General features: G+C 46.3%; 3 protein-coding genes across 16 annotated transcripts in view; 1 reads left to right on the top strand and 2 right to left on the bottom strand.

The window, feature by feature from the left end:
• Positions 1-7795: 7795 nt before the first annotated feature.
• Positions 7796-48158, top strand: PLAT (plasminogen activator, tissue type). 3 transcript variants are annotated; one of them, XM_017889875.1, is made up of 14 exons: positions 7796-8002; positions 30223-30320; positions 32008-32050; positions 34314-34451; positions 35377-35487; positions 35820-35994; positions 38188-38279; positions 40478-40649; positions 41346-41431; positions 42687-42882; positions 42994-43130; positions 43331-43471; positions 44333-44499; positions 47240-48158. In XM_017889875.1, the coding sequence occupies exons 2-14, from the start codon at positions 30249-30251 to the stop codon at positions 47396-47398; spliced, it is 1689 nt and encodes a 562-aa protein (XP_017745364.1). In that variant the 5' UTR covers positions 7796-8002; positions 30223-30248; the 3' UTR covers positions 47399-48158. The 3 variants fall into 3 exon arrangements, with proteins under 3 accessions (XP_017745364.1, XP_017745362.1, XP_017745363.1); XM_017889873.1 differs by lacking the exon at positions 7796-8002 and adding an exon at positions 15421-15650; XM_017889874.1 differs by lacking the exon at positions 7796-8002 and adding an exon at positions 29670-29829.
• Positions 48159-51581: 3423 nt separating this feature from the next.
• Positions 51582-66600, bottom strand: part of AP3M2 (adaptor related protein complex 3 subunit mu 2) — a 21542-nt gene continuing 6523 nt past the window's right edge. For 5 of the 12 annotated variants that reach the window (XM_017889884.1, XM_017889883.1, XM_017889894.1 and 2 more), the window contains 6 exons: positions 60740-60877; positions 57607-57692; positions 57207-57340; positions 55402-55609; positions 54958-55102; positions 51582-53816 (listed from right to left, as the gene is read on the bottom strand). In XM_017889884.1, the coding sequence (XP_017745373.1) occupies positions 53716-53816; positions 54958-55102; positions 55402-55609; positions 57207-57340; positions 57607-57692; positions 60740-60877 (812 nt within the window). In that variant the 3' untranslated portion in view covers positions 51582-53715. Of the gene's footprint in view, positions 53817-54957; positions 55103-55401; positions 55610-57206; positions 57341-57606; positions 57693-60739; positions 60878-65139; positions 65341-66600 lie in introns of those variants that run through there. The other 7 variants (XM_017889890.1, XM_017889887.1, XM_017889891.1 and 4 more) reach the window with 7 other exon arrangements.
• On the bottom strand, positions 59368-59809 carry LOC108540721 (cytochrome c oxidase subunit 7C, mitochondrial). The gene has a single exon (XM_017889896.1). It carries the CDS (start codon positions 59700-59702, stop codon positions 59511-59513), a length of 192 nt encoding a protein of 63 aa, XP_017745385.1. The 5' UTR covers positions 59703-59809; the 3' UTR covers positions 59368-59510.

Raw genomic sequence — 66600 nt, 5'->3', positions numbered from 1 at the left:
TATATATATATATAGAGAGAGAGAGAGAGAGAGAGAGAGAGAGAGAGAGAGAGAGTCTCAGTCTGTCACCCAGGCTGGAGTGCAGTGGTGCTATCTCAGCTCACTGCAACATCCACCTTCTGGGCTCAAGCTATTCTCCTGCCTCAGCCTCCCGAGTAGCTGGGATAACAGGCACCTGCCACCATGCCTGGCTAATTTTGTATTTTTAGTAAAGACAGGGTTTCGCTATATTGGCCAGGCTGGTCTCACACTCCTGACCTCAGGTGATCCACCCACTTCGGCCTCCCAAAATGCCTGGATTACAGGTATGAGCCACCGCACTTGGCTGAACCAGACTTCTTTAAGGACAAATCTCTGTAAAATGGTGGCAGAAGGTCTTGCTTGGTGTGGAGTAAATGTGAAGGAGTAAATAAAAGGCATTTGTACAAATGATGCACTTCAGTATTAATGGTTTAACTCAACAGATATTCGGTGAGGATTCCCCAAATGCCTGGTGCATATGACAGAGGAAAAGGGACCTGTTCTTGCAAATGGCTCCAACTTTCAGAGAGTGGAATGAAAAGAACCAAAATGTTCTGCAACTAAGCAACCGAGTAAACTGGGTGCAGAGAGGAGATGAGCTGGGGCTGACGCCTCAGCAGGAATCTCTGGAATTCCTCTCGCCTGGTGACCTCAGTCACAGAGCTGCGGAGCCATGACCCCTTGGGTGGGCTCCGGGTGGGTCTCAGCCAGGATGAAGGGAGCAGAGCAGACAAACACTCCACTCCCTTCTCCCCAAGGGAGCCAGGCTTTTGCATCCCCAGGCAGCTTCCCAGGGTGAGTGGCCAACGCCTTGAGGTCCCCACCCTGTACCACCCCAGGTTCCAGGGTCCAACTCTGGGAAATCGTGGCATTCTCTGAACCCTTCCTGCTGGTGCGGTGAGGAGGGGGGTGGTTCCTGGCAATAGGATGAGGGAGGAAAAGCGTCCTGGGTCTCAGGCTCCGTTGGAGGCTGCACTGTGGAGAGAGCAGGGGTCCAGCTCCTGGAGGATCCGGGTTGGACCGGACTCTGCCACTTAGGGGAAGCAGTGAACGTTGAGCTAGTGTTGCTGTTGCAAAATGGGATGTGTAACACCCACCTCATCGAATTTCGTGAGAATGAATGAGATCATTAATCGTTTATGTAAACTATCTGGAACAGCGATGAAACCCAGAGGCTCCGTTAGTTCCTATTCTCCCTGCCCTGAGGATAAGACCAAAGCCCTTAGCATGGCTCACAGTGCCTCTCAGAGCTGGCCCCACCTCCCTGTCTAGCCTAATCTCTGGCTTTCACCTCCCCCGACTCCAGCCACACTGATGGGCTGAGACTGCCATGGCCGCCACAATGCCATGCTGCAGGGCTTGGGCTCCCACCTATGCCCCCCTTTCCAGCAGTGCCCCTCGCCCCAGCCTGCTTGGCAAATGCCTACTTCCCTTATTCAGGTCTGCACAGCAATGCTTGTCCTACGAAGCCTGTCCCATTCTAACCCCCTGCTCAGTAAAAGCGACCAGTCTCTCCTTTGAGCTGCTTCTGTCCTGTGTGTCTCCTCTCTAGTGTAAGGTGGCAAACAACAGCCTACGGACCAAATCCAAATCACCACCCGATTTTGTAAATAACCTCTCACTCTGTCACCCAGGCTGGAGTGCAGTGGCACGATCTCAGCTAACTGTAACCTCTGCCTCCCGGGTTTAAGTGATTCTCCTCCCTCAGCCTCCTGCATAGCTGGGATTACAGGCGCACGACAGCACTCCTGGCTAATTTTTGCATTTTTAGTAGAGATGGGGTTTCACCATGTTGGCCAGGCTGGTCTCCAACTTCTGACCTCAAGTGATCCACCTGCCTCAGCCTCCCAAAATGCTGGGATTACAGGCATGAGCCACTGTGTCTGGCCTAGAAATAACATTTTATTTTTTATAAAATGAAATGTGTTTTATAGAACACAGCCACACTCATTGCATAGGGTCCCTGGCTGTTTTCACACTGCAAGGGCACAATTGTGTAGTTACGACAGAGACCATGCGGCCTGTAAAGCTTACACTATTCACCACCCGGCCCTTCCCAGGAAAGTGTTTCCACCTGCCAGCTCTAGTACTTCCTTGTCTCCTTTCCCTAGACTTCTGAGACATTTGTTCTGAGGGCCGAGAACAAATGTCACTAGCTTCTGCAGCACACTACCTGGCCTAGCAGAACCCAGAGCTGAGGAGGAGAAGGCTGAGCACATAATCATATGCGTGTTTTCATCTTTGTCCTTCTCATTCCTAGGGGAGTGAAGGCCCCTCCTGTGCCTTGAATTAGAGGCATAGGTTCTGTTTGATGGAAGCGAGGCTTCCTGGGTCCTAATAAGTAGACTAGAGTGAAACTGTCATGTGAAGCAGCCTCTCTGGATCAGGAAAAGCTCAGTCAGGACAGATTCCCCTCCTGGCACAGTGCTCCTGAGGACAGCTTCCAGGACGTCCCAGAACCAGAGAGAAGACTCTGGGGACAGGAGAACAGCAGGGAAACCTGGCAGAAGTTCTGTCCAAGGAAGTGTTATACAGTCAGATTTTATAAATGTCAGATTTTGACAAATGATCAAATCAGCTTCTTAGGAAGTGATGATGACATTAAACTGGCTGAGACTTTTTTTTTGTAGAGATGGGATCTCCCTATGTTGCCCAGGCGGGCCTCAAACTCCTGAGCTCAAGCAATTCTCCTGCCTCACTCTCTCAAAGTGCTGGGATTACAGGAGTGAGCCACTGCGCCTCTCCCTACCCTTTTTCTTCAAGAGACATGGTCTTGCTCTGTCGCCCAGGCTGGAGTGCAGTGGAGCAATCATAGCTCAATGCAGCCTCAATCTTCCGGGCTCAAGCAATCCTCCTGCCTCAGCTTCCTGAGTAGCTGAGACTACAGGTGTGCGCCACCATGCCTGGCTAGTTTTTAAATTTCTTTTTTTGTAGAGATGGGGTCTTGCTATGTTGCCCAAGCTGGTCTGAAACTCCTGGCTTCAAGCAATCCTCCCACCTTGGCCTCCCAAAGCTCTGGGATTGTAGCCGGGAGTCACTACACCTGGCCTGTTTTTAAAATTATAGTCAGGTCAAGGGAACCGATGGTGGTGAAATGTTTGAAACCTTGACAACAGGAGTGCCAGTGGTCACTGTTGGTTACAGCAAGAGGCAAGACCCCAGAGGCCTCCCCTGCATGCTGGATAATCTTGTCGGGGGCACAAGAGAGCCACACAGAATCAAGAGACATGCATTTGCTAATGGCAGTCACTCTCAGGAACACAGCCTCTCCCAGGGACCTGAAACCACCAGGAAATAAGAATGCAAGTTCCTGGGTTCCCAAAACGTTCTCTGCAGTGGGCATGCCAACACACACCAACAGGGGAGCCATGGTCCTTTGATGTCTTCTGTCACAATTGAGGAAGTTTGGACCATCCACTGAAACACATTCTCCTTTCAGCTTGGGAGGGTAGGTGACTTAATATATTAATAAACACTTGAGTCTGACTTTTTGTCCAACTCCTGGCTGCCGGATAGGAGCACTTCAGATGTATTTTTGTTTATTCCTTTACCTTGAATCGTTTATAGGAATTTGGCAGTCAGGCACCACTTCCTTTTTAGGGGAGACAGGAGTGCTTCAGGAAAATGGTGCCGTTCAGCCATTGGGTGCTTTGCTCCCTGCACTGTTGACCCCCTAAACCCCCAGGGCTTCCACTAGCACAACTGGAGGACCCCAGGGCAGCCTGAACAACATCCCATGCAGCTGGGCTCCCAGGCGGAGCTGCAGAGGTAGCTGCATTCCTTCCCACCTTCTCTGCTCCCGATCCTCCTTTCTGGTCTGTGCACTTTACAAAGTTACTTATTAGGGAATAATAATTTAATGTATGCTTGATTATAGCAATGTTACACAAAATCTCCTTTGATCCTCTAAACCCCCTTTAGGGTAGATAGTGTCAGGTGCATTCCCATTTTATTTAATTTTGTTTTATTTATTTATTTAAGAGACAGGGTCTTGTTCTGTCACCCAGCCTGGAGTGCAGTCACATGAACATGGCTCACTGCAGCCTCAACCTCCTGGACTCAAGCAAACAGTCCTCCCACCTCACCCTCAGCCTCTCAAGTCACTGTTAGCACAGGCACACACCAAGCCAGGCTAATTTTCTAAAATGTTTTGTAGAGATGAGATCTCACTGTGTTGCTCAGGCTGGTCTCAAACTCCTGAGCTCAAGTGATCCCTCTGCTTCAGCCTCTCAAAGTCCTGGGGTCATAGGCAGGAGCCACTGTGCCCCACTCACATTCCCATTTTACAGATGAGGAAACTCGGTCCAAGAAGCGAAGTGGCTTGCTCAGTGGCTCACGGCAGATGGTCTCGGGTGTGGTTTGACCTCTGGATCATGTTGATGTTAGTGCAGGATGCCAGGGCCTTTGGGTAGATGTGTTCCACGTGTGGGCCTGTTCCCCCACTGGCCTCCTCCAGCCTCGTTCAGCTGGAAAATGGCTTCCCCTCCTGGCCCTGTGGCACAGCCAGGACAGCTCTGCCCTTCCGGAGCACAACCTCCTGCTGCTCTGACATCCGAGTGGCTGAGCGCAGGCCAGGAGGCTGCCAACATCTGCAGGGACAACTTAAAGGCTCTGGCCAGGGGATGCCTTTGGCATCTGTGGGGATGGAAAATGGGCCACCTGTCCTGGCCCCGCAGGGTGGAGGCTGCTGTGAGGGCAAAGTGCCACCGCAGCTGCAGCTTTCCGGATTGGCGCCTGCCCTCCGGCTAGGAGGCTGCAGCCACTGAGACCAATGTTTTCTGTGCTCAGCCGGGGGCTCCTGACTGGGACATGGGCACAGAAGGCCCCAGAGGAGACAAGGGGCAGTTGTGGGACTCAGAAAGCGGTCTCTGTTCCCATTATGAGTGAGCAAGCAGGAGGAAATATCATGCAAAGTCTCAGGAATGTTCTGCGGAGACAGGAGCCCCACTTGCCCCCTTTGCCTTGGGGACCAGCCGCAGCATCTGCAGGGGCGGCCTGAGCTCCAGGAAGCCACAGGACATGCAACTGCCACCGCAATCCCTCCTGGCCAGCACGCTGCCGTCGGTGTTTCTCCTCTGGTGTGGGCTCTGCGTGCAGCGCAGCAGACAAAACATCAACAAACTCCGTCCTCACTTGAGCTGCCTTCTAGGAGGCTGACAGGTGGCCCAAAGGCATGGAGTGTCTCTGTGCATGGCGCCCTGCCTGGAACCCAGATTCCACTGTGGTTGGCCTTGTTGGTTTCCCTTATGTACCGATGAGCAAACCTGTGGCCATAGGCAAGTCACCTGACCTCTCTGGGCCTTGGTTTCCTGTTCTGTGCATTGGGTATGACACCATCTCTATCTGTTTCTCAGGATATGACACTTGTGAAGAGCAGATGTGGTGGTGTGCATGAAGGAGTTTTGTGAAACGTGATGTACTTACAAAGTTGGTCCTTAGGCTCACCTGGGGTCGGCAAGGCAGGCTCTTGGGGAATTCTCTTGCTTCTCCTTGTTCGATTCTCCTTCCTCTCTCCCTCTTCTCTCCAAATCCTTACCATCCTTGAGGTATCGTGGTGGTGGTATGATGACTTGGAGGGCCACGCCATGCAGAATCAGGAATCACTGTCACCTTCCTTGATGACTCAGAATACTTTCATTTCCTCACTGCTGCTTCCTTCTCTGCTCCATGTTAGAGTGGCCCCCCCTGGCTTATCTGTGGTTTCACTTTCCACAGGGTAACTACCTGTGGTATAGCACTCACTGCAGCCTTGACCTCCTGGGCTGCAGAGATCGTCTTACCTCAGCCTCCCAAGTAGCTGGACCACAGGCACAAACCATCATGCCTGGCTAATTTTCTGTATTTTTTTGTAAAGATGAGGTCGGTCTCACTATGTTGCCCAGGCTGATCTTGAACTCCTGGCTTCAAGCAATCCCTCACCTTGACCTCCCAAAGTGCTGGGATTACAGATGTGAGCCATACCGTGCCCAGCTCAGAACTATAATAAGTTGAGAAAGAGGTATGTATATATATAGAGACCACAGTCACATAACTTTTATTATAGTACCTTGATATGATTGTTCTATTTTACTATTGGTTGTTGTTGTTAGTCTGTTGCCGTGCCTAATTTATACATTAACCATGTTTTTTTTTGTGTGTGTTTTTTTTGTTTTTTTTGAGACACGGTCTCCCTCTGTCGCCCAGGCTGGAGTGCAATGGCACCATCTCGGCTCATTTCAGTCTTCGCCTCTTGGATTCAAGTTATTCTCATGCCTCAGTCTTCCGAGTAGCTGGGACTACAGGCACACGCCACCACACCCAGCTAAGTTTTTTGTTTTTAGTAGAGACAGGGTTTCACCATGTTGCCCAGGCTGATCTCAAACTCCTGACCTCAAGTGATCCACCTGCCTCGGCCTCCCAAAGTGCTGGGATTACAGGCATGAGCCACCGTGCCCAGCCACATTAACCTTGATCATAAGTATGGATGTATAGGGAAGAGCATTGTATATATAGTGCTTGGTACTACTCATGGATTCAGGCATCCATTGGGATCTTGGAACACATCCTTGTGGTTAAGGGGGACAGCTGTGTGTGATGGCCCTCCCAGCTCCCTGCCTCCTGCTCCTGGAGTCTCCACAGCTCCTCAGCGCCACTCCTCCCTATCTTTCAGCCCTTTGCCCTCTGTCAGCCTAGACTCAATGACCCATCGTGAACCATTACCACCGTGCCCATTGACATGCTGGAAACTCTTCCCTTCTTATTCTAAACCCAAGTCCCTGTCAACACTCTTTACTGGGGAAGCACACCTACTGCTTTGGTTTCTAATATGATTTCAGAGCAATTGCTCTTGCAAACCTTCAGCAACAACCTCTCCTGTGCTGTTAACCCTTTGAGGGAGTGTGCATTTTTAAAAAGTTGGCATTGGGCACAGTGGCTCAAGCCTGTACCCCAGCACTTTGGGAGGTCAAGGCGGGTGGATCACCTAAGATCAGGAGTTCAAGACCAGCCTGGCCAATATGGTGAAACCCCATCTCTACTAAAAACACAAAAATTAGCTGGGCATGGTAGTGGGCACCTGTAATCCCAGCTATTCAGGAGGGTGAGGCAGGAGAATCGTTTGAACTCGGGAGGCAGAGGTTGCAGTGAGCCGAGATCACATCATTGCACTCCAGCCAGGGTGACAGAGCAAGACTCTGTCTCAAAAAAAAAAAAAAAAAAAAAGGTTGGCATCAATGTGTTTTTCCATCTGATTTATGTCTTCACATTATAGCGTACTTTCTGTATGAGCCCACACATATCAGATGGTAACTTTAGAATGGGTGGGTCTGTGCCATTGTCCCGGCACAGCTGTGAGAGTGGTGACAGGCAGGTCAGCAGGTGCGTACAGAGGGGCTTTCTTCTACATTGGAGTTCAGGTCGGATGATTCGGGTCCATAGTGCTCATTCAGGGCTCTGTGTTCTGGTGGCTTCCGTTGATTTCTAATAAAAGCTGCAGACTGAGCCAGTCCTACACACACAGGGAGATAGGACAACGGACATTTGGAATGTGATTAAGCCCATCAATCCAATCGGTGACTAAAATCAGACAGGAAGCCCTGTGCCCCTTAGATAAAGACAGGCTGGGGGGAAAATGATCTCAAGTTCATTTCGATTGGCGCAAACTCCTCACAGAGGAAAAAATGGAAGTTAGAATGAAGCAAAAGAACAGCTCTATAAAATATGCATCACTTCCCCTGGCGAGGAGGAGAGAGGAGCTACGGAAAGCTGCACCAAAGCTGTATTCACTGGACAAAAATGCTTGACTCAGGAAGGAGGCCGGGGCGGTGAGTCCTGTGATGCCATGGCGGAGGTGGGTCCCATGTAAACAGTGGTGTTCCTGTCACCCTGAGCACATGCAGTCTCCCGTGGGTGACCAGAACTGATGCAAGAGCCTCTGCTGCGGAAGTCACCATGCTCTCCTGGAACGCGGCTGCCCCCAGGTCTGAGTGATCTCATTACTGAGGTGAGTAGGGCTTTGGCCCCTCTCCCAAAGGAGCCCACCCCAGACGCAGCCATGGCCTGGGACTCTGGAGTCACCCTGGGGTCAGAAGGAATTGAGTTATCTGTATTCACTTGGTTTTGGTTATTTTCAGTGTTATTTATTTGTTTATTTACATATTTTTTAGTTTTAGAGATAGGCTTTCACTGTGTCTCCCAGGCTGGAGTGCAGTGATGCGATCACAGCTCACTGCAACCTCAACTTTTCAGGCTCAAGGGATCCTTCCACCTCAGCCTCCTGAGTAGCTGGGACTACAGGCATGTGCTACCACACCTAATTTTTGAATTATTTGTAGAGATGGGGTCTCGCCATGTTGCCCAGGCTGGTCTCAAACTTCTAGGCTCAAGGAATCCTCCCACCTTGGCCTCCCAAAGTGCTGGGATTACAGGAGTGAGCCACCTCACCTGACCTGGTGTTGTTATTTTAAAACAAGAAAAGAAATGACCAGGAAGGTTGAAAGGAAACAAGCACCATCCTCCATAGGAGGCTGCAAGGGTTGGTGGCACCAGGTCCAGAAGAAGAAGGACCCATAAAGCAGAAACCAGAACTCCAGCACCAACCAGGTGGTGTTTGGAAGTGCCTCAGCACAGCCACTTTGCAGAGTTTGCACATTTAAAAATAGGGAGTAGGCTGGGCACAGTTGCTTATGCCTGTAATCTCAGCACTTTAGGAGGCTGAGGCAGGCAGATAACTTGAGTTCAGGAGTTCGAGACCAGCCTGGCCGACATGGTGAAACCCTGTCTCTATCAAAAAAAAAAAAAAAAAAAAAAAAAATTAGCCAGGCGTGACTAAGTAGTGCCTGTAGTCCCAGCTACTCAGGAGGCTGAGGTGAGAGAATCACTTGAACCGGGGAGGTGGAGGTTGCAGTGAGCCAAGATCATGCCACTGCACTTCAGCCTGGACAACAGAGTGAGACCCTGTCTCAAAAAAATTAATTAAGCTAAATAAAGAGTAGCTCAATTTTACCAAACAGATTGACCACAGACACCCTTAAAATTATAAGACTGTGATAAAATTCCTATATTCATTAGCTATGATACGCTTGGATATGTAAATAAGCGGATGGCAGTGAATGTTCTCACAGACCAAATATTTCTGCAAATAAAATTAAATTCTTTTGTACAATATGCATACATAAATATAGATATGATTTTATAATATCAGAAATGATAATATTTTTCATTTGTAAGTACTTTCTTTTTTTTATTTTTAGAGTTTGGGGTCTTGCTCTGTTGCCCAGGCTGTACTGCAGTGGCATGATCATAGCTCACTGCAGCCCTGGGATCCTGGGCTGAAGTGGTCTGCCTGCCTCAGCCTCCTGAATGGCTTCTTTTTTTTTTTTTTTTTTTGAGACGGAGTTTCGCTCTCGTTGCCCAGGCTGGAGTGCAATGGCACGATCTCAGCTCACAGTAACCTCCACCTCCCAGATTCAAGCCCTGAATGACTTTTAAAAAATATTTCCTCAGAGTCAGGGTCTTGCTCTGTTGCCCAGACTGGTCTCAAACTTCTAGACTCAAGCGAATCCTCCTGTCTTGGCCTCCCAAAGTGCTTGGATTATAGATGTTAACCACTGCATATTGTCAATATTTTTTAAATTAATAGACATTCCTTAGAGCAGTTTCAGGTTTACAGAAAAATTGAACAGGAAGCACAGAGTTTCCATATTATTATCCCTTCTCTTCCCTCCGCAGTTTCCCCTGTTATTATCTTGTACTTAGTGCAGTGATACTGTTTTTTGTTTAAACTACTATTGTTTTTCAGTTTTTAGACAGTCAAAACAAAGTTGTAGACCTATCATTATCTTGTATGGGAATTTTAAAAATGTATTTTACTGGGCTAATGTATTAGTCCATTCTCATGCTGCTGTAAAGAAATACCCAAGACAGGGTGATTTATAAAGAAAAGAGGTTTAATGCACTCAGTTCCCCATGGCTGGCAGACCCTCAGGAAACTTACAGTCATGGAGGAAGGCACCTCTTCACAGGGCGGCAGAAGAGAGAAAGAGCACAAGCAGGGGAAATGCCAGACGATAATAAAACCACTAGAACTCATGAGACTCACTCATTATCACCAGAACAGCTTGGGGAAAACCGCCCCCATGATCCAATTACCTCCACCTGGTTCTGCCCTTGACACATAGGGATTATGGGGATTACAGTTAAAGGTGAGATTTGGGTGGGGACACAGAGTCAAACCATATCAGCTAAATAGTCAAAAAAATTACTGCTCTGAGAGAATTCTCCAATTCTTAACTTTGTAGCCTTGGTTCTTTTTCGCGTGTGTGACCTATGTTGCTCAGGAGACAGTTGGAGAAAATTTGAGTCAGGAGCTCTTTAAAGTTCCTTTCTTCATCTTTGAGAAAAGAGTATGAGGCTTTCCCTTGCAAAGTTCTTTCCTTCTGAGGATGGATATAGCTAAAGAACAAAGCTACAAAAAATGTTTATAAGACAGTTTACTAAGTCACCAATAGCATGTCCCAAAGCGTTTTCCTTCCCATGGTATCCTATTTGAGTCAAATAATAATCCTGTGAGTTTACTTCTCTTATCTGAAATGCAAGGAACCTATAGCTTAGCAAAGGCAAATGGACTTGCCCAGAGTCGTGCAACTGACCTCAAAGGAGAGAAAGGAAACTTTCTGACTTCCAGCCGCAGGCTCATTGCAGTAGCCTGCACATTCACCAGCTTGGGGCAGGGTTGGGGAGGGGGGGTGTTGTTTATTTGAAGATTGATAGCTGGGGATGTGGGATGTGTTAGGAGGCTCAAAAGAGGTAGATTTAGGAGCAGAGAAAGAAGTTCTGTGTTGGAGAATCAGCAAACCAACCTAAGAAACTCAACTCACTCCACAAAAGAATTGATTGAAAATGAGATGTGTTCAAAAATAATTTGAATAAACTCATGGATACTCCATCATAAGGAATAAGGAAAATTCCTATTCTTCTGACATGCTTCCATGAACAACCAGGCCCTTCCAGTGCCAGAGAGAGAGTGTTGGGCTGGTCACCCAGTGTGGAGCCAGTACGTCTACTTTTATGAAAGCCATTTAGAAGCATCACTAAAGGAACTGAAAAACAATTCACCAATAATGACAGTACTCCAACACCTAATTTTCTCTTCTAATCTCTATCCATACATCTATGTAGTGTTTACATTATTATTATTTTTTGAGATGGAGTCTCACTTTTGCCGCACAATCTTGGCTCACTGCAGCCTCCACCTCCCAGGTTCAAGTGATTCTCTTGCCTCAGCTTCCCGAGTAGCTGGGATTACAGGTGCCCGCCACCACGACTGGCTAATTTTTGTATTTTTAGTAGAAATGGGGTTTCACCACGTTGGCCAGGCTTGTCTCGAACTCCTGACCTCAAGCGATCTCCCTGCCTCAGCCTCCCAAAGGGCTGGGATTACGGGCGTGACACACAATGCCTGACCTACATTATTTATATCACAGCTCATGTACAAATTTATTTTCTTCTTCTTTTGGGCAAGGCAATTTTATGATTGATTTTGATATGTCGGTATAATTATGTTACCAGTCATCCCAATGGTTACACAATATTGCACTATTCTAACATGTCCTAGTCTACTAGGCCCCTATTTTTTGACATCTAAGTTATTTTCAGTTTTTAGATAGTCAAAACAAGGTTGAATACCTATCATTGTCTTGTATGGGGATTTAAAATGCATATCCGCAGTAATTTTTCAAAAAATCACTGCTCCAAGAGAATAATCCAATTTTTAACTTAATATTTTGAAACAATCTCGAACTTACCACAGCGTTGCAAGAGTAAAGGCCTCCTCCTACAGCTTGGTGAGCAGCTCTTAACAAGAATAAGATTCGTAAGAGTTCTTCCCATGCCTTCAGCTTGTCCTGTTTTATGTTTCTCATTGTTTGTGTGGAATTCACACAACTGGTGCTGTTACCACCATGGGAGTCTAGTCTAGATCAGTGGTTTTCAGCCTTTTTTGCACCAGGGACCAGTTTTGTAGAAGATAGTTTTTCCACGGATGGGGGAGGGGAGATAGTTTCGGGATGATTCAAGAGGATGACATTTATTGTGCACTTTATTTCTATTATTATTACATTGTAAAATTTAAGGAAATAATGGTATGACTCAGCATCATGTAGAATTAGTGGGAGCCCTGAGCTTGTTTTCTTACAACTAGATGGTCCCATCTGGGGGTGATGGAAGACAGTGACAGATCATCAGGCATTAGATTCTTATAAGAAGTGCACAACCGCTGGGCGCGGTGGCTCAAGCCTGTAATCCCAGCACTTTGGGAGGCCCAGACGAGCCGGATACACGACGGTGCAGGAGACTGAGACCATCCTGCGCAACATGGTGAACACCCCGTCTCTACTAAAATACACAAACTAGCTGGGCCGAGGTGGTCCGGGGCGCCTGTAGCTCCAGCAGCTCGGCGAGGCCTGAGCAGCGAGAATGCAGCGTGACAACCCCGGTAGGCGCGCACAGCTTGCTCAGTGAGCTGAATCCAGCCAACTGCACTCAGCCCGGGTGACAGAGCCGAGACTGCCGTCTCAAAAAAAAAAACAAAAAAACAAAAAAAAAAAAAGAAGTGCACAACCTAGATCCCTCACATGTGCAGTTCACAGTAGGGTTTGCACTCCTGTGAGACTCTAGTGCCACTGCTGATCTCACCGGAGGCGCAGCTCAGGCAGTAATGCGAGCGATGGGGGAGCGGCTGTAAACACAGATGAAGCTTCACTGGCTCTCCAGCCATCAGCTTCTGCTGTGCAGCCTGGTTCCTTACAGGCCATGGACAGATACCAGTCCACGGCCCTGGGGTCAGGGATTCCTGGTCTTGATTGAGACCCAGACAAGGCATGCAACAATAACACCAATTTCAGATCCATCATGACATTTACCCCATCCCCTGGAAAACCAGATGACTACCAAAATTAAATTTTCGTTTAGACAGAAAATGTCCGTCTTCTGGTCCAAAACCACCTTGTCATAAGTTTCTTGCCCACTTTTCCTTTCTCTGAGTTTCCAGAGACATCACATCATTTCTTACCCAGCTGAGCAGAGTCTCAGCATGGCTCTCGTTCGAATGCCCATCCTGCCACCTGCCCCAGTGAGAAGGGTCCGAGCAGCCCCTATTCTCTGCCCCTGCCACCTCCATGACTCATGCATTCCACAGAGGAGGCAGGCGCCTGCCGCAGAAACAGCCGGGCTGGGAAAAGCCCTACAGCAATTCCCCATCCAGTTTCCCTGTGCCCACTTTGTATCTGTGTTATCTAGGCCTGGATTTATTTTTCTTTTTTGAAAACGAAGGACTTTGAGAAAATGTTCCCAGGATATAAGGTCACCAAGATTTATTTCCCTTTTTTCTATTCTTTTTTTTTTTCCTCGAAGTGATCCCACTCCTACTTCTGCATTCTCAGGCTTCCCCAGAATCTGTCCAAGGGAAACCGAGCTCAATTGAGAAGGAACACAGATACCCCAGTTTCTAGGGCTGCAGGGTATTACTGGGTCTTAATCATTCGAGTATATTTCAGCAAAGCTCAGGGCCCCGGCTAATGATCTGCAAACCCTCTCCTCTCAGTCTCCCATTGTTTAGCCCCTATTTATAAGTGAGTGCATGTGGTTGTTCACTTTCTGTTTCTGAGTTATTTCAGTTAGGATAATGGCCTCCAGTTTCATCCATGTTGCTCCAAAAGACAGACTTTGTTGTTTTTTATGGCTTTGTCATATTCCTTGGTGTATATGTGCATTTTCTTCATCCAGTCCTCCATTGATGGACACTTAGGTTGATTCTGTGCCTTTGCTATTGTGAATCATGCTGTTATGAATTGTGTGTGATAAATGTATGAGTGCAGGTGTCTTTTTGATGTAATGAATTCTTTTTTTTTTTTTTGAATAGATACTCAGTAGTGGGATTGCTGGGTCAAATGGATGTCCTATTTTTAGTTACTTGGGAAATCTCCATGTCGTTTTCCATAGAGGTTCGGGATCCAGTATTTAAGTGCAACCATTCAGTGGAAAACCATCCTCTCAAGAGTTCAAATGAGAGTCCTCATGACCAGCACTCCCTGCTGAACCACAATGCCCCACCCCCCAAAAAAGCCTCCCTCCTCACCATCTTAGACCACATTGCAGCAAAGCAGCCCCATGCCCACCAAACAGACCCACAGTTGCTGCCGCTCATAGGAGGTCTACCTCCCGTGCTCAGCAGGCGACCCACCCCCAGTGCCCCTTTTCTACAATGACCATCATCAGGGGCTGCAGCTTGATAAAAATGTGGAAAAGCAGTTTGAAAGCAATGTGAAAAGCAGTTAGGTGCCTTTCAACTTCAAACTCACCACTCATGGTTTGACACATATGAGTATATTTAGGATCAGAATGTATGAAATCTGGCCTCTCCTGGATAGTCGGTCGTCCCACAATTTCCTCTGCCAAACTTCTCTTCCCTCCCTGCATTCTTTCTTTCACCTCTCTCTAATTTTTAAAAGGTCTGATCTCAGCCAGACATGAACCAATGATGATAGATGCTCCTGCTGAGCCCCATGACGTGCCAGAGACCTGACATGCATGGCTTCTCTCTGATCCTCACGTGACCTGCAGATGCAAAAGCCAGAGCTCAGCATAGTTGAAAACCTTGACTGAGGTCATACCCCAGTTACTGGCACAGCCAGATTTAAACCTAAGACTTTCCCCTACACCACAGGGCTTTTATTTCTCAGTCATCTGAAAAGGTGTCAGCAAGGGAAATGGCTTGTCTATTTCCAGGGGCATTTTACAAGCAAACACTGAAAGGCTTCTGTGGGCTTAAGGGCTGATGGCTTTGATCGAATTTCAGGCATGTTGGCCTCAAGGCCCTGTGTACATTCCCTGGGCCCACTCGAGGGGATGCTGGAGTCAGAAAGTCCCCAGAGGCCACCTACTGCAGCCCCGCACTTTACAGGGAAGAGAAAGATTCTCCCTAAAATTACAGAGCTGGGCTTGAGACGCCTACTGGAGCAAATCCCCATGGGGGCACCTCCCACCGCAGGTGAGCCAGAGGCTAGTCCTGCCTTCTCAGTGGCTACCCCCCTAAGCTCCCACCACCACACAAAGTGTTCCAATCCTGGTGCATCCTCCAGTCCTTTTAACCTCTCATGTCCTGAGCTCTCATGTCCAGAGCTACAGCCACAGATTCCAGAAGACACCCCACTCCCAATCCCAGCCTGGTGCCTTTAGAATTATAAACACTTCTTGTCATCACAGGGTCCTGAAAGTCCCTTTTAAGTCTTGGACACTAGGACTCTAAAGGAAGATGAATCTTAAGATCCCGTCCCACTTCCAAATTCCTGCGATTCGATGACATCAGGGCTGTGAATAATCAGCCTGGCCCGAAGCCAGGATGGGCTGTGCTGCTTCCACCGTGAACTTCCTCCCCCTGCTTTATAAAAACAGGCCCACCCCAGCTCCCTTATGGCCCTGTCCACTGAGCATCCTCCTACCACACAGAAACCCGCCCAGCCAGGGCCACCTACCCCACCCCCTGCCTGGAAACTTAAAGGAGGCCGGAGCTGTTCAGGGAGCTCAGAGCTGAGATCCGGGAGTCCAGGGCTGGAGAGAAAACCTCTGCAAGGAAAGGCAAGGAGCAAGCTGTGGTAGGTCGGGTTTCTGTGTTGGGATCTGTCTCCTCTTCTCTCTCTTAAAAGTCTTTCCAGCAAGCTGAGCCGGTGAAGGAATGCTTTAACCAACGGACCAACTTTGTAATTCAGGCAACTAGAGGATCCGCTAGAATCCACTCCAGAAGGGAGATGTCTGTTTGCATTTGCATGTGATTGGGATAGGCTGGAGAGTTTTGGAGGTGAGAGGGAGTCAGGGGAAGGGAGACTAGGGAGTTTGCATTCATTGGAGAAGCAAGCCTCTCTGCTGGCAGAGTAAGGGGGAAGGTGAAAAGAACAATGCAGAAATGCCCCAAATAGGCTATGGGAGCACCTCAAGACGAGCAGACAATAAAAGGAAAATCGGCTGCCTTGGGACACGTGGCTGTGACAGCTGGGAGGGCCCTCTGGGGTCCCCCAGTTTCCTCCCTCCCCCGGTGAACCCCAGGAAGGAACTGAGGCTGTGGATGGGGCAGAGGGGGCCTTACTTCCAGAGCACTATTCGTTAGGTGCTGGGAGAGGGAAGCAGGTGGCTTTCACGCCCCACATTACCCCGTGGGGTAGAGAAATGCCTCTGATCTCCTCCCTAGGTGCCACCCCCACAAGTCTCCACAGGTCAGTTTGGCCCTCTGGCTTTTTGCCCAGGGTGCATCAGTCAAGCGTGCAGTCCTCCTTAAAGGACATTTTAATTACAGGGGAAAAAACTAACATCAATGTCTTTTATTCCTAAAGCACTCTGCAGGAAGCATGTGGGGTTCTCTAGATTTTCACTGTTATTATCTTTATTTTCTTAACCTCACAGGGAGGGAGAGAGGAAGGGAGGGAGAGAAGAGGAAAACATGCCAAGGTCCCAGGTAACTAATGACAAACTCAAGCTCAAAGAAGTGTGGTAACAAGGATGCATTTGGCGGCCAGTTGGGAATAATATGGTGGTCTCCTGTAGCTGCTTGATGACAGAAAAAAGGTCGTGTGTGTGTGTGTGTGTATGTGTGTGCATTGCAATCCCAGGAAGCGGTCCTGCAAATACCATTGTCAGGTGGAGTTCCCTCAAAGGTGACTTCCTAGCAGTACTTGCTGTGGCAAGAACACTCATTCTGGGATCTAGAATCAATCCACGATGGTCAGCTTGAGCTGTTGGATGCGTGCTTCCTGTGCAGGCAGAGTCGGATTCCAGCATTGGCAGGGACACCGTGAGTACTGAGATATGAATAGCTCCATCCTGCCCACCCATTTATTCCACCTAAAATGTTCTCAAAGACACCAGCCTCCAAGCTCTGGATCAAATGATAAAGCCCAAGATCAAAATGTCAGGAGCAAATGAAAGCTGCCCTGTCTCCAAAGTGCTCCTTCTCTGCCCAACTCCCCAAGACCAGCTCGGTTTATTTCATGATGGCTTGCATCGGATTCTCCCAGTGTCTGTGGCTCCCCCTGCTTCATCACAGGCCTGGGACAGTCCAGGCAGCCAGGGAGTAGCTGGGAATAGCAGTTCCCCTTTGTTGGTTTTTGAGTTCACTGAGACTTTGATTTCCCCCAGGGCCTGACATTGTCGAGCAGAGTCAGTGGCCAGTAGATTTCAAAGGATTTCAACAAACAGCCCAGGCATTCCTTTGTCAACCCAAAAGTAACTGAGACAGGTCTGTCAATTTAGAAAGTTTATTTTGCCAGTGTTAAGAACACACCTGTGACGCAGCCTCCGGAGGTCCTGAGGACAAGTGTCCAAGGTGGCCAAGGTGCGGCTTGGTTCCATACATTTCAGGGAGACATGAGACATCAATCAATGCGTGTAAAGTGTGCACCGGTTCGGTCTGGAAAGGCAGGACAACTGGAAGTAGGGGCTTCCAGGTCATAGGTAGAGAAGAGAAGATTTCATTCTTCTGCGTCTTTGTCAGCCTTTTACTGAATACACAATTTACATGTGAGAGGAGGGCAGAGGAAGAGTCACTTATGCCTTAGTTGACTCAGTGAATCTACTTTTTTTTTTCCGAGACGGAGTTTCACTCTTGCTGCCCAGGTTAGAGTGCAATGGCGTAATCCTGGCTACTGCAACCTCCACTTCCCAGATTTAAGTGATTCTCCTGCCTCAGCCTCCTGAGTAGCTGGGATTACAGGCGTCTGCCACCACACCCGGCTAATTTTTGTATTTTTAGTAGAGACAGGGTTTCACCATGTTGGCCAGACTGGTCTTGAACTCCTGACCTCAGGTTATCCACCCACCTCGGCCTCCTGAAGTGCTGGGATTACAGGCATGAGCCACCATGCCTGGCCTGAATCTTCATTTTTTACAAAAACAATAGGGCAGAGGAAGCAATCAGATATGTGTTTGTCTCAGGTGAGCAGAGGGATGACTTTGAGTTCTGTCCTTTGTCCTGCACCCATTTGCATTGCCCAGGTGAAGTTCAGCAGAACTGTTTTAGGGTACAGATCTTGAAGTCCACAAGGAGTTTCCTTGTGGGTAAATTGTGAGGGAGGTATGTAGCTTTTTATCTTTGTAGCTGTCTTATGTAGGAATAAAATGGGAGGTAGGTTTGCCTCATGCAGTTCCCAGCTTGGCTTTTCCCTTTGGCTTAGTGATTTGGGGGTCTTGAGATTTATTTTCCTTTCATACCTTGGTAGTGTCACTTGAAGCCACCATTACCATCTAAGGCTTTTCTTTTTTTCTTTCTTTCTTTCTTTTCTTTTTTTTTTTTTTTTCTTTTTCTTCTTTTTGGTAAGTGAGTAGCCAGGACTAAAGCACATTTGGGAAAACTTACTGTGTAGCTCAGGCGAGTCCTATTACTCTTCTGCCAACAGGCTTTTCTTTTTTTTTTTTTTTCTTTTCTTCTTTTGGTAAGTGAGTAGCCAGGACTAAAGCACATTTGGGAAAACTTACTGTGTAGCTCAGGCGAGTCCTATTACTCTTCTGCCAACAGGTGTTTTTTGGTCAAGGGGTTTTATAGCAGCCTAAGAGGGCCTTTTGCTGGGTTCCTCCATTTGGAAAAAGTAGTGCTGGCTTCAGGACTTCCAAAGAGTATGTAAAGGTTATTTTCAATCCTACGGCTGAGGGGGCAACATGACTGATAAACAATGGTGGTGAATGTAGCTCCCCTTGGAATTCAAAATCCTTCTACTTCTCTGTGATACTGAGAGGACAACTCTCAGTATCCTCTGAGATATTGGTGAGGATGGTGGTGAGGACAACTTTAGGTTTTTAGTTGAAATGTCGAGTTTTCCTTTTTTACTTATTTATTTATTTATTTATGTATTTTGAGACGGAGTCTTGCTCTGTCGCCCAGGTTGCAGTGCAGTGGCATGATCTCGGCTCACTGCAACCTCCACCTCCATGGTTCAAGCAATTCTCTTGCCTCAGCCTCCTGAGCAGCTGGGATTACAGGCATGTGCCACCACGCCCGGCTAATTTTTGTATTTTTAGTAGAGATGGGTTTTCACCATGTTGATCAGGCTGGTCTCGAACCCCTGACCCTGTGATGCCCTCCTCCTCCAAAGTGCTGGGATTACAGGCCTGAGCCACTGTGCCTGGCCAATGTTTCTTTTCTTTTTTTTTTTGCGACAGAGTCTCACTTGGTCACCCAGGCTGGGGTGCAATGGCACGATCTTGGCTCACCACAGCCTCCACCTCCTGGGTTCAAGCAATTCTTCCGCCTCTGCCTCCTGAATAGCTAGGATTGCAGGTGCCCGCCACCATACCGGGCTAAGTTTTCACCATGTTGGCCAGGCTGGTCTTGAATACCTGACCCCAAGTGATCTGCCTGCCTTGGCCTCCCAAAGTATTGGGATTACAGGCGTGAGCCACCATGCCCAGACAGGTTTTCCTTTGATTATTTGGCATTACGCATCTGCAGTCTCAAAATACATTTTTTACTTTCTCTGAGTGACTTTCGCTTCTGCTTTGACGAGATTGTTGGCACGGACAATGAGGGACCAGTGCATTCTGCTCATTCCTTCTTGGGGCCATTTCTTTCGTATATACGGGAGAAAATTTCTGTCCATAGTGTCAGGCTATAAACCTCATCCTAGTCAGCCAGCTCACAAAACCATATGGTGGGTCTCACATCAAACCAGGTAAAAGAGTGAGGATGATTTAGACTTAAAGAAAATTAGAGCTAGAAAGAAATTTAAAGCTCATCCACTCTGCTCCAACCCTAAGTCAAGCCACATGGTCTTCTGATAGTGGTTGTTTTCTACTTACATATAAAGACAACACATTCTCTTAGCAATATGTGTTTGTATATGTGTGTGTGTGTATATATATATATTTAGAGACAAGGTCTGACTCCATCACCCAGGCTGGAGTGCAGCAGTGTGATCACAGGTCACTGAACCTTCAAACTCCTGGGCTCAAGTGACCCTCCATCTCAGCCTCCCAAGTAGCTAGGACTATAGGCACATGCTGCCACATCCAGCTAATTATAAAATTTTCTTTTGTAGAAGCAGGGTTTTGCTTTGTTGCCCAGGCTGGTCTCAAACTCCTGGCCTCAAGCGACCCTCTTGCCATGGCTTCACAAAGTGCTGGGATTGCAGAAAAGAGCCACTGTGCCCAGCCCCTCTTAGTGATATTTTGCATATTATATATTCAAAAAATATTTTCTATTTATGCCACTTGGGAAACTTCTGTAGAATGGGATAGAGGGACAGATAAACCCAATTCTTGATCCACTGAAAAATAACACCTGTGACAGAGTGAAGCTGAAACAGGTGCTGGGCACACAGCAAGTGTTTTAGAAACATTTTTGAACTAAACTTTGCCTGAGTTGTGGTGCTGATCATGACTGCCAGGGAATGCCAGCCAGCTGTTCTTCCTATACAAGTTACATGACTGGGTGTCTGCAGCAGCTGCCCCGCTGTGAATTGCACACACCAATGGCCAAGACCCAGCAACGACTTGGCCAACAGGCCCAGCCGATGCGCATGGGTGGCCACACGATGCTCCTGACACACGCACCGGTGGCTGGGGAAAGTTTTTTGAGGATTGATCAGAAGATCTGATTCCACCTGGAGCCTCTGAAGTGATCAATTCCGGACTAGGCTGAACCCAGATACCAGGAGACCTGTGTATTGAGAGCCTTTTGTGTTTATTATGTAGTCACAAATATTCCATTAACATATAGTTAGGCATTAGAGAATCCATGCTGGATTCCTCCAAAGGCCCCTAGATCCTTAGAACACTCAGAGATTCCGAAGCACACTTCCTCCTAGGACACCCTGGCAGGAGAGCCCGTGGGCGACTCTCACCTTTGCCTGCTGTCGGGACCTGTGCTGATGGGTAGGGGGCTCTGTGCTTGCTGTGGCCCAGGCCTTAGCTGTGGGGATGTGCTCTGTCGGGAGCAGACCCCTTCGCTGTTTGCCTAACTCCTTCGTGTGTTCCCGGAACAGCTTCTGTGTTATGCATTCCAGAAAGCCTGCCTGACCACCCCCACCTCAGCAAGACTGGGATGGACAACCTCCCCCGCATTCCACTCCAAGCCTACCCCCATCCCCCGCCTGCTGCGTGGTATGGCACTGCTCTGCTGTACCCTGAATGTCTAGTTATTCATCAGGCCCCTTCCTAACTATGAGCTCTTTCAGGATAAGAGCTGTGTCTTTGCATGGCCAGAGCCTGTGCCAGGGCACAGCTGGTGCCCCATACACGCTGATGGTGAATAGATAGCACGGGTAGATCATTGTCTGTGAGTGCTTAACAGAGAAGCAGCTCACGTGGGTGCTTGAGACCTGCGGGGGAGAGGTGGGGGTCTGGTAGGCTCTCGGAGGAGGACACCCCTGTAGCTTCTCCAGTCCCATAGATGGGACTCTTGATGTGGGCAGTTTTATTTTAGCTGAGTCTCCAGAAGGCAGGGGATGGGGACTGGTAGGGGATGCTAAACCTGGTAACCCAGTATGGATGAGCTAACAGAGGTCAGGCGCACAGCTCCTGGCTGTAATCCCAGCACTTTGGGAGCCCAAGGTGGGCAGGTTTCTTGAGCCAAGGAGTTCGAGACCAACCTGGGTCTCAAACATAGCAAGACTCTGTCTCTACAAAAAAATGAAAAAAAAAATTAGCCGGACATAGTGGCATGCACCTGTAGTCCCAGTTACTTGAGAAGCTGAGGTGGGAGGATCACTTGAGTCCGGGAGGTTGAGACTGCAGTGAGTTGTGATCACGCCACTGCACTCCAGTCTGGGTGACAGGGTGAGACCCTGTCTCAAAATAAATAAATAAATAAGAAAGAGAGACTACTGGTCAACTTGATTTCTGCTGGTTACTCTCTTTCTGTCATGTTCACCGAAAAGAGAAACTTGTTGTATTTTATCTTGTTGTAGCAAGAGCCAGTGTCTACCACCTGGGCTACTGAGAGAAAAGGAAGGGTTTTTTTCTGGGAAGCTCTAATTTACTTATTTCTCTCATGTGATGTCTCTGACTTTCATGGTGTGGCCTGGTCAGATGGGCCTTATCTATAGAGATGGCCTGATGTCCCAGCTGTCTCATCTCAGCAGCTAGTTCTGGCTTCTGCTGGGAGTCCACAGTGGCCTCTGCATGCATGGTGTGGGAAAGGCAAATAAAAAGGCAGATTAAAAACCAGATTAAAGACACCACCCTGTATTTAGGAAATAATGGCTCCTGTTGATACTGTTCTACGAACACAGATGAAGGCACAAAATTCTACATCAATTGCAGAGAATTGGTTATAGACTAACACAGGTGGTCAGATGATCTAGGAAGCAGGATTCAGGATTAACAGGGATCCCTGAGGACCCCATGGAGCATGGCATCTCTTCTGCATCAGCAGCTTCAAGTTTTTCCAGGGAGAAGCTGGAAGCCTCAGTGCTTTTGCTGAAGAAGGATGTTCATGACAGTAGGTGCAGGTCGTTCCTGCCGTGCACCCAGGTGTGGGGGAAGGACTTTGCTGCTTCTTCTCTAATTACCTTACAATTCAGCAAGACGGAAATGATTAGCCCATGACAAAAACCAGGAAACAGGCTCAGAGAGTTGCTCACACAGGACCTGTACTGTAAAAGCAGTTAGATTTCCACGTTGAGAATCCAGTGACCACGCCCCTTCTTTGTGGCATTCTGCTGTTGTATACCACGTGGAACACATTAAGAACGTTATGGCCAGGCGTGGTGGCTCACGCCTGTAATCCCAGCACTTTGGGAGGCTGAGGTGGGCAGATCACCTGAGGTTGGGAGTTTGAGACCAGCCTGGCCAACATGCCGAAACTCTGTCTCTACTAAAAATACAAAAATTAGCTGGGCATGGTGGCATGCACTTGTAATCCAAGCTACTCAGGAGACTGAAGAAGGAGAATCGCTTGAACCAAGCAGGTGAAGGTTGCAGTGAGCTGAGATTGCTCCATTGCACTCCAGCCTGGGCAACAGAGTGAAACTCCATCTCAAAAAAAAAAAAAAAGAATGTTACAATTGGGTGTCACATAGACAGTGAGGAATAGTGGAAAGAGTGTTAGGTTTGGGGTAAGAGAACTGTGTCTCTTGGGCTTGAGTCCTGATGCCAGCTCTCACAGGATGTGTCACCATACAGCACGACCCTTATACTTTTTTTTTTTTTTTGAGACAGGGTCTCGCTCTGTCACCCAAACTGGAGTGCAGTGGTATGATCACAGCTCACTGCCCCCTCAAACACCCAGGCTAAGGCCATCCTCCCACCTCAGCCTCCCAAGTAGCTGGGACTGCAGGCATGCACCACCATGCCCAACTAATTTTTTGTATTTTTTGTTGAGATGGGGTTTTGCCATGTTGCCCAGGCAGGTCTCAAACTCCTGGACGCAAATGATCCACCCTCCTCAGCCTCCCAAAGTGTTGGGATTGCAGACGTGAGCCACTGCTCTCAGCCCCTTATACTTTTTTGAAGTTCAGTTCTCCCGTCTGTAAAAACGAGGTAATAATATTGCCTCAAATGACTTAATGGATGTGAAAGCATTTTGTAAACTCTGTGCCTGGAAAGGTGGAAGCTACTCAAATACCTGTTGAGTGAGTAGCATTAATCCGTGTACATTTCTCAGGCAACAATAATGTTACTTTCATGTAAGGCCAGTAAAATGTGGGTAAAGTCATGTAACAATACAATGAAAGTTTCTGATCAGTATTTCCTAATTCAAGTGTGTTGAAATGTGGAGTTGGGCTGGAGAATTGTCAAATCATTGAGTATTTAATTACCTTGTGGTGATGGTTGCTTTAGGGAGTGGAAGGAACACAAGGAACGAACCACCTCCATCACGGAAGATGACACTCATTTAGATTCACTTTAGATTTCAGGGCTTGTTTAGATGCAGACTTTGCGGTTAACATTTTATTGTACTGACTGACTTAGTTTTCACCAGGTGGACCTTGTGTTCGCTTCAGAAGGATCTAAGTTTATTAGGACAGGGTTTCTTCTGTTTTGATTGTGGGAAGAGGCAGGATAGACTTCTATTTTTGTAGACCGGAAACCAACATTCCCCACTCCTCCAAATAACCAGGATTACCGGGCAGAGGGTGGGGCATCGAGGAGATGACAGCTGTACATGCCTGCTGTAGGTTTTTCTGAGTTTAATTCCATATAGCTTAGACACGGGCCATAAGCCTACATTTGGAAGATGCTTTGGAGAAAATTCTGCTCTGATGGGTGGGGGACAGGGTGTGCCAGGAAAAGATTCTATTCTTTTGAAGACACGGGGTCTTGCTATGTTGCCTAGGCTGGTCTTGAACTCCTCACCTCAAGTGATCCTCCTGCCTCAGCCTCCTGAGTAGCTAGGATTACAGGTGCAAACCACCACACCCAGCTCTGAGATGATTCTATTCTCTTCACCTTATTGGAATTGGCGAAATTAGATAAGAAACAGACTCTTCCTGTCTTCTCCCCTGGATATAAATGTTCTGTTAAGGGAGGAAAAATAACAATTTAGCCTATAGCAAATCACCTTTTTGAAAAGTTAAGAATTACTTATGTGATGGTAGTTTTGAAAGTGGTTTTATTTTGAGATCACGGCCTCTGTAATACGCAGGGCCTGGAGAAGTCGGATGAGAGCTACCAGGCTCAAAGCTCCTGTCCCGAACAAAGGTGTGCTTTTGTGGGAGCACACCACCCTTTCCAAGGCTAGTTCCTCTCCCAGCATCACCTTCGGCTCTCGTCCTGCTCTAGAAACGTGCCTTTGCTGGTCCAAGGAATCCTGGTCGTTTCTTTTCTTAATTATTGGCATCCATCTGGGCTATGGTGGTTGTGGCGGGGGTGGCAGTGGAGAGTGTGTTGTTTTAAACCCATGAGTCATTTTAGGGTACTGGTACTCTTGGAGACTGACTTTCTCTTGCTCAGGTTTTCAGAGAGACCTTTTGCAAAGCAACAATAACCTAAGAATCTCCTTGACCAAAGATAGGTGTAGCAAACTGCACATGGTGCAACATTTGATAATGGTATCAATGTACATTTGTCTTTCCCTTGCAATTTCCCTCCTCCTCTGGCTTGCTCATGTTTCTGCCTTCTTCTTGCTGGCAAGAGTACAGACTATAATTCTCCAGTTCACTAACATCTGGAGTGACTGCACTGTTTGCAATTTGATTGATTGACTACATGTATACAGTTCCTGTATTGCAAGTCACTTTTCTATATAATCTTTTTTGAGATGAAGTCCTGCTGTGTCGCCCAGGCTGGAGTGCAGTAGCATGATCTTGGCTCACTCTGCCTCCCGGATTCAAGCGATTCTCCTGCCTCAGCCTCCCGAGTGGCTGGGATTACAGGCATCTGCCACCATGCCCGGCTAATTTTTTTGTATTTTTAGGAGAGATGGGGTTTCACCATGTTGGCCAGGTTTGTTTTGAACCCCTGACCTCAAGAGATCCACCCGCCTCGGCCTCCCAAAGTGCTGGGATTACAGGCGCGAGCCACCGCATCTGGCCATACAATCTATTTTTTAAAAATATTTTTATATTAAAATAAATAGAGACAGAGTCTCACTGTGTTGCCCAGGCTGATCTCGAACTCCTGGGTTCAAGTGGTCCTCCCACCCTGGCCTCTCGAAGTGCTGGGGTTACAAGCATGAATCACCTCATGTGGCCTCACTTTCCTATACAATTGAAACAATAGATCTCTAGCACCATTTGTAAGAGTTTCCCAGTTTATCCCACGTGTGACACTCCCTATATCACATGTTCTCACAACAGAACAGAAACCACAGGATGTCAGCCCCGGAGGCAACCTTGGAGCATCCAGCCCACTTGGTTTTGCATTGCTGGCAGGAGCTTTTATGTCTCAAAATATAGATACTTTTTCGAAGGTCAGCACATTAATTTTTTTTTCAGTCATTTTTATCTTATGTGAATAAGCTGATTAGTTCCTTTCCTAGGAGCTGGTTTTTATGGAGGGAAGATGGGGCTGGTAGAGGCAGATAGAAGGGGAAGTAATATGCAGGCGCTGAGACAGCACCCCACCGACTTTCCCCTGTCCCTCCTCTAGTTGGCCTCCTCCTTTCCAGGGGATGTGCCCAATCCAGAATCAGTTATTCACTGGTGCCCATCGACCATCATTTCCCCATGTGGCCACCACAGAAATGAACACCACCTTTCTGGTTGGCATGATCATCAATTTCTCAGCCAAAATGGCACACATCCTTGGCTCTGGGAAACAGTACATCTCCCAGGAAAGGGAGCTTACAGCACAGTACCCCACTTCCTGGTTACCAGACTATTGCTCCTATTCTCCCCGGGAACAGTCATCATTCACAGGTTGTTCGGCAGGGCCCGGGAACAGAGTCACTCCGGTTGCTACAGCCAACAGACCAAACACGGCTTCCAGGCAGGAAGGTCAGAGCTGCTCTGCAGGACGCACATGCAGATTGGAAGCAGACAGGGCCGGCCGAGCACAGATATGCTGGCTGTGTCCTACACACAGATGCCTGCACACACATGCTTCAGATCCAGGCTGCACTCTATCAGCCAACCCATGGACTCTGTTTTTTCTAATTTGCACAGATTCTTTGTCAACCTGCCATGCCCTGAGACTGTTGAACTTCATCCAACAGAGAGGGAGCCTTTGCAAATCTAAAAAAAATCAACTTTGTGTGCTAGGGTGGCCTGACAGGGCTAGGCCTCGGGGTCTTGGGGACCAGTATTCCACCTCTCCTCTCATATAGTGATTCCGGATTCCAGCCCAGCAAAAGTCAGTCAACCTTGGGGCCTTCCTTTCTTTTATCCTTTCTTTGTTTCCCCTTTTCTATCTTTCTGTGCGTCCCTTCCTACCCCCTTCCTGCCTTCTTCTCATTTGCCTTTGTTTTTCTTCAGTTCTTTGATGATCCTGAGAAGCTACTAAATATAGTAAAAGGGAGATAACACATAACAAAATTAGAAGTCTTTCTATTTATAAAAATCAGCCTCTGAAGGCTTCTACCATCCCTTCCACCAGTATCTTCTCTCACCCGGCCCTCACCAGAGCACTCGTGGACCTCCCTTTGGTGAGGCCCAAAGTCCATCCCAGCCACACCCTGCAGTCCCGAGTCTGAGTCCATGGTTCTGGCTTTCACTCTGCTCTGCATCCCGACACTGCCCCCAGACCTCGACGCCCACCTCTTCAGCGAAGGCAAAACAAGGACACATTTTTCCTCCCTCTCTTCTCTCTTTCTTGTTTTCAGACTGCACTGTTTTTCTGCTGGCCGGATGACTCATTTCTTTGTCATCTCTTACCCCACTCGGCCTTTCCAGCTGCTCGAATCGCCTCTGCGTGATGCAGACAGAGCTATCGCCCTGCTGGGGTGAGATTCACTTGCACTGAATCAGCTCAAGGTGCAGGAAGGTCCAGGGAGGCCAAGGAAGAGAAGAAACAAGTCTCCAACTCTCTCAGGAGCAAAGACAAAAATATGTTCCTGCTCTCTTATCTCTTATTCAGATTGTTCAGTTGCAAAAGGGTTGAATATGATGCAGCTGGTGGTGTGTGTGGACCAGCCCTAGGTCACGCTCCTCCTCCATCTGGTCCCCCCACCCCTAGTTATCCAGAAAGGGGGGTGTTCCCAGGCAATGCCAACGTGTCCATACTACACTCTTGACATTGCAGTTTCCCGGCATCTGGGATGGCATTCCGTTTAGGAGGACTTTGAGTTCTTGAAATAAAACAGTATCTTGGTGGGCATCTGAAAAAAACACCCAAACTGATATCCCAGGCTGGGGTGCAGGAGCCTATCGAGAGGGCTGGGTGGTGTGGACAGCACAATGAAGAAGGTCAAGTTCCTTGTACTCACTCATTTGTTGTTTCATTCAGAATTCCTGTGAGGTGGGAGCTGTCACCACCCTTGGGTCTTACTTAAGAGTAAGGAGTGGGGTAACCTAGAAATACATGAACATCAGGGAGAAATGGGGAGGGAGTTTCACATGAGCTATTTTTATAAGATTAAGTAATGGGATAAAATTAAAAAGGGGAATTTAAGAGGAATTTTGGGAAGTTCTGAGAAACAGGACATTTGAGGAAAGCTGAGAAAGAGAAGATCTGGAGTAAGTCTCTGTGATGAGAAGATTCCACCCCACACTTCTGTTTTGGGTGGCCTTGGCTTCTGACCCGCACTCCTGTTTTGGGTGGCCTCGGCTCCTGACTCCCTTTCCTCTGAAACTGCCTGGAGCCAGGGAGTAGCACAGCTGCTTCCTCCCAGGGAGAAAGGGATCCCCAAAGAGCGCACTGCAGGGAGACCTCGGGCACTGCGGGCAAAGGCTGGAGACGGCACTTTTCTTCCCTCGTGATGGGATAGGTGCAGGGAGGCTGGGAGGGTGCCAGGCTCGTGAGCCTCCCTCTGGGCCATGTTTTCCCATTGGAATCACTGTACCCAGAGCCTCCTGCAGGCTTCCCTCGCCCTCTCCCTACACCCCTCTGCCTGACACAGCAGCCCAGGGAGAATTCGTCAGGCACGAAATGTAGTGAGGCGAGGAGGGTGATCAGCACCTCCCACGGGGGAGCTCTTTTCAAAGTAATAATGATCAAAGATCCAGAGCCGGACCCAGGCAAGGAGGCAAGGCCTGGAAGCCCCTATGCATGCCTCCATGCCCTTAGGACGCTCGGGGAAGCGGGAGGGTGGGACCTAAAGTTGTTGTGACCAAAGGAAAATGAGTCAGGGAAAGAAATGCCATGCTTCAATTTTTGTGGATGAAGGAGGGAGCAGGCTGCCAGACCACAAAATAACACCCGACCGACTAACCTACTTTGAGCTGCCGAGGAGGGCAGGATCACAGGGGAGAGGCAGATGGAAACTGGGGCTCTGGGGTCCAGGAAGATCTGAGTCTTCCGACCAAACACCAGATGCCTCCCCTCCTTCCTGCAAATATGCACATTGCCAGATCATTGCAGTCTACGGAAAAGGAGACAGATGTTCGGCAGAGTGGTGGGGAGGGGTGGAGGTTGGGCTGGGGGCCTCTGCTTTGTGGGGAGACCCTCAGGCAGGGGAGTAGGCTCCATCCCGCATGGAGAAACCTGGGCAGTCTAAGGCAGGCTGGCTGTATGATGTGCTGGCAATAAAATCCCAACGGCTTCCGCTGCAGAAGTCCAGGAGGACATGACTGCGGCTCCATCTAGTCAGGCCCGGGACAGGAATGCCCTTCCAGGAAACCAAGCCAGAGTGCTGTGGTCTCTGGGCTGCCAAGAAGTCTCAGAAATGGTCTAGCCCTTCAGCCCACAGAAATCTCTGGGCAAAATTATCTCCCAGCATTGACAGATGAATGGATAAACAAAATGTGTTCTATCCCACAGAAGAGTATTATTCAACCTTAAAATGAAGGAAAATGCTGGGCGCAGTGGCTCAAGCCTGATCCCAGCACTTTGGAAGGCTGAGGAAGGAGGATCATTTGAGCCTAGGAGTTCGAGACTAGCCTGGACAACATTGAGAAACCTTGTCTCTACACACATACTCTCTCTCTCTCTCTCTCTCTCTCTCTCTCTCTCTCTCTCTCTCTGTCTCTCTCTCTCTCAGCCAGGCACGGTGGCATATGCCTGAAGTCCCAGCTCTTTGGAAAGCTGAGGCAGGAGGATCTCTTGAGCCTGGTGGGTCAAGGCTGCAGTGAACCGTGTTCGTGCCACTGCACTCCAGTCTGGATGACAGAGCGAGACCCTGTCTCAAAAAAAAGAAAGAAAGAAAAAAGAAAGAAAAAAGGACATGCTACAGCGTGGATACATCTTGAAGACATTTGCAAAGTGAAATAAACCAGTCACAAAAGAAGAAACACTGTCTGATTCCAATTCTACGATGTATGTAGAGCAGTCAGATTCCTACAGACAGAAAGTAGCAGGGTGGCTGCTGGGGGGAAATGGGGAATCGGGAATTACTCTTTAGTGGCTATGGAGCTTCAGTTAGGGGTGATGGAGAAGTTCTGGAGATCGGTGGTCACAATGTGACATGCTTAATTCCACTGAACTGTGCACTTAACATCGTTAAGGTGGTAAATTTTGTGTTATGTATATTTTACAACAATACAAAATACGTAGTTTCTAGAATCCTCTTCTAGATGTATGTCTGGCATTTCTCCCGCGGGGCTGGCGCTGGAGGAAGCCAGCCAGGACAACGTTGCGACTTCTCCTCCTCTGCTGCCATCATGGACTTCTCGCATCACATGATCAAGCTCTTTTTTTCTCTTCTTCCAGAATTTAAGGGACGCTGTGAAGCAATCATGAATGCAATGAAGAGAGGGCTCTGCTGTGTGCTGCTGCTGTGTGGAGCAGTCTTTGCTTTGCCCAGCCAGGTGGGTGTCCAGGATCCCTATGTCCTACCCCTCGAGGCTGCGATGCTTCCGGAGGCTCCAGGAGTCTGTGTCCATCCAGGCCACAGGGGTGGGAATGCTGTCAGGGAGCAGAGAGGCACAGGGACCAAGGGCTGCATCGCTGCAGAGCACACAGCACACATTCCCTTCTGTAGAGCAGACTCTGTATTTGGGGACCCAGTGCAGAGCCCCGGCACTTATTTTGACCTGAGTAAGCAGTTAGTTCCACTCCCTGCCTGTGACTGCCTTTTTTTGCCGCTGTTTTTAAATAATGTATTTGAATTAATCCATAAAATACAGTTGTCCCTCATATCTGCGGGGTATTTGTTCCAGGACCCCCAAGGATACCAAAATCCAGGGATACACAAGTTCCTCATATAAAATGGTGCAGAGTTTACATATCCTATACACACCCTCCTGTGTACTTTAAATCAACTCTAAATTACTTATAATACCTAGTACAATGTTAATGCTATGTAAATAGTTGTTATAATGTATTTTTTAATTTGTGTTATCTTTATTGTTGCATTATTTATATATTTTTTGGAGACAGGGTCTCACTCTGTCACCCAGGCTGGAGTGCAATGGCACAATCATAGCTCATGCAGCATCAAACTCCTAGGCTTAAGCCTTGGCCTCCCAAAGCCCTGGGGTTACAGGTGTGAGCCACAAGCCCAGCTTATATTATTATTTTTAATTTTTCAAATATTTTACGTCTGTTTTGGTTGAATCCACAGACATGGAACCTGCAGATATACAAGGTGGACTGTATTTATAAAAGACAATGCAGGGCAAGGCACAGTGGCTCACACCTGTAATCCCAGCACTTTGGGAGGCCGAGGTGGGAGGATCACTTGAGCCCAGGAGTTTGAGACCAGCCTGGGCAATATAGTGAGACCCTGTCTCTACAAAAAATTTAAAAATTAGCCAGGTGTGTAGTGGTACGCACTTGTGGTCCCAGCTACTCGAGAGGCTGAGGCAGGAGGATCGCTTAAGCCCAGGAGTCTGAGATTTCGGTAAGCTATGATTGCGCTAATGTACTCTAGCCTGGGTGACAAACTGAGATCCTGTCTCAAAAAAAAAAAAAAAAAAGGCAATGCAAGTGCCATGAGCCACAGCAGAGGCGAGCTGCCCTCATGGTGTCTACTATCTAGCTGAGACGGAAGTGCTACACACACTCTCTGAAAATGCCTAGCAATAAAGGGCCTCATGGAAGTCCAAACTAGCCACACCTCTCCCCTAGAGTGGGGAGAGCCCAGGTGACTGTGTGGAGTAGACAGGCAGCTGCAACTCCACTGCCCAATATGGTGGCCACTGACCATGTGTAGTGGTTTTAAATTTAAAAGAATTAAAGTTACAAATTGTTTCTTAGTCCCACTGGCCACATTCAAAGCACTCGGTGGCCCTGTATCGCTTCTGTGGTGGACAGCACAGACAGAAAACATTTCCACCATGCAGAAAGCTCTTCTGGACAGTGCCAGTCAGAAAGGAGAGGAAAAATTGGACTAGAAGGCAGGAGATGGACTTTCACTTGGGCCAGTTACCTGAGGGGGGTCTCTGAGCAGGGGCATCTGGCCGGCAGGTTCATGTGGGCTTCTGGGTTGGCCACCTTTACTCTTAGTACACCTGGCATGTGCTGATCCTTCCTCCACCTCTGGTTTCTTGGCAGGAAATCCACGCCCGATTCAGAAGAGGAGCCAGATCTTACCAAGGTCGGGTGAAGCTGAGGGGTACATGGGGTCGTGGGGGTGGGAGGCAGGGCAGGGTGCAGGGTGTGTCAGGCCCTATGAGGCCTTCTTCCACCTGCCACCTGCCTACGGTGTGACAGTGCCATTGCAGCATGATTCTACAAGAGATGCCTGTGTCGGCACCATTCTCCCATCAGCTGCAGCCACGGGGCGGGTTCTGACTCTGAGGGGAGCAGAAACAGGTGTCCCCCCGAGGAGCCAGGCTGTCAGGGATCACAATCTGGTAGGGGGCAGGGGGCAGCCACTAGCCCAAGGTCCTGGTTATACAGATCAGAAGGCAGAGCTCAGGAGAGAGCAAGCGGCTTGCCCAGGGCCACACAGCTGCCAGCAGCAGGGTGAGGGCAGTCACGGCGGAGGCCAGCCCCATGCTCTGGGTCTCATTCTAGGCTGTGATCCCACCACAGGGTGCCAGCAGCTTTGGTAACAACATCCCTGAGTATCCATTTGCCTCTGGTGATCTAACCGGGATGTCCCAACCGGAATGTCCCACCCAGGCAACCCCCAGACATGTTGGGGTCTCTAAGTCCACGTCTAGAGTTGACTCTAGAAGGCCGAGGAATGCGAGGCCCAGCTTCAGGTCCAAAACTACCAACCTAGGCCCTCAATTTCCCTCCTTCACGACCCAGTTCCTTTGAGTCTGGAAGACTCCGCAATACCCTTTGTAAAGGTGTTAAAAAGGGAGTGAGTCACACCTCGACTCCTAATGCCTTCACTGTTGGATGGCCTCCTGCTTCCTATGAGGGTATCCTGGCATCAGCGACCTCAAAAGCAGCAAGGGTCTGACTTAGAGTGGGCACATGCTACTTCTTTAATTAACTGAAAGTAAAGTTATTGTTTTTTAAGTTGGCATTCTGACTTGAAAACGGAAAGATGGTATGAGAATATTAATGGGAGTACTTCAACTATTTTCAGTATGCCAAAATACTTGGAGAAGTAGCACATTTTCTGCAAAACTAAAATGTCAATTTTCTTTGGGGCCAAAATGCATCATTTCTGTGTGGTAATACTTATGTGGATCAAAAACTCTGGTAGACAGTTATGCATATATATATTTGTTGATTAATTACAATGAGAAAAAGTCCAGGTGCAATGGCTCACATCTGTAACTCTAGCACTTTGGGAGGCTGATCCAGGAGGATGGCTTGAGCCCAGGAGTTCAAGACCAGCCTGGGCAACATAGTGAGACACTCCCCCCGCTGCCTCTCCCACCCCACCCCGCCTCTACAAAAAATTTTAAAAATTAGCTGGGTTTGGTGGTGTGCACTTGTACTCCCAGCTACTTGGGAGGTTGATGCAGGAGGATTGCTTGAGCCTGGGAGGCAGAGGTTGCAGTGAGCCAAGATAGCACTGCTGCACTCCAGCCTGGGTAACAGAGACCCTAAAAAAAGGAAAAAAAGAAAAAGAAAAGAAAAAATTAGGCTGGGCGCGGTGGCTCACGCCTGTAATCCCAGCACTTTGGGAGGCTGAGGCAGGCAGATTACTTGAGATCAGAAGTTCAAGACCAGCCTGACCAATATGGTGAAACCCCATCTCTACCAAAAATACAAAAATTAGCCGGGCATGTGGTGGGCACCTGTAATCCCAGCTACTCAGGAGGCTGAGGCAGGAGAATCACTTGAACCCGGGAGGTGGAGGTTGCAGTGAGCCAAGATTGTGCCACTGCACTGCAGCCTGGGCGACAGAGTGAGACTTTGTCTCTAAATAAATAAATAAATACATCATATGAGAATGTACTCAATGGCACTCGGAAAAGAAATGTAAACTTATTTTATTTTATTTTGAGATGGAGTCTTGCTTTGTCGCCCAGGCTGGAGTGCAGTGGTGCAATCTCGACTCACTGCAACCTCCACTTCCTGCGTTCAAGCGATTCTCCTGCCTCAGCCTCCTGAGTAGCTGGGATTACAGGCACCTGCCACCATGCCTGGCTAATTTTTGTATTTTTAGTAGAGACAAGGTTTCACCATGTTGGCCAGGCTGGTCTCCGAACTCCTGACCTCAAGTGATCCGCCCACCTCGGCCTCCCAAAGTGCTGGGATTTCAGGCGTGAGCCACCATGTCCGGCCAGTATTCGTTATCTTGTTGTCTTCCAGTTGTGTCTCTTCAATAAGGGAGTATGCAAAGGAGTCTATAGAAAGCAAGTGAGGGAGTTTTCTCAGTAGGTCCAAGGGTGGTGAGTCATTTCATCTTGAGTCATACTCTAATGAGGCTGGCCTGTCTTTTCTCATAGTGATCTGCAGAGATGAGGAAACGCAGATGATATACCAGCAACAACAGTCATGGCTGCGCCCCGTGCTCAGAAGCAACCGGGTGGAATACTGCTGGTGCAACAGTGGCAGGGCACAGTGCCACTCAGTGCCTGTCAAAAGTACGTACTGAGGCTGCGAGGTGGTGCATGCCTGTGATCCCAGCACTTTAGGAGGCCAAAGTGGGAGGATCACTGGAGCTCAGGAGTTAAAGACCAATCTGGGCAACATAGCAAGTCCCCTCTCTCTACAAAAAATAAAATTAGCCAGACCTGGTATGTAGTCCCAACTACTTGGGAGGCTGAGGTAAAAGGATCACTTGAGCCCAGGAGTTGGAGGCTGCAGTAATCTATGATTGCACCACTGCACTTCAGCCTCAGTGACAGGGCAAGCCCCCATCTCTAAAACAAAATAACACAACACAACACAAACAAAACAAAACAAAACACAGAAAAGCCCAGTACAAATCGACTTTAAGCTGAGGCTTCGAGTTCAGGGGTCCAGCCTCATGAGCCCTGTCTTTCATGGTCCCCAGCAAGTTCAAATCTTCAAAAGGAGCCTCCAGGCCTGTTCGGCCTTAGGCAAAGGTGAAGGTATAAGCAGAAAAGGGAGCAAGACCAAGTGACCTTGGGCAAATGCCCAATTGCCTCAGTTTCCTCAGCTGTAAAGAGGCAGGAATAACAGTACACACTTCATGGTTTGCTGTGAGGATTAAATTAGCTAATTTTTGTAGACTGTACAACAGTGCCTGGCACGTAGAGCACATTCTTAATATTTTAACTCACATCATCCTTGGAGCTGCTTTGAAAGTACAGGGGACCCTTGAACAACACTTGTCTGACCCACAGGGTCCACTTATGCACGGATTTTTTTCAACTAAAGGCAGGATAAAAACAGTACTTGTAGGATGCGGAACAGTATTTGTAGTGTGTTCCACACTGCGGGACTTGAGTGTGTGTGGATTGTGGTAGACAGGCCTCCTGGAACCATGGCGCAAGCACACAGAGGGAGGCTGTCATTAGGGGCTTCCTTGTTTATACTCAACAGGTTGCAGCGAGCCAAGGTGTTTCAATGGCGGCACCTGCCAGCAGGCCCTGTACTTCTCAGATTTCGTGTGCCAGTGCCCTGAAGGATTTGCTGGGAAGCACTGTGAAATAGGTGAGTAGGTGGGAGCATGTGAGAGGAGCTGAAATCCCACCACCCCAGTTCTCCCCCACAGGAAGGAAAGGCAGGGTGCAGATGGCAGGGCCAAGGGTGGGGGCCAGGGACAGCAAAGGCGCTTCTGCCATGGGTCGGGAAGCACAGTGCCAGGCAGCGGGCAGAGCCCAGGTGTGAACCTGGATCCAGGCTGGCACCCTTGCCGCCCAGCCTATGGCTTCCCAACCAGCCTGCGTCAGGCCTGGGGGATGACAGGGCAGAGAGGGGAGCCTCCTGAGGGCTGAATGAAAGGGGATTCCCACGTGAGGCATCCGTGCCCTGCTCTCCATCAGATACCAGGGCCACGTGCTACGAGGACCAGGGCATCAGCTACAGGGGCACGTGGAGCATAGCAGAGAGCGGCGCCGAGTGTACCAACTGGAACAGCAGCGCACTGGCCCAGAAGCCCTACAGCGGGCGGAGGCCTGACGCCATCAGGCTGGGCTTGGGGAACCACAACTACTGCAGGTGAGGGCATGTCCCCAAGGAGGGTTTCCCCCCGTGAGAAGCTGCTATGGCTGGGGCAAGATTCTGTCAGATCTGTCAGGGTTCTCCCAAGAAACATAACCAATACAGGATGGATGGATGGATGGATGGATGGATGGATGGACAGATGGACAGATGATAAATAGATGATAGATGGATAGATGATAGATGATAGACAGATGATAGGTGATACATTGATAGATAATAGACGATTGATAGATGATAGATTAGATAGATGATAGATACATAAATGATAGATAGTAGATGTAAGATGATAGATGATAGATAGATGATAGACAGACAGATGATAGAGAGATAGGAGAGAGAGAAAGAGAGAGTGTGTGTGAACCCAAAGTATCTGAGACAGGTCTCAATCAATTTAGAAAGTTGATTTTGCCAAGGTTAAGGACACCCCTATGACACAGCCTCAGGAGGTCCTGAGGACATGTGCCCAAGGTGGTCAGGGCACAGCTTGCCTTTAGACATTTTAGGGAGTCATGAGACATCAATCAGCATGTGTGAGATGTACATCCGTTTGGTCTGGAAATGTGGGATAACTCGAAGCAAGGGCTTCCAGGCCATAGGTAGATAAGAGACAAAAGGCTGTATTCTGAGTCCTTGATCAGTTTTTCACTGAACACACAATTGAGTCTAGCTCAGTTGATCTGCATTTTTACATAAACAATAGGGCAGAGGAAGTAATCAGATATGCATTTGTCTCAGGTAAGCAGAGGGATGACTTTCTGTCCTGCACCTGGGAAGATCAGCTATCCGTTGACAATGCCAAGGTGAAAGTCAACAGAACTGTTTTAGGGTAAAGATCTTCAGGCCCACAAGGAATTCCTTGTAGGGAATTAAAACAAAACAAAACAAAACAAAACAAAAAAAAACCTTTGCAACTACCTTATTGAGGAATAAAATGAGAGGCAGGTTAGCCATAGTTCCTGGCTTGACATTTCCCTTGGCTCACTGACTTTGGGGTCCCCAGATTTGTTTTCCTTTACACCAGATAGAAAGACATTTCTGTTAAGGAACTGGCTGATAGGATCGTGGGGGCTGGCAAGTCTGAAACATGTAGGTAAGCCAGGCTGGAAATGCAGGCAGGAGCTGAGGCTGCTGTCTTAAGGCAGAATTTCTTATTCAGGAAACCTCATATTTGCTCTTAAGGCCTTTAAGTAATTGGAGGAGGCCCAACTACATTATCTAGGACAATTTCCTTTTCTAAAGTCAGCTGGCTGTAGGTATTAACCACATCTATAAAACACTTTCACAACTCCTAGATGAATGTTTGATTAACTGACTGAGTGCCACAGCCTGGCCAAGTTGACACATAAGACTATTCCAGTCCATGCCTTGTCAACTTGGCACCTACATGCAACTCCTTAAACCATACTTCACCGCCAAGTAAACACAGGAACGAAATCATACTCCTGCCTAACATGATACAACTACCAGTGTACAACCAAAAATGCACTCCTGGCTGGGCTCAGTGGCTCATGCCTGTAATCCCAGCACTTTGGGAGGCCGAGGCAGGTGGATCACCTGAGGTCAGGAGTTCAAGACCAGCCTGGCCAACACGGTGAAACCCCGTCTCTACTAAAATACAAAATTAGCCAGGCATGGTGGCAGGCGCCTGTAATCCCAGGTACTCAGGAAGCTGAGGCTGGAGAAATGCCCAAACCCAGGAAGCAGAGGTTGTGGTGAGCGGAGATGCGCTGCTGCACTCCAGCCTGGGAGAAAGAGCGAGACTCTGTTTCANCAACCAAAAATGCACTCCTGGCTGGGCTCAGTGGCTCATGCCTGTAATCCCAGCACTTTGGGAGGCCGAGGCAGGTGGATCACCTGAGGTCAGGAGTTCAAGACCAGCCTGGCCAACATGGTGAAACCCCGTCTCTACTAAAAATACAAAAATTAGCCAGGCATGGTGGCAGGCGCCTGTAATCCCAGGTACTCAGGAAGCTGAGGCTGGAGAAATGCCCAAACCCAGGAAGCAGAGGTTGTGGTGAGCGGAGATGCGCTGCTGCACTCCAGCCTGGGAGAAAGAGCGAGACTCTGTCTCAAAAAAAAAAAAAGAAGCACTCCCCATTCCTCCAGAAAAGGATACCAAACCTTGGATCCTAGATGAGAGGCTTCACCTTTGACCTACCCTGGCCCTTCCCTTGGCTGATTTTTCAGAAACCCAGACCGAGACTCAAAGCCCTGGTGCTATGTCTTTAAGGCGGGGAAGTACAGTTCGGAGTTCTGCAGCACCCCCGCCTGCTCTGAGGGTAAGTGGCAACCACCCCACCTTTCCCTGAGTGTCCCTGGGGGAGGAGAGTCTGGGAGGACAGGCCGACAGCCCTCCTGCACCTGAGGGGAGAAAGGGGGAGGCCAGGAGTGAGTCATTTTGGTTGCAGAGGGAAGAAAGACAGGACTTAGGTCTGTGCCCGGGCTTGGCCTCTGACTGGCTATTTGTCTGACCTGGAGTTGATCTCCTCACACTCTGACCCTCAGTTTCCTCCACTATGGTGGAGAGGATGGGGCTGAATCAGTGGTTTTCAGTCGTTTTGAGAATGAATGGAGATTCTCCCTTTTTTGATTAATGGGTGAATGGGCCTTTCTCTCTCTTTTGCTCCCTCTCAAACCTTTTAATGCAAAAACAAACAAAAAAACCAAACTTCCAAAATTGAACAAAGAAAATATTAAGTTACAAGGCCAGGCACAGTGGCTTATGCCTGTAATCCCAGCACTTTGGAAGGCTGAGGCGGGTGGATAACCTGAGGTCAGGAGTTTGAGACCAGCCTGGCCAACATGATGAAACTGTGTCCCTACTAAAAATACAAAAATTAGCTGGGTGTGGTGGCAGGCACCTGTAGTCTCAGCTACTCAGGAGGCTGAGGCAGGAGAATTGCTTGAACCTGGGAGGTGGAGGTTGCAGTGAGCCAAGATGATGTCACTGTACTCCAACCTGGGGCGATAGAATAAAAAAACTGTTTCAAAAAAAAAAAAAGAGAAAGAAAAAAATCCTAAGTTACAGAAAGGTACTATGAATTCAGTGGTGCTTTTACAAATCATTACATTATTTATCACAGCACTATGAAAGATATTTTTTTAAGTTCTAAATATTTTTAGGGCAGGCACAGTGGCTCATGTCTATAATCCCAGCACTTTGGTAGGCTGAGGCGGGAGAACTGCTTGAACCCAGGAGTTTGAGACCAGCCTGGGCAACAAAGTGAGACTCCATCTCTACAAAAAATACAAAAATTAGTAAGGTGTAGTGGCACATGCCGGTGGTCCCAGCTGCTTGGGAGCCTGAGGTGGGAGGATCGCTTGAGCCCGGGAGATTGAGGCCGTGGTTAGCAATGATTGTGCCACTGCACTCCAGCCTGGGTGACAGTGGGATCCTGTCTCAAAATAAATACATAAATATGTGTGTGTGTGTATATATATATATATATAATACACATATATTAAATTTGTACATGATATATATAAACACGCATCAGCTATGTGCATTCAGCACCCAGGTCCATGGGTGATGCCTGTGACTCTGAAGACTTTATGGTCACTCTAAAGCATCCTCCCCATCCCCCATGATCTGGTCTAAATGAGGACTTGCAGATCTAGATAATCTTGAAAATCCCTTCCATTTATGGTATTTATGTATAGAAGTATGCTTTGTCAGTTTCGGGTGGGGAGAAAAAAATGGAAAAATGGGGTAAATAGATGAAAACAGGCAGCACTCTACGGCTCATCCCCTCCTCCTTCCCAAGCCCATCATCAGATCCTCAGGACACTGGCAGACACAGTCTGAGAAATAACCCCCACCCCAGCCCTACTGAAGCACCTTGGTTCACCACAGCCTGTTAAGTATACACCAGGAAACCCCTACCAGCTTTCAAAGCAGCTCCAGAAACAGTCCCCACTCATGGAACGCAGCAGCCTTCCTGCTGAACCTGAAGATGCCCCCAGTCTCTCTCTCAACACAGCAATCTAGGGAGCCACTTCCAGTGGAGATGAAACCCCCTTGCCATCTCTAAGTAAAAGGACTCAAAGAAGGGGAAAAAGGCTCAGGCCGGGCACGGTGGCTCACACCTATAATCCTAGCACTTTTGGGAGGCTGAGGCAGGCAGATCACCTGAGGTCAGGAGTTCAAGACCAGCCTGACCAACACGGTGAAACCCCATCTCAACTAAAAATACAAAATTAGCCTAGCATGGTGGTGCATGCCTGTAACCCCACCTACTTGGGAGGCTGAGTTAGGAGAATCGCTTGAACCCAGGAGGTGGCAGTTGCAGTGAGCCGAGATCGTGCATTACACTCCAGCCTGGGCAACAAAAGGGGAAGTGTGAGGTGTTACACTCTTCTCAGTACCGGGCTAGTGGCCTCCAGCTTCCCCGGCCGGCAGCTCTTCTTCAAGCCCCAGCCCCGACTTGCGTGCTTCAGAATTTGTTTTTGTTTCAGTTTGAGAATTCTTTTCTTCTAGGAAACAGTGACTGCTACTTTGGGAATGGGTTAGCCTACCGTGGCACCCACAGCCTCACCGCATCGGGTGCCTCCTGCCTCCCGTGGAATTCCATGATCCTGATAGGCAAGGTTTACACAGCACAGAACCCCAATGCCCAGGCACTGGGCCTGGGCAAACATAATTACTGCCGGTAGGTAGCACAGGGGTGGGGGGTTCAGGTTTTGGCAGAACGTGGGATTAGGGTGTGAGATGGGAGAAGATTCCATGCCTCAAGTTACATGACAGACCCAGTGCGTGGGAAACACCCATGGATACTATCTAGTCCAACCTCTTCACTTGCTAGAATAACACTTATTGTGAAAAGGAAGGTCTGCCAGTTTTCCAACCCAAATCCCAAGTTAAGGGTCCTGGCCTGTAACCATTTAGTCCTCAGTTGTTCTCATGACATCTTTATTCCAACGATTTGTAAGAGTTCCATAACAGGACAGCTCACACAGTTCTGCCCAACAACCCTATGAGATTAGAACACTACATTACTGATTGCATAACGAAGTTAAAGAGAAGTTCTCCTAGGGTGGGGGTGTGCCACAAAGTCAAGATGAACTCAGTGTCTTCCCTTCCACCTCAGTGGTTATCATCGGTTTATTGAGTCTCCTACGCTTACATGGCCTGTGAGGTGACTGAAAAATGGGATTGAAAACCTTAAACTCCTGGCCTGGTCTGGTGGTGTACGCCTGTAATCCCAGCACTTTGGGAAGTTGAGGCAGGAGGATTACTTGAGCCCATGAGTTCAAGACCAACCTGGGCAACACGGCAAGACCCCATCTCTACAAAAATTAAAAAATAAGAAGATAAAAAGGAAACGTTAAATTCCCTTATCATTTAGGAATCCTGATGGGGATGCCAAGCCCTGGTGCCACGTGCTGAAGAACCGCAGGCTGACATGGGAGTACTGTGATGTGCCCTCCTGCTGTAAGGACTGGGCCCCGGCCACCTCCCTGCACCTGGTCTCCCTTCTTCACCATCTCCTCGCCACTTTCTAGGCCTCCATGGCTGTCTGGTGCAGATTGTGTGCCTACAATCTGCAGGCTGGGTGGGGAGGGGGCTTCCATTACTGAAGCCATGGTGGGTGGACAGGTGTCCATGTTCCATGCATGGGGGTGGTGGGGAGGGGCGAGAAGAAAGAAAAGAACACAGCAACCTCTCTGAGAAGTCAGTAGGCTCTACCCCACTCTCTCTAGACGCCTCTATTGGTGATGCTGAGAGTAATGGGGAATGAGGAGGAGGCCTCTCATGCATGGCTCCTTAGATAATCAAGTGCCTTCACCACATTCTTCCAATAGCGTGGTGGAGGTGGTCTTCCCACCTCCAGTTTACTGAGTAGGAAGCAGTCTCCCAGACGCCAGGTGGCCTGCCCAAGCTCGCTGGGCACCGGGAGGTAAAGCCAGGGCCTGCCTTCACACCCTCTGACCCCAAGGCATGTACTTCCACTGTGAGCTCTCCCGCGCTTCCTGCTGACCTAGTTCACACAGGGGAGCTGGCTCACGACATGGGTGAGAAATAGGAGATTCAAGTTGGTGCATATTGCTAAAAAATGAAACTTTAGTTTGGAAATGGCTGGAGAGTAGGTTATTAATCAGCTCCTGTGAACACACAGATCAGCCAGAATGTTCCCCAAGGAACACAAGTCTAATTGGGATGATGAGACACAGACCACCAGCTAACTCACACCCAAGGGCATTAGTATGAGTCCTCAGTGGTCCGTGTCCCTAAGCTCCTCAGAGCTGAGCAGGTGGGGATGTTAGGAAAGCTTTGCGAGGAGGCAGGATTGTACATGGGCCTTGAAGCATGGGTAAGGTTGGGCAGATGGAAAAGAAATGAGCAGACATTCCTCAGAAGGAAGCTGCAATCCTTTATTTCTTAGGCCAGGTAATGGCTGTAGGAAAACATTAGAAGAAATGAAGGATGGTAGATCCCCAGTTTTGGAGTCAAACATACTTGGGAACTAATCCGGGTGCCACTGCAACCTTGGGCAAAAAAAAGGAGTCTCCACCTCCTGAAACTCATTGCTGTGAGAACTAAAGAGAATGTATGGACAACACTTGGCATGCTGATCCCACCAAGTGAAAGTTGTGGTTTTACAGCCACGCAGATGGCCCCCTCTCTCTACCTACACACATGCAGGAGGCCTGTGGGTCTGACAGCTTCCTCATCCTTTCCTCTGCAGCCACCTGCGGCCTGAGACAGTACAGCCAGCCTCAGTTTCGCATTAAAGGAGGGCTCTTCGCCGACATCGCCTCCCACCCCTGGCAGGCTGCCATCTTTGCCAAGCACAGGAGGTCGCCGGGAGAGCGGTTCCTGTGTGGGGGCATACTCATCAGCTCCTGCTGGATTCTCTCCGCCGCCCACTGCTTCCAGGAGAGGTAGGGGCTCAGAAACCTAGCTGGTTTTCCCACCCTCTAAGGCCTAGAAACCAAGCCCTTTAGGGGAAATCCCACAGCAAAAATAGCATTCTAAGGCTGTTTCTCCACCAGGTTTCCGCCCCACCACCTGACGGTGATCTTGGGCAGAACATACCGGGTGGTCCCTGGTGAAGAAGAGCAGAAGTTTGAAGTAGAAAAATACATTGTCCATAAGGAATTCGATGATGACACTTATGACAATGACATTGGTAAGAGCTCGTCATTCCCGGCTCCAAGAGCTCGTCATTCCCGGCTCCAGTTCACGCTCAGATCACACAACACACCCACATGCACTCACCTGTGTTTACACGCATGGGCCTCCTCCTCCAGCCCCTGTCCCTCCTGCATGTTCCTCCCCTCCCAGGGACGTGGCCCTCACGCTGGCTCACTCCTCCTTTCTCTCTCCCAGCGCTACTGCAGCTGAAATCAGATTTGTCCCACTGTGCACAGGAGAGCAGCATGGTCCGCACTGTGTGCCTCCCGCCGGCGGACCTGCAGCTGCCAGACTGGACTGAGTGTGAGCTCTCCGGCTACGGCAAGCATGAGGCCTGTAAGTGGAAGGATGTCTTGGCCCCATCCTGTCTGCAGGACAGCAGGGGAGGCTGCGGTCCACCAGAGGAAAATGGGGTCAGGAGAGTGAGGTTCCAGCCCAGGTCAGGCACTGACGCCAGTCCCGTCTCCCTGTGCCGTGGGGGTCTGTCTCTGCTGTCCCTGCCTCACAGGGACACTGCAGGCCAGGAAAGAACACAACAGTATGAAGACCTCAAAGTGCTGCAGGTGTTGGGAAGGTTCTGAGGAGGAAGTGGAGTACAGTTGCTAAGCGTGTGGGTTCTGGGAAGCTGGAGTTGCATAGACCCGATTTCAAATCCCACTTGGTGAACTATGTGACCGTGGACATGGACTTTTATTTTGAACTGCTCCCAGCCTCAGTTTCCTCATTGGTAAAGTGGAGACAGAACTGTCTCCCTAATTAGATTAGGAGGGTTAAATGAGATACTATTGAACGAATGGTTGTGAGCTGGGGTGATTTCATCCCCCAGGAAATGTTTGGCGAGGTCTGGAGACATTTTTGGTTGTTACAGTTCAGGGTGAGGGTTAACACCAGCCTTCAGTGAGCGCAGCCAGGGATGCTGCACACTGCAGGGCTCAGGACTGTCCCCGTCCCCCTCAACAGGGACCTGCCTGGTCCGAAGCATCAGCAGTGCCACTAGGGAGAGGCTGGGGGTTCAGTCCCGGAATCCTGCTGTTTTTGTGGGTCAAAACGATACAATACCAGCAGTGTCATAGGATTCGACCTAATATATGTTGAATCTAGATCAATGTTAGCTATTATTGGAAAATTTGGCTTTCTCTTTCTAAAAGGTTTATAAATAACTTTCTCTAAAACCACATGACGGTTCTCCCCTTTCAGTGTCTCCTTTCTATTCAGAGCGGCTGAAGGAGGCTCATGTCAGACTGTACCCATCCAGCCGCTGCACATCACAACATTTACTTAACAGAACGGTCACCGACAACATGCTGTGTGCTGGAGACACTCGGAGCAGCGGGCCCCAGGCGAACCTGCACGACGCCTGCCAGGTAAACAGGAGTGGCGCGCCCATGCTGGGCACAACCCAGGGGAAAATACCCCTGGGACAACAGGTTCTTCACCAAGGAAAAAAGTTATCACCAGTGTGGAGTGATTTCCTCTTAGCGATACCCCTGGGGATTCTAGATGAGGGCCTCAGAGAATAAAGCAACTGGAGGATGATCAAAGTCCCCTAAACCTAAGAACTTTAAACTGCAGGAAATTCCCCCAGGATCTGCATGAGAAACTCCACCTGTACAGGATTTCCTTTCAGCCCAGGCAATTGATTGACTGTTGAAGTGATGAGAGAGCCACACAATTAAGAAATGTTTGCCATGGCCTGGTGTGGTGGCTCACGCCTGTAATCCCAGCACTTTGGGAGGCTAAGGCGGGCGGATCACCTGAGGTCAGGAGTTCGAGACCAGCCTGACCAACATGGAGAAACCCCATCTCTAGTAAAAATACAAAATTAGCCTGGCGTGATGGCACATGCCTGTAATCCTAGCTACTCGAGGCTGAGGCAGGAGAATCGCTTGACTCCAGGAGGCAGAGGTTGCAGTGAGCCGAGATCACGCCATTGCACTCCAGCCTGGGCAACAAGAGCAAAACTCGGTCTCAAAAAAAAAAAAGAAAGAAGTGTTTGCCTCTGTTGGTGCTAGAGAATTGGAGTCTGCTTTGTAGAAGGAGAAGGTAGAAAGGCAACTTACTGGGAAGCAGGATCTCGATGATGTGAGAAAGAAGTTTTCAAAACTCACATTCAGCCCTAATACCCTGGGAAAGCACACTATTTGGAGTCCTTCGTGTGAGCATCCTTATCAGAATTAGTACTTATATTTCATGATTAGCCAGATACTGGGGTGCGGGAGGACAGGCCAGCCTGCTGGTATTAAGACCTACACATAGCCAAGGAATTGATCTTCCTCAGACATTTCAGTGTCTGCAGTGTGCCAAGCTCTCCTTTAGGGGCTGGGAGTAGAAGAGATGCAAAGAGAAGTGAGGCCAGGCTCTGGCACTGAAGGATGTGTGGGCTTTGTTTTTGCAAGGCAGTCATATCAGCGGTTTCCCCTCTGATTCCCTGACAGTACTTAGTTTCTTTTTGAATGGTTACTTCAGAAACCTTAGCTGTACCACCCAGCTTACACTCCAAAAACAAAAAGGTTGTACCAAAGTGAAACCATTATCTATCTGCATGCTTAAAAGCAAAACCAAATTATTTTAATTCAATATAAGAACAGCTAACAATTACCAAGAGTTTTACTAGATGTCTTCCATTGCTTTTCACGCATTTTTTTTACTGAATGCCATAACCACCCTATGGTTAGTATTAATATTATCTCTATGGTACAGATAAGAAAACCATAGTTAGTCTAAGGCCACTCAGTTAGTAGGTGGTGGAGCCAAGCCAGGGTTTTTGAGGCCTGACACGTTTGAGCAATTAACTCTACTTTACCAGAATAGATACAGCCTAATCGTCCAGAGGACCAAGATAACTGAGATACAGTTTTCCCACTCTTCAGTAAGTCTCCACTTAACAGCATGCCTGGAAAAAACAGGTTCTTAGAAACTGCAACTGTAAGTGAAATGACATATAACAAAACCAATTTTACCATCAGCTAATTCCAAAACCAATTTTACCATCAGCTAATCGATATAAACAAGAGTTGGTCAGGTGTGGTGACTCATCCCTATAATCCCAGCACTTTGAGAGGCTGAGGCAGGCAGATCACCTGAGGTCAGGAGTTCGAGACCAGCCTGACCAACATGGTGAAACCCTGTCTCCACTAAAAACCCAAAAATGAGCCAGGTGTGGTGGCGCATGCCCATAAGCACGAGAATTGCTTGAACTCCGGAGGCGGAGGCCACAATGAGCTGAGATTGCGCCACTGAACCCTAGCCTGGGTGGGTGACAGAGTGAGACACCATCTCAAAAAAAAAAAAAAAAAAAGATAGAGTGAAGTTCCTGTGGCAATATTTCTAGTTATAAAAATATCAACAAACTTCTAAAGACCCAAAACACTTCTAACATTCAATATTGAAATAAATACATTTAAGAAAGGTTAATAAAACAAACGGTATTTATTCACCCAATTTTGGAGAATAAGTGAGTGATGGCGGTCGAAATAGTGGTGGGTTAATTCAGGGAATAAATGTTTGCAAAGCAAAAATGGTAAGGAACACCTCTTACTACCATGAAGTTCAAAAACAATCACAAATAGGGCAGGCTCCCTGACTGCCTCCACACCTCACAGTTTATCACCATTCATTCGTGTATTTATCATAGACCAGAGAGATTTTTACTTTATAACACTGTGTTTTCATTCATTCATTTTCCAACCTGCTTATTTGAATTCAGGGTCTCAGGTCGGGGTGGCCAGAGCCACCTGGCAGCTCAGGGGGCCAGGCAGGACCAGCCCTGGACAGATGCCACCAACCTATTGCAGAGCCACTGACACCCACACTCACTCAGACCCACACTCACACTGGGCCCATGTAGACACATCCTCAGTTGGCCTAACGTGCAAGCTTTGGGATATGGAAGGAAACCAGGGTACCCGGACAAAACCCAGGCAGACAGTGTCCCCAGACAGGAATTGATTTTTTTTCTTGTCAATGTTATAATGAAATGACATTGAATGGAATATTATTGAAAGGCCTGCTGTATTTTGAAGAATACAATGTTTATGCTGCACATACTTTCTCCAGATAGTCTGCCTTTTTTTGCAAAAGCCAAACCTGCTATCTCCTTTGCAGGGTGATTCGGGAGGCCCCCTGGTGTGTCTGAATGGTGGCCGCATGACTTTGGTGGGCATCATCAGCTGGGGCCTGGGCTGTGGACAGAAGGATGTCCCGGGTGTGTACACCAAGGTCACCAACTACCTAGACTGGATTCAAGACAACATGCAACTGTGACCAGGAACAACCGACTCCTCAAAAGCAAATGAGACCCTGCCTCTTCTTCTTCAGAAAACACTGCAAAGGCAGAGTGCTTCTCTATACAGACATCTCCAGACCCACCACACCGCAGGAGCGGGAGGAGACCCTATAGGAGAGTTAAGAGTGCATTTTCCCAGATATTTCCCATTTTGGAAGTTTTCAGGAGTTGGTCTGATTGCAGGATGCTCTGTCAGATGGGAAGACATGAATGCACACTAGCCTCTCCAGGAATGCCTCCTCCCAGGGCAGAAAGTGGCCATGCCACCCTGTTTTCAGCTAAAGCTCAACCTCCTGACCTGTCACAGTGAGCAGCTTTGGAAACAGGACCACAAAGATAAAAGTATGTCTCAATAGTAAAAGATAATAATATCTTTCAGGAAAGACAGATTGCATTAGAAACAGACAATGTATTTATAGTCACAAGAGCCCAGCAGGGCCTCAAAGTTGGGGCGGGCTGGCCGGCCCGTCATGTTCCTCAAAAGCACCCTTGACATCAAGTCTCCTTCCCCTTTACCCACTCCCCAGCTCTCGGAAGGTATTCCTTTTGTGTACAGTGTAAAGTGTAAATCCTTTTTCTTTATAAACTTTAGAGTAGCATGAAAGAATTGTATCATTTGAACAACTAGGTTTTAGCATATTTATAGCAATCCATGTTAGTTTTTACTTTCTGTTGCCACAACCCTGTTTTATACTATACTTAATAAATTCAGATATATTTTTCACGGTTTTTCCAAAATCAGAGTGGAATGGTTTTGTTATAGATGCTGTATCTCACTGTTTATTCATGTTGACATTTTAAAATCATTTGGAATTCTGCTTCACTCGTTCAACATATACACAACACCTGTAACATACAAGGCTAGGTGCTCCGGAACAGGAAAAGGAGGAACAGGGATGCTTGGTCTGATGGGATGATCGGCATTTAGAGAAGTACTAAGGTACAATGGAGCCGCCACAAAAGGGCAGACTTGTAGTGGAACTCAGTTGCAAGAGGGTTTGGGGAATCTTAAGGAAAAAATGGAATCTTAAGGAAAAAAATAACTGGGTGAGATGTGGACTGTGGATAGGTGTGGAAAAGGCACTCTTCATGGAGATATGAGTATCTAGAGGACCAAGAGAGGGGAGTACAGGGAGAAATGAGGAGTTGAGCTTGTCTGAAGTGAACTTCAGGAAGAGGAACATAGGCTGGAATTTAGATTACGGGGGCTCTGAACACCAAACTGATTTTGGACTTAATTGACTTAATTCTGTAGGCAACCAGCAGCCATGGAGATTTGTGCTCAGGGAAGTGAGGAACTAAGCATGCCCTAGGAAAATTAACCAGAGGGTGGCTGGCGAGCGAGCAGACAGCAGGAGAGGAATGCTGTGGGGATAGGGAGGAAGAACCTCGCATGACCTTGCTAACACAGCAACATCCCAACCATTGGTTCGGCCTAGAAGCTGGTATTTGGGCCACCTGTTTCCCATCCTGTCTTAACTTTCTGCTCATTAGCAAGAACCCCTAGACCAGTCTACACAAGTATGTTATCTAAGTAAGGTTGCATTCTGCTTCTCTTAGATTACTTTCTACTCGTGAGATGCAACCCCTATTCCTGGCTGCTGCCTGGCAGCTTTTGTTCTCACTGACATCCTAGTTCCAAGAATAAATCAGAAGCTGCAATGCTGCTGTTGGGGATATGCTGACACAGCTCCTCAGAGAGGAGAAATGTGGTCTCTCTAGTGGAGTTGTCAGAACTGCTCAATTTAGAGGTTCTTGGAAGGAAAGTCATTTAAACTCACAAAGGAAAGAGATTCTTTAACACCCAAGAGCTTGATTGGGGTTGGGGGAGGCAGTGGGGCACATCCCTGAAGTGCTGAAGTCCCTAGGCCAGTAAGTAAATGCAAGTCACAGAGACTTAAGTCACCTATTTCTTGACTTCAGACTGCTCACTTGCATGTTCTACAATTTTTAGACAGATGTGTATCTCAGTCATTTCAGAAAAACATTGTCTGAGGCCAGGAATGGTGGCTCATGCCTATAATCCCAGCACTTTAGGAGGTTGAGGTGGGCAGATCACTTGAGGCCAAGAGTTTGAGACCAGCCTGGCCAATGTGGCGAAACCCCAGCTCTACTAAAAATACAAAAGTTAGCCGGGTGTGGTGGTGCACGCCTGTGGCTCCAGCTACTTGGAACACTGAGGCAGGAGAATCACTTGAGCCTGGGAGGCAGAGGTTGCAGTAAGCTGAAATTGTGTCACTACACTAAGGCCTGGGCAACAGAGCAAGACTCTGTCTAAAAAAAAAAAAAGAAAGAAAGAAAAAAAAAAGAAAACACTGAGGATCAGTACAAAGGAACCCCAGCCACTGAATCTCTGGCAGAAATTCAGCTGATTTCATCCCCTCCCCCTTTACAGGACAAGCTCTTCTTCAGGATTAATGAAATGAACTGAGGCAATGAGGCCCCTGGGGATGGAAAAGGGAGGTTAAAAGGCCCCAGCATTCCTCCCACACAGTCTTGGAACCACAGACTAGATAGAGACAATTGCTCAGAAGAGGCCCCTGATTGAGGGACGGGGCCCCAGCCCAGCGAGGCAAATTCTAAAACACACTCAAAAGAGCAACACATCATTACCGGGAATGGGTGTCAGGGGAAATTAAATATCATCTCCTCATTATTCCCAGCTAGTTAATAAAACAATAGATGGTAACAGCCCAGGAGAACAAGATCTCCAGGTACCTGTGCAACTCTTTTTACTGGGTGAAGACCCAGAGGAACTCGGATGGTGACACTGCACCCTCCCAGAGCTCCAGTCATGTCTGTTTATCAAAAAGTGCATAAACTTTTGGTTCCCCTTAACTTTAAAAGCCAAAGACTCATGCAACCCTCAGTATTTAGGATCTTGGAGGAAGTTTGAATTTGAAATTCAATTTCCTTTTATTTATTTTGTTTTATTTTGAGATGGGGTCTCACTCTTTTTGCCCAGGCTGGAGTGCAGTGGCGTGACCTCGGCTCACTGCAACCTCTGCCTCATGGGTTCAAGCGATTCTCCTGCCTCAGCCTCCCGAGTAGCTGGGATTACAGGTGCCCGCCACCAGGCCCGGCTAATTTTTGTATTTTTCAGTAGAGATGGGTTTTGTCATGTTGGCCAGGCTGGTCAAATTTCCTTTTAAAAATTCTAACAGTTTGTCAGGCACGGGGGCTCATGCCTGTAATCTCAGCACTTTGGGAGGCCGAGGCGGGCAGATCAAGAGTTCAGGAGTTCAAGACCAGCCTGGCCACATAGTGAAACCCTGTCTCTACTAAAAAAATACAAAAAAAAAAAAAAAAAAATTAGCTGGGCGTGGTGGTGGGCGCCTGTAATCCTAGCTACTCAGGAGTCTGAGGCAGGAGAAAAGCTTGAACCCGGGAGGTGGAGACTGCACTGAGTCGAGATCGCTCCACTGCACGCCGGCCCGGGCAACAGTGCGAGACTCCCTCTCAAAAAAAAAAAAAAATTCTATTAACATAATGAGTATCGATGGCATGGAGTCCCCACCTACCGGCCACAGAGAAAAGTACATGTATACAACCAACTTCCTGTGCCACCACCAGTGTCAGAGCACCAGGAGCACAGGCAAAGAGGCAGTCAACGCTGGCTGAGAGGGAGAAGGGGTGGAGCACTAGCTGGCACTGAACACTCACAGCGACTACACACAAGTTTTAAGGTCTTTTCACAGCCATGAGATGTTTACAGAAAATTGTTACAGGTGTGGCATAACAATCGGCTCCCAGTGCCTTATCTTGTAAGAAGCCTGTCCTGAAATAAAGATGCCAGGTACCGTGACACCCTGTTTCAAGCCTAAATTAACAAGACAAGAGAAGCAGGTCAAGAGAATGGGGAAAGTGCTAGACTAAATGCCTGAAGCTTCAACGGTTTCGTCTTTTAAAACCCTGGTGAAAAATAACTAGGTGGATCTGGACCTTATGCTCACAACCCTAAAAATGACGTTAATATCAGCATCTGCTATCTTCCAGATGCAACCAGAGAACTGATTGAAACACATGCTTTAGGTCCGCTGGCTGGAGAGGACAGAAGTGGTAAGATCCTCCCAAGTCGATGAGTTCCTCACTGCTTCTACTGAGGTGTGAGTGGCACAGCATTATTGTTAGTTCTGGTAACAAACCACTTAGGACATAGAGGACTGGTGAAACTCAACTTTATTAAACTTAAACAGAGAAGCTACTTCTGCACATGTTAAACACACATGGAACCGAACAGCTTGTTGGAGACACCCTACACTGCTTATGCTGACACTGCAGGGATGGTGGTGGCGATGCTTGCTTCACTCCATGGTCTGCACCACATGTGACAGGACAGTTATTTCATCTACGCTTACACCTGCAGGTCCTTTACTCTAGAAACACTCTATATCTTCTTAGGTGCTTCCCTTGAAACAGGATGAGTTCTAGAGGAAATAAAACAGCTGCACTTAACAAACCTAGAAATATTCAGGGACCAAGATTAGTTGTTCCGTGACCTAGGAAACCTTAGGATCCTGTAGGTCCCTCAGGAGAAGTGCTTCCAAGTACTCGGGAATTGTGGGGCAGAGATGATTCCCTTTCCGTGGTGGATGTGTATGTCACTCCAGGACAAATTACAGAGTGATGGAATGTGGAACATTCCGGTTGTGTCCAGTACACTTTATCCCAGAGGGAAATCACAAAGCAACACAACTCTGCAGCAAAAACTAGTCCCAAAGTTGGAAGATAAAACTAGCAAAAACTCTGCACTATTATTTAGAGAAAAGTTCTAGGATGTGGAGAGTATGGGTCTTCCTTTTTCTCCATGCACAAAGCAGAGCACAGTATCATTCCTTAAGCTATACTTAAACAAAAAACCTTTTGTATACATATTTAAATAGTAATAGACACACTGAACTAGGACAAAAATGAGCCACTGGGAAAGAAAGCCTGAGGTATCCCTTTAGTTGCCATGTTTCTTAAATTGGGTTGCTTACACCCATGATCAACACAGTCCATCTTCCTATAGCACTGATTTTATTCAGAGATTTAGGGGAAATGTTTTGTCTTAGAATGAAAAGGGACTGGTAGATATTAATGAATCCATGATAAGAGTACAAAAGAAAAGACTGTGAGGAAATAACTTTACCAAGCAGCTTCAAGGATCAACCACACCCTCGACGGTAAGCTTTCTCTTTTCCTAGGGCAACAGATGGAAAAGTTTCCAACCAACAGGAAGGTTAGGATCTGGTACCAGTCCAGCACTGACAAATGGAGATATGAGCTCACTCACTCACAGCCGTGCCCACCTTCATGGGAAGAGTCGGCCCTCTCTACTCCAGTACGATGACACACAATCCCTGGCTGCACAGGGGATTATGAGATTGGCTTCTCTGAAACTCTCCTACTTTCAAAAAATCCTGTGGAAGGATCAGGTAACAGGAAAATGGCTGGTGAATTCTGTAAAAGGAATTGAGTAGAACTGTTTTGGGTTAGAAAAGAAGCATTTTAGGCAGCCACCATGGGAAGAAGGCGGGGTCACCTTCTCACTGAAGACAAGAGACCAAGTGCTGATGGACAGCAACAGGCAGGCAGTGTCTGAAAACTAGTCTGATACCACCATGGTCTTCGAGGGAAAATCTGATTCCACCGGGGTTTCCATGTCAATAGTGGACTCAAATGTAAAAAGCCTCCAGTCCATTTCCAGAAGTACAAGTGTTTTCTACATGAGTAGAGGAATGAGAAAGAAACCAACTCAACTCTTTCCTTCCCAGCCCTCCTTAAAGTAGAGTCTGACCACTTTTCTTGCCAATCTTTCATTTAAGTGTCTCCTCCTAACTCCTTTACTTCTTTTTCCTCTTTCTTCTCCTTCATAGATCAGATCCTTAACTGGTCTTTCCTTGACTAACATTCATTTTCTTCCCATCTTTCTTTCTTTCTAATCTTTCTACCTTAAAAATCAACAAAGAAGTATTTCATTGGCTTTAGATAATTAAAGCCAAGCAACTTAAACAATGCTGGTCTTTCCTATAGAAACCAGGTTTAAAATGGTTACATAAGCACCAAGCTTCCTACCCCCATCACACACCTCGTCCTTGAGAACTGGTGTTGCTGTTGTTTCAGTTCCATCTAGTTCTCCCTGGTGACCTTTTCCTCCCTTGATGAGTTCCATGGCACTGAAGGCTAAGGAAAAAAGGGAGCGGGTGGGTCCAGGAGGGGACTGACCTAGGACACACGCTGATTTTTTTTTTTACTTTTAGACAAGTAAGAAATGAAAAAGTGTGCAATACTATTCCCTCTGCAAATGCTCCCTTCAGGTTCGAACTTGGAACTTTCCAGCTTTGGTCATGTATTTTATGCCCTTAAAGGGTTTGTACTTTTCTCCATACATATCCAGACGATTCACCTTGAGTCCTAGAAAGTAGGAAGAGAGGGAAAAGAGACATGAGGATTATTCAAAAGGAGCAGGTCACCTGTTTCTGTTCACTTCAATACAGAGGTCAGTGGGACCGAAGTCGCTGTGACAGGGAACCACTTATGCAGAGCAGATAGATTCTCCAGTCTCAGGACAGATACAGCAAAAAAAGGCTCCAACAGACAAGCTACCTATGAGAAGACCTGTCCCTAAAGTGGAAAGGGCACAAAGTGATGTGCAGACTGAAATGAGGATAAGGAAAAAATTAGACCACTGCATGATTTTTCTCAAATTATTGGACTAAATAAATGAATAACAAATGAATAGTGAAGTAAATTATAACTAAAGGAATTAACAATGAAAGTGATAATAAATGAATGCTTCCTAAGTATTCTCACTAGACTAAGCCAAAAATATTTTATACTGTATAGAGCTTTATAGTTTATCGTTTTAAGATGGAAGAGCTTATACGTTAAATGAATTCCAATCACTTAAATTGTATAAGGCCCGTTTGTACAGAAAAACAGAAACTTCATATAAAAATAAAGTCATCTCCTTTCCACATCACAGAGTTATTCTAAGGATTAAAAGAGAAAACACATGAAAAGAGCTTAAAACAGTGCCTGGAACATAGTAAATGCCCCCAAAGTGGAAACTGATTACTATTGTGTTAAGGTCAGCACAGACTACAGTGAACTGACCTGCAAAGGCCTAGTAGTTCCAAAATAGAAATAAGAGCAAACATGAAAGTCTTCTGAAATCAGGAGAAAGGAGTGGAAATTACTCTTCAGTTATAGCTGAGAATGCACATGCATTCTCATACTGAAAACCTTGGGAACCTGAAATGAACAACCCTAAGATGATCCAAAAATGGCTGGTGAACACTTCCTTCTACCAATACTGTTTCTTTCTCAGTGTGTCTCAGGCACTTTTATTCAGGTCACTTATGCCAACTTCAAAGGAAGGATTGTAAATTTTCCCAAGAAATGTGCCAGAAAAGATGTTACTAAAGATTGTATATCAGGTAATGAAACTAAACCTTGTAAACAGGAAGCCCAGAAAAGTCTCCTGGTGCCTGCGCCGTGTGGCAGAAAGCCATTTTTGTTCCCTTTGGAGCCTCTTGAGCTCTGGCTCACTTACCAGAAATGGCCAACTGCTGGATCTTAAACTGCAGGTTAATTGTGGGATTTTCATCTGGTTTGGAAGCTCCAGCCTGAAGACTCATGGTCCCCTTCAAATTTGGTGGCTTTTGTGGATTTATTTTTCCTACATCCCAAGACAGCATCTTCAAAGAAAATAAAAATGGAGAAGCGGTCTTTCCAAAAAATAGTTACAGCAGAATCCTGCATTTGAGGTGGCTGAAATCTAAACTCACGCCACCTGTCCACAACATTATAAGTTGCCTCCGGGTATCTTTCCATTGAGAATTCTATGTGTTACTGTTAAGTTATCTCGCAGGAGAAAACAAGGTCCCTTTGATTCATCTCACCTTCCAAACAAGGTCTAGAGTCTATGCAGAGAGCCTGCAGACTGGTTTCTGCTTAAGTTAACATCAGCAATTCAAGAAGTCCTGCTCATCCCTACCTTTGTGACTGGGTCGAATGTGTGCGTCCCCTGTGATGGAGTAAGGCTCATGTTCAGGACGCCCCTGGGCATCTGGCTGGTGACAGTCACTCCCTCGATGGTCTTCCCCATCGTCTGCTTGGGTCCCACCGTTATTTCAAAGCGTCCAAGGGAACTACTGTCCCGGAAACTGATGTTATGTTTGACATACACTGGGATTGCAACCAGACTGGAAATGAGAGACAAAGAGCCATTTCATTCGTGCACTGGGAAAATGGTAGTTCTCTCTCCTTTCACATGATGCTCTTTCTGCCTGTGGGTAGCTTCTTCTCCCTTAACTATGTCCTAACTTTTTATCTCAAAAAATAAACAGAAAAAAACCCCAGTAATCTAATTTTTTCTTTTGAAAAGCTAATATACTGTCCAGTAAGTAAATTAACTTTTCTAATGACTCTGAATAATATAAACAAAATCAAAGAGTATACTACTATGAGAAAGGCATAATGTACAAAAGTGTATTATCATTATGTCTCTATGTTTTTAATTTGTAACATGTGACCAATCATCATTTGCACTAGGGAGAATAATATTCATAGCTCATGGGCCTTTTATAATTTTTTTTTTTTTGAGATAGGGTCTGGCTCGGTCACCCTGGTAGGAGTACAGTGGCACGATCATAGCTCACTGTAGCCTCGACCTACCAGGCTCAAGTGATACTTCCACCTCTGCCTCCTGAGTAGCTGGGACCACAGGCACACATCGCACTCCGCTAATTTTTACTCTTTTTTTTTTGTTTTTTTTTTTTTTGTAGAGACAGGGTTTGGCCATGCTGCCAATGCCTGGTCTCAAACTCTTGGGCTCAAGTGATCCTCTTGTCTCTAATTTTTTTAGGATGCTTTCATCTGACCTCATCTGGTCCTTACAAAAACCCCACAAGGTAGGGTAGGCTGTCATGATTTGACAGAAGAAAAGGACTCAGAGAAGTCATGGAATAATCCTGAAGTAATAACGGCTCCTAACATTTATTGAGTACTTCCTGTTTGCCAGTCACCATGCTAAATGGTTTATATCCAGTTAAACCCTACCGTGTTTAATCCTCCCAATAAGTATGAAATAGATATTGCTACTGTAACTATGCAGTAGGTACTGATTTTATAGATGAATACTGATGTCCTTATACTTAACTGAGATTAAGTAACTTGCCCAAGGTTCTAAGTACTGAAGATAGAGTTTAAGTCCAGGGAGTCTGATTTCAGAGGCTGTGGCCTCAAGCACTCAGATATTTTCCCAAATGATTCACTCCACATCACACGGGAAGGGACTGGTGGCTCTGAGGCCTCCTGACTCTCTTCTGTCTGCATACCTTATACTATTCAAAACTGCTTCCAAAAGCCTTTAGATTCCAAATTAAAGAGAATGTTCAAGACCAAAATCACTGCATTTTATGCTTTTCATAGCATAACTTCATGCTTCTTTTAGATCAGGGACATTGAACACAGTATGCCCAGATTCTGATTTGAGAAAATAATGTTCTTGTTTAGACACATAACAACAAAAATAACAGCAAACTTAATGAGCACTTCTTTGTGTTAAGCACTATTCAGATTCTTATTCAATCTTCAGAACTTTTACTATTTTCAATTTACAGATGAGAAAAGAGATACATAGAGGTTAAGCAACTCACCTGAGATTACCCAATTAGTAACCACAGAAGCTGGAATGTGAACTCAGGTAACTCTAGAGCCTGAGTTCTCAATCACTACAGATATGGTTTCCACATACACGTACATACACAGATTCCATTCTTAATTATAAGAGCTGCTTACTTCTGTGCACTGACATGGTAAGACAGCAGGCGGAAGTTTCCATCAGGAGGGATGAAGGAGAGGATGCGCTCAGATTCCCAGCGCTTGAAACGAACACAAGGATGGAAGCTGACATCATCCAACAACCTAGGGTTCTACAGTCACCAGGAGAGGAGAAGCAAGAAGTGGGCATTAAACACCCGCTGTGCTTTCAGGAAAGCAATTTAAATGCTGTTTTTTATTAAACCACACACCACACACACAGAAATCATGTGGTCACTTCTGGAAAATTCAAGCCTGAGACAAGCTTCGTGGCTATCCTAATTATTTCTTCTTGTTCTATTCCATTCCCACTGCTCTGTCTTTCCAGCAGCATTTAATCTCTCATCCCAAGAACTCAATCTCTGGCCCAGGGTTTTACCATGAAGGAAAGTGTAAGATCCGGCATGCCAGTCAGCTTGACACAGGCATCAATCACCCCCTGGATCTCAGCAGTAATTGTGGAGCCTGAGACAGGAATAAGACAAAAAGAACAGATTACTGAAACCTTCTCTGTCCTTCTCAACAAACTTACCTCCTCCCTCCTTCTTTTCCTCTCTCCCTCCCCTTCCTCTCTCTCCCTTTCTTTCCTTCTGTCTAGCCATCCAATTCATTTATACAATCCATCTATCCATCATTCTGAACACTTATCAACTGCATATCAAGTATGAGACACTATGATGAGGAAATGGTGATAAAAAGATTAATGAGGTAGTTATTAGCCTAAAGGATTTTCAGTCTAGTATCAGAATTAAACAGAGCATCATTATTTTAGCCAACAGTTCAGAAAACTTCCTATCAGAAACTGTTCTCCCTAAGGTCGCCAGTGAGCTCTGCTGCTACAGTGAGTGGTCACTCCCGGTCTCTATCTTACAGGTCCTCTCTGTGGCATGTGTCACTGTCAATCACTTCTGCCTTCTCAAACATCCCTTCCTCCTAACCTCTCCTGGTGTCCTCCTATTTTCCCAGCTCCTCTTCCTCAGTGTCTTCGGCAGGTTCTCTTTCTTTGCACATCCCTTAAATGCTTTTTCAGTTCTGAACTTCTATTTTCTTTCACTTTACACACTCTTCTGGGTTATTTTACCTACTTCCCAAGGCTTCAATGTTCATTTACGGCCTACTATTACCTATTCTTTTTTCAAGTTCAGCCCCAATCCTGCCTAATGGACATCTCCCACTTGGATGTCACCGAGGCACATGTCAGAAGTGAGTCCATTCTCTCACGCCCTGAACCTGGTGCTCCCATTTCCCCACCTATGTGATGGCACCATCTATCCTGTTGCCTAAGCCAGAAACACAGACACATCCCTTACAACGTCCACTTCCTCCCCCCACATCCAGTCAATGATCAGCTCCTCTCTTTTCGAGGACTCACCTCTCTCTGGTCTGTGCATTACTCTCTGTCCTCATTGCACTATGTTTTGGGCCTGGATTTCAGCCTCCTAGCTGCTCCCTGCCTTCAGGCCCACCCCACTTTAGACCATTCTTCACACAGCAGCCAGACTTATCGCTCTAAACTATAAGTCTCATCAAGTCACTCCCCAACTTAAAACTCTTCAATCACTCACATCTGCCCTCCTTAAACTGGCAGACAAGGTTCTTCATGATCTGGCCATATATATTTTACATTTTCGTTGAGGTAAAACAGTAAAATGTAAAAATCTTAAAGTGTACAGCTCAATGAATTTTTAAATATATATACATTTATGCAAATACTAACTATAGCAAGATACGGAACATTTTCAGCATCCAAGAGCTCCCTCTTACCCATCCCAGGTAATCCACATCCCCAAAATTCTGCCTTCTATTACCTTAGACTAAATTGCACCTGTTTCAAACTTCATATACATGTAATCCCACTGTCTATAATCTTATGCATCTGATTTTTTGCTCAATATTGTGATGTTTGCGCATACTTTGCTCCCAAATCCACACATCTTAATAACTTCATTTCATTCCACCGATGAAGCATAAACACCCCCACCTCTCTGTTGTGTTTTGCTCAGGGGCGGGTACCTCTCATATGCTCCACCTTTTTACCTTCCTCTTTCCCTCACTAGACTAAACTAAGCTTTCTGCAGCCGCAGACTATGCCTTATTCATCATCGAGTGCCCACTCTCTAGCACTGTGCTATGATGTAAGTTTTCTTTTTTTTTTTTTTTTCATGTCATAAGTTTATTGACAAACATATCTAGTATGCCATGAGTTAGAGTTTGATCCATTTCCAGAGGCTGTATCTCTTAAAATGCTCTTCATATCTGTTAAATGGACGAACTGAAACATCCTTATGATTTAAGCAGTTGGTGTCTTACTATAAGGAAGGGTGCAGCAAATGCAGATCCAAAGTACAAACACATCTTAACTAGTAACGCCCACTTGTTTTCCACTGAAAATGGCAAATTCTTCCCAGGGCCCTCCTCATAGTGGCTCCTACGGACCACAGAGGTTGTGAACCTCCGGATGCTGTGGCCCAACATAGCGCTGCTGGAAGCTCCGCACCGAGTACGGATGAAATGGCGGCACCTCACCAAGACCTTGTTTTCACGACCTTGTTCCCCGTGCTCCGTAAGTTTTCAATAAACATCTGTTGAACGAATAAGTTCACTAATGTGAAGAGGTTTCTTTTTAATTAAAAACAGGGTCTCACTATGTTGCCCAGGTTAGAGTGTAGCTGTTATTCACAGGCATAATCATGGCTCACTACAGTATCCAACTACCAGGACTAAGTGATCCTCTTGCCTCAGCCTCCCAACAGTTGGGACTACAGGCACGTTACCACTATGACTTGCTTCTACAAACTGTGAAGCTCTAGGACTTCTAGTCGTATTTACGTAATTCAGAACACACAGAAAAAGCGGCCCCCTGAATTTTGTGATTACAATTTTAGTTCTGCCATCAAAACCGGAAGCCACTTTCAAGAAGGAAATTTAATCAAAAGAAAGTTATTTTTTTTCTTTTTTTTTTTTTTTTTTGAACAGGGTCTTGCTGTTGACCAGGCTGCAGTGCAGTGTCATGATCAGGCCTTACTGCAACCTCAACTTCCCAGGCTCAAGCAATCCTCCCACCTCAGCCCCTCACGAAGCTAGGAATACAGGCATGCACTACTACACTCAGCTAATTTTTTTCACTTCTTATAGAGATGGGGTCTCACTATGTTGCTCAGGGTCTCACTATATTGCTCAGGCTGGTCTTAAACTCCAGGACTCAAGCAATTCTCCCGCCTCGGCTTCCCAAAGTGCTGGGATTACAGGCATGAGTCACTGCATCTGGCCTGTTACTTCTCTTTTTTATTCAAGAGGAAGACCAATAAAGCAAGTGAAAGTATGAAATAAATCCTGGTCTGCATCATAATACTAACGTCCATTTCCAGTACCCAGCACAGTGCCTGGCACAAAGTAGGCACTAAATTAAAGTGCATGACCTTGAATGAGGGTTAATTCTGAAACTACAAGCATTATATGAAAGATGCCCCTTTCTATTTTCATATTTCTGAGAACATATTAAAAGCACCTACCTGATTTATCAATAATTGCATCAATCTCTTCAATCACATCAAAATAGGCCTCATTGTTGGTATATTTCACCCCAGTCCGTCGCCAAGGCACCACTGACAGCTGCCCAGTGGGAAGTTGGTCACCCACATTGGTGCTTCCTGAGACAATTAATATTACTGTATTTTAACACCATTTTGACTCTAGAAACCACAGAACACCTCCCTAGAAGTTTCCATGCTCCCACTATTCATGCACTCAGTTGAATAATTTTTCAAACATAAGATGAGATTTTTCCAAACTTCCATATAGGGTAACTTCGTCTATTTTTAAAACTCCTTGTTGCCATCTGGTCTGCCTCTTCAAACAGAGCAAAGGTTTAAGAAAAAGTTACCTCAGAAACAGATATCATATTTTGGTTTTGAAAGTAACCTGAACTTAGTATCTCAGATTCCACAATAGCTTACAGCTTAAATAATGTATTGGCTTTCAGTAGAGTTGGTAATCTACATATAGATATAAAAATTTCATGGGTAAAACCAGTATCTGACCCTGAGGTAGGTTCTTAGGTACATTTATGGTAGGTATTAAAATGTACATATCAACATGATCTGTCTCATTCCTAAGTTCCAACACTGAAACTTAGGAAAAGAATACAAATTTGATCTCTCCCTGTCTTTAAGAATTGTAGATCAATTCCTTCACTAGTTTTTCCCTTTACAGGCATAATTTTTTTTAATTCAAAAGGTTTTATACTGACACGATAAAATATATTAATTTAAATTCTATTTCCTTCTTCCATTACCTGGATCCTTTTATTTTCTGTCTTAAAAAAAATCTTTTTTGAGATAGAGTCCTGCTCTATCGCCCAGGCTAGAGTGCAGTGGTATAATCTTGGCTCACTGCAACCTATGCCTTCTGGGTTCAAGCAATTCTCCTGCCTCAGCCTCCCGAGTAGCTGTGACTACAGGCGTGCACCACCACGCCCGGCTAATTTTGTATTTTAGTAGAGACGGGGTTTCACTATGTTGGCCAGGCTGGTCTTGAACTCCTGACCTTGTGATCCGCCCGCCTCGGCCTCCCAAACTGCTGGGATTACAGGTGTGAGCCACCGTGCCCGGCTAAACAAAATTTTTTAAGAGATAGGGTCTTCCTATGCCGCCCATGCTGGAGTGCAGTGGCTACTCACAGACACAATCATAACTCACTGCAGCCTTGACCTCCTGGGCGCAAGTGATCCTCCCACCTTAGCCTCCAGAGTAGCTGGGACCACAGGCATGCACCACCATGCCTGGCTAATTTTTGTATTTTTTTGTAATGACAGGGTTTCAAAACCATCTTGCCCAGGCTGGTTTCAAATTCCTGTACTCGAGTGATCCTCCCACCTAGGCCTCCTAAAGTATTGGATACAGGTGTGAGCCAAAGTGTCAGGCCCATTTCAACTTTTCAAAAGTGGTTCTTAGATACCCTTTTCTAGACTAAAGTGAGATACAGGCTTAACTAACTTCATAATATTCGTAAATGATTCAGGCACTAACAAAGCTTTCAAGGCTCAAAATGAACTCAGAATACTGAAGAAACCACCAACTTTGTTTCCTTAAAAAGAGGAACTATGTATTAAAATGTATCATCAAGATATAATAATCAAAGCAGTCTAGGGAAAAGGCAAGAAAGCCTAAAAGCAGACCAAGAATCCACAATGACAGGACAGGATAGAAATGTCATTCTAAAACAGGGGAAAAGGATAAATTACACAATGGTGCTAGGACAACTATTTTGAAGAAAGAAACATTATTGTACACCAAGATAATTTTCAAATGGATTAAATAATTAAATCCAAAAATAAAATCACAAACTAACTAGAATAGACATTTGAAAAAGATCTTCCCTTCTCTGAGATTAAAAAGACATTCTCCTGTTTTGTCTAATAATTATAAAGTTGGTGTTTAGCTCCTTAACCTAGCTGGAATTTATTTTGTGTATAGTGTGAAGTGGAGGGACTTAATTTTTTCCATATTGAATCTGACTGTCCTAACACAATACAGTTAACAACTGGCCCCTGGTCTACTGATTTGATAAATGACCACATCTATCTACACCAAATTCCTATAAAAGCAAGAGTCTGTTTCTGGGCTCTTTTATCCCAGTGATCTATCTGTCTGTTACTGGACAAATACCAAATTTTAAAAACTACCCAAACTTCATACAGATTGAGTAATCTTTATCTGAAACGTTCGGGACCAGAAATGAAATGTTTCAAATTTTGGATTTTTTTAAATGTTGGAATATCTGGATTATACCAGTTGAGCATCCCAAATTCAAAAAATCTGAAATCCTCCAATGAGCATTTCCTTTGAGTGTCATATCAGTGTCCAAAAAGTTTTGGATTGTAGAGCATTCTGGATTTTGGATTTGGGATGTTAAACCTGTAATATATCTTACATTACATTTTATAGGACACATTTTATCTTTCCTCTTTTTAAAACTATTATTTTCAAAACTCTCTTGGGTCTTGTAGGATGTCTACTGTATGAATATTTGTCTTGTGTACTATACAAACTTAACCTGTAGTGATATTTAACAGGGCAAATCTTCCCAACAACCCCTTTGTAATTCTTTTTCAAAACTGTCCTGGCTATTCTTACAATATTTATGCTTTTAAAATGCATTTTTCAATCAGTTTGTAAAATCCCATGAATATGCTCATTTATGCATTAAACAAGACCCAAAATGTAAAATCTTAACGAAACAGAATGATTAATTTGATTAAATCAAAACATTTAGAATGTGGCTAAACAACACCAGAACAAAGCTAAATCACAAGTGACAGATTGTAAGAAAATATCTGTAATGCAGTAATCAAAGGACATAAAGATTTCCCATGAAAGAGATTATTTTAAATCCATATGAAAAAAGAAAAACATTTCAACAACAAAAAAATGAACAAAGGACATGAAAAGGTAATTCACAATAGAGGAAAAACAGTCAATAAACACTTGAAAAGATTTTAGTTTCCTTAATAACAAAAAATGACTCTGTAAATACAAGATATCAATAAACTATCAAATTGCCAATGTTTCTAAAAAATTATTAATGACAATTTGACTACAGCACTTTGAAATTGTTACTGAAAGTATAAATTGGCCTAACTTTTCTGGAGGGCTACACATTATGGTACTTAAAATGTATACACCCCTTGACACAGCATTGCTACCTCTACTACTTAAAAGAAATCATCCAGATGTGCACACCAAGATTCAAGTATAAGAATGGTAATCCTTGTTATTCAAAAGAACAAAAATATCAGTAACATCATAATTAGGGATTCAGTAAAAACTGAAAAACTTTGGGTCCACATCACATGGAAGAAAACTGTAAGTTATTAAAAATGAAGGCCAGGCGTGGTAGCTTCCACCTGTAAGCCCAGAACTTTGGGAGGCAGAGGTGGGTGGATCACTTGAGGTCAGGCGTTCGAGACCAGCATAGTCAACATGATGAAACCCCATCTCTACTAAAGAATACAAAAATTAGCTGGGCATGGTGGCGTGTGCCTGCAATCCCAGCTACTAGGGAGGATGAGGCAGGAGAATCACTTGAGCCCAGGAGGCAGAGGTTGTAGGGAGTTGAGATCGCACCACTGCACTCCAGCCTGGGCGACACAGCAAGACGCCATCTCAAAAAAAAAAAAAAAAGAAAGAAAAAAAGAAAAAGAAAACGAAGAAAAAAGAACAAGAACCATGTACAAGACATCATCATGGGATAATGTTCATAAAATATCATATGTTAAAAGTGTGGTGGGATTAAGAGTGATTTTTACATTCTTTGTGCTTTTCTGTATTTCTGAGGTTTCTACAATAATCATGTGTTTCTTCTATAATCAGAAAAAATATTTTTAAAGAACATTTCATTTTGTCATCAAAATCAGGGTATTTTCCACAAAGCAAAAATATTATTTCAGGTTGTACTCAGTTTACAAGAGTGGTCAGGCGCGGTGGCTCACGTCTGTAATCCCAAGACTTTGGGAAGCCGAGGCAGGTGGATCCCCTGAGGTCAGGAGTTTAAGACCAGCCTGGTCAACATAGTGAAACACCATCTCTACTAAAAATACAAAGATTAGCTGGGTGTGGTGGTGCATGCCTGTAATCCTAGCTACTCAGGAGGCTGAGGCAGGAGAATCACTTCAACCCAGGAGGCAGAGGTTGCAGGGAGCCAAGATCACGCCACTGCACTCCAGCCTGGGTGACAGAGGGAGACTCTGTCTCAAAAAAAAAAAAAAAAAAAAAAAAAATCTACAAAGAGCAAAATTAAAACACTGGGACACCTGAGATCCCCAAAGACAAACACTCAAAACAACATGTGACACTGGACTAAGTCACTCAGGCTGCAGGATGGCCACTCTCTATCGGTTTCCCCTCCGCCATACCTGTGATGGTGTTGACAACCGTTCGAAGGATAGTGGGAGGCTTTATGAGTTCTTTAAGAATGTTCGACTCGGTAGCCAATGGAAAACCATTGTCAAGCATCTCTTCCAATACCTCATAAACCACAACCACATTGTCTTTGATCACTGGCTCTGAACAGACTCCAAAATAATCCTGATGGAGATAGAATATATGCATTGATCACTCAGATACTGTAAAATAAATAAATACATAAACAAACAAACAAACAAATAAATAAATAAATAAATAAATAAAAGAACGTGCCTACAGAGAATAAGGATCTGGCCTGTCCATGTGTTTCTGTGCTACTCTTCTACAATGAGGGAATGCAGCATAACCATAGTTCTCTTAGGCAGTCTGTTTGGCAGAGAGCACTAGATTGGCTTATGGTACTACTGTGATTACTAGCTTCCTCTACAAACAAGAGGAACTTAAATCTTTGGGTTAATTTCCTCAACTTGATAAAATACACAGAATACAAAATTGAATCTTGATTATATATGCTTATGAACAAGAATTTGAAAGAATTACACAAAATAATACTTGATATGACAAAGAAGAGTACATGAAAATCTTTACCCCTACTGTTGTGCTATTTCTTAACATTCATGCAAGCTAGTATACCTGAAAATTCCTCTGGATCATCTTTAAGATGCTAAGATTCCAAGAACTCTTTGTCCTTTTATTTAAAAGGCTACCATTAGATGCTAAATTATCTGGATTGTGGGAAAGCATTGGATTTCAAACCAGAAAACCTAGATTATAATTTTGTCATTTGTAGATTAAGTCATGTTAACTAATTTTGATCTTGATTCTTTAATGGTATAATCAGGATAACACCACTGGAGGCAAAGGGCTGTAAGAACTAGGCATGACTAATTAAGCACTAAGGCTCATGAATGTACTTTGTAAACTATAAAGCATTACAAAATGGAATGAGTGATCTTTAGCAAGAAATGTTCGTGGCCATTCAATGTTCCCTTCTAGCAATGTTAGTATGTCTTTTACAGGACCTCTGAGAGGGTCACAAAACCCTCTTGAACTCATAGAATGAAGGAAAATGTACCCCTTTTGAGAAAGTCCATTCTATTCATGAACAGCTCTGATCATTCCAAAGTTCTTTCTTTTGCTAAACTGAAATTTGCCTCCTAGCTCTGTTTTACAGAGCAAGTGTACATAACAGCCCTGCAATTACTTGAAAACGATGAGTTTTCACTTCAGTTTTTTTCTTCTCAGAGCCACAACTCCAAGATACTTGCGCAGTTCATGATAAGGTATGGTTTCCAGGTTGTTTCACCATCTTTCCATTTCTTTGATATCCAAAACTGAACAGACTCTACTAGAGTCTAAATTACATTAGAAAACGTCGATTATCCACAAGATTCCAATACCCGGGTCACCTAAGAATCAGGAATATATTCCTAAAACAAAAGATTTCCTCT

This window comes from Rhinopithecus bieti, unplaced genomic scaffold (assembly GCF_001698545.2).
Source record: "Rhinopithecus bieti isolate Rb0 unplaced genomic scaffold, ASM169854v2 scaffold_19901, whole genome shotgun sequence".
Lineage (NCBI taxonomy): Eukaryota > Metazoa > Chordata > Mammalia > Primates > Cercopithecidae > Rhinopithecus > Rhinopithecus bieti.
Note: the sequence above shows the minus strand (reverse complement) of the source record. Positions and strands in the feature narration are given on the sequence as shown.

Excerpts from the sequence above, each read along its gene's own strand:
- PLAT (XM_017889875.1), top strand. The coding sequence starts at position 30,249 with ATGAATGCAATGAAGAGAGGGCTCTGCTGTGTGCTGCTGCTGTGTGGA. Across the intron at positions 40,650-41,345 it reads GGCAAACATAATTACTGCCG|GAATCCTGATGGGGATGCCA; the intron begins GTAGGTAGCACA and ends CTTATCATTTAG. Across the intron at positions 44,500-47,239 it reads ACCTGCACGACGCCTGCCAG|GGTGATTCGGGAGGCCCCCT; the intron begins GTAAACAGGAGT and ends TCTCCTTTGCAG.
- LOC108540721 (XM_017889896.1), bottom strand. The coding sequence starts at position 59,702 with ATGTTGGGCCACAGCATCCGGAGGTTCACAACCTCTGTGGTCCGTAGG.